General features: G+C 41.2%; 1 protein-coding gene across 1 annotated transcript; it reads right to left on the bottom strand.

Annotated features, from left to right (window-relative positions):
* Positions 1-2439: 2439 nt before the first annotated feature.
* TNFAIP8L3 (TNF alpha induced protein 8 like 3) lies at positions 2440-51868 on the bottom strand. The gene is made up of 2 exons (XM_052808821.1): positions 51617-51868; positions 2440-5528 (listed from the first exon to the last, which is right to left on the bottom strand). The coding sequence occupies exons 1-2, from the start codon at positions 51666-51668 to the stop codon at positions 4966-4968; spliced, it is 615 nt and encodes a 204-aa protein (XP_052664781.1). The 5' UTR covers positions 51669-51868; the 3' UTR covers positions 2440-4965.
* Between the last annotated feature and the right edge of the window lie 9541 nt (positions 51869-61409).

Here is a 61409-nt window from a genome sequence, read left to right as displayed (position 1 = left end):
ATTTTGGGGTTATTTGTAGTTGACAGCAATAGCATTTTTTTTTAAAGTCCAATGCTAACATAACACACAATTTGCTATAGTATTGAGAAGGAGTTGGGAGTTTGGGAAGTTTGACATAATTGCTGAATTGAAAGTGGTTGCAGCCCTGATCTATATAATGAGGCTGTTTTGTATGGCGTGGCTGTTGGTGTGTAACAAGAGGGCATGCTACACTGCTGTTCTGGCTGATGTGGGGCGCTTAGAACAGAATGGAGTATTTCAGTTGGAAGGGAGCTACAACAATCATCTCGTCCAACTGCCTGACCAGTTCAGGACTAGGCCCTTGAGAACCTCAGCTATTCAGTTCTTGGAATCCCTCTGATCTTGATCCATCATCCAGTTGTCTCTAAAATGAAATATAGCTGCCTAAATAATTATACAAAGGAATATTCTTTCATCTAGTTCTGTACTGAAAATCCTTTAGTGAGTATCTTCATCTTCTGTGGTGTTCCCATTTACTTTTACTTTTCTTTGACTTACTAGATCTTGAAGGATTAACCTGTTTCCAGGGAATGGGAAATAAGGCACGTAGAAGTAGACTAAAAGGAAGAGAGCACATAATCCAATTAACACCAAGAAGTTTACTTTCAACAGGCAACCAGAGGCCAGTCAGAGTATGTACTGACCTTTCTGAACTGGCAGGTTAACAGTGTTTTGGACGCAAACCCTAGCTACCAGGAGGTGCCACTGTTTTACTGCTCTGTGCCATGGGCAACTTGGAGTTCTGGACATTTTGGAGTCAACAGATAAGTGATTGTACAGGATCTATATTTCAAGTGTTTTGTCAGATTCTCTGCCCTTACCCCAAGTGTTTTCAGGTATTTTTAAGGAAACAAATACTTTGGTAGGAAAATTGGTGGAAGTGCAACATGGCAATATCATGCAGTATGTTTTGCTAAACATAGATGAAATCTCCTGTTGTGTTATATTACTTTCTGCTATGTATTCCCAACCCCTTCTCATCCTGTAAGGACCCCAGAGAATCAACTTGTCTAATAGATGGCACTATCTTGAGGTTTTCCTGTACTTGCAAGTAGCTCATATATGACATTGCCTGATGGTTTCTAAATATTGGAAAGGTAGTTATCTCCTATAGAGTCCCACTAGTAGTTTTTCAGCATAAAAAGCTGTATTACTTTTTCTGTGTGGATAAGACTGTGCATTGTGTTTTTCTGGCATTGAGGTATGTAAAAAATGGAAGTAAACCTGCAGGTTTGATAAGTCGTCCAGTTAAGACTTGCTTTTGCATTTTTGTTGCTCTGATAAGAGTTGATTGTGCTTTACCTCTTGGTTCTCTTCAGGGTCAGCTATTTATATGCCTTTCTGTGAGAACGTTTCTCTAACACAACTAAGATTACATGTTCAGTGCAATGTGCTGTTCTGTGGTACATGTATAATTTCATTACGATGCCCAAAGTGGTCGCTCCCTTGGGAGTTTCTTGAACATTAACATTTTTCTCTTTAACTTGATATAATAAAGTTGGCAGTGATGAAGCAAAGAATATTGTGTCCTGCCATGGTATGATTCATAAAATTAACCTGACAGCAGTGTTTTACCAGCAGTGTGGCTCGAAACATCACTTACGAAGATTGCCTTAAACTTTTATTTTAAGGTAGTTGGCAGTTTTCTCTTTGTGCCAATCTTTAATTGCTTCCAGTATAATTGCTATGTGAGTTGTCTGCAAATCCTGAGCTCTTTCAGCCAAAACTGTTTGCCTTTTCTGGGAATAAGGATAGGAGAATATATGCTTGCTGTTGCTAAAACATTCTAGCATAGGTTCTAGCATCTCCATGTTTAGGGCAGGGATTTGGAATCTGTCAGAGATGTGTCTTCTGTCTAACTTAAATCACTTTTAGCTAAACTGAGCTAAATATGTCATGGAAAACTTGCAAGAAGGTGCTTTGTAGAGAGCTAGCATGTTACATCTGCTCTGGCCCTGACTCAGGCTGCTTGTGTATGTTCTAGGCACTGCTCAGGCTGAGCCTGAGGAGAGGCTGGTACCTGAAGGTAAGAAGCCTGTGCTATTTCCTCCACATGGCTTGTGAGGGAGTTTTCTGAGCCTGGTGACTGAACTGCGCTAGTAAACACATTGAGTCCTGTCATTTGTTAGCTCAAGTGCTTGAGAACTTTGTGGAAAATCAGAAGTTTCATTTGCTGCTGACGCATGTTTGTGTTGCCTGTGTGTGATGCAACAGGAATGTGGATTTCCAGTTTTCTTTTAAACCTTTAAACTGTCTATCTACCTACCTCTTGCCTTCACAAAATCTGGTCATGAAAGAGCATTAAGGTTGCAGAAGTTGAAGGTGACAAAACTTAGGTTACATGAATTCCCTCCTCTTACTGCTTAATTTCAGTTTACATTGGATGGTAGAATAAATAAATCAAAAGGAAACAAAAAGGGCAGTAATCACACATTTTTAATCCACAAATATGATAATACATCATATAGTTAAGGTGACCTGAACATTGCCCATATTTTAGCAATGTTATTACATACCAAGCTACAAGTACAAAAGTAAACAATGAATATACAGGATATGCAAGTATGAGAAATACTTGAAAACACTCTCTTTCCTTAAGGCTACTCAGATTTATAAATAAAGCAACAGATGTTCAGCTGGTGTGTCTAAAATACCAGAATCTGAATATTGATACTTGCAACACACAAAAAGAAAGTCACAGATACAGGATATCCCTTTCCTTTGGACACCTTGAATGTTGAACAATCTCTCTTTTTCTGGCTTTAAAAAAAGAACTTAAATTTGTTTGCCACAAGTGAAACAAACACGTAAAATCTGACGTGTGCACTGGGACAGGAGTATTGGATACAATAAATACTGTTCAAAAGCATTAATTGACAAGTACGTGCTTGGAAAAAATGCAGCTAATGGTGCATGTAAATATGGCTCTGCGAATGGATGAACTTGCAACCCCAAATGTTGGCATTTATTACTGTGCGGTGTTGCAAAGGAATTGTCCACTTTCATTGCTACTAAATATACTTTTTATGGTTAAAGGAAATACCTGGGGAAAATTTACATTGTTACGAACTGCTCTGCTAAAGTCTTGTGCTGCCATTTTTACTGTGCTCCAAAATGAGTTCCCTGGGAACAGATAGAAGTCCATCTAGCACAACCCAAGTGTATACCTCATATGGGTATGTGTATTCTCAACTGTATAAAGGTGTGATAGTCAAAATTGTTGTTGCAAGAGATAAAATACAGTTATTCTGCGGTGAAGAAAGGCAGAATAATAAAATTTTGAGCAGTTTTCTCTACCCCCATTGTATTTAAGAGTTTAAATGAGAAACATAAAGTTTTCTTATCCTGAAGTAATGAGTGATCAGCACTGGACGTTTTCCTTAGAGAGGAATGGCTTTCAAATATATATTTTCTTGCTTTGTCAATTTTCAAGTACATGCATCTCTGTATTATAATATACGTGATATGGAAGGTGTTACCTCCAGATAATGGGATTGTCTGCTATCTGTGTCAACTAAAAGGAGGTGGTAGATGATACTGAAGTGTCAGTAGGTAGAGGTGAGTCTGGAGGATAAGACGTAGAGGGCAGGGAGAGGAGAGATTTCCAAACATACTTCTTTTCCTTAGGGTCAGTCAGCACCTGCCCAGCTGCAAGATTCTGCAGGTGGCACGCTGGTGTATCTGCTCTGTTCCTGTTCTCCCTTAATGCTAACAAAACTGTACAGAAACCAGTATTTCTTTGCAAAATATTTTCAGTTTGAAGACATCAGTATATTTTGTTTAAAAAAAGAAAGAAAAAAGTCACTGAAAACATTCCGAACAAAAAATCATTGATGAAGCTCACCAGAGTCATTAAGACTGTTCTTTTAAGACCACTGTGGATATACTACACTTGGATGGCACTGCAAGCATAGTGGATGGGGTAGCTTTTTTTATCACCTCTGTTTTACTGTAGGAACAAATTAACATCATGGACATGTTAAACCGAGAGTTTTATCTAGGCTGAATATTTTGAGGTTGGGGGTTGTAAGCGTCACTTTGTTGCTCCATTGGTGTCTTAGTCATGCTTCTCTTCACAACTGCAATTTCAAAATCTTCACAAAGAGTATTTTGTTCTGTCAGGCAAAACAGTAAGAGCACAAACAGCAGCACAACCTTCAGCCTAAACTTGTCTGATTTTACCGAATACACAAACCCTGAGAGTGGGGAACCTAATGTACTACTTTATCTAGTTTTCTGGCTACCTTTGAGCTCGAAGCGCTGAGCTGCTTTTCAAAATTAAAATGAAACCTTCTCTCTGTTATTAGCAGGTATAAAACTAAACTCTAATGAAAATATTGCTTCATAGAGCAGTTCTTTAAATTTTCTCCTACTTCTACTCTGTATTATTTGTTATTCCCCTATTAGACATAAATACCATGTAAAATCAGAGATGCCTTCTCATATTGATTCCTGATCCTTTTGAAAGGAGTGAGCTTAATCCATTACAGCCCTACTTTCTGTCTAAGCTTTTTCAGTTAGCGTGGAAATGATAAAAACATACGCACCAAGGGCCTGGGTGTAAATTCCATGCGTTGCTCTTTTGCCTTCACCTGTCTATTTTTACATAGCCATGCGTTTGAATTTACTTTCTTTTCACGTGTTCAGCCTTGAACACAAAGCTAGTAAGATCATGGTGTATAGCACTCTGTTCCCGAACAATATATATCAGCAGCCTTGTTCTCTCTGCTCCTTGGAGAAAACTGAATTATCTGAACAAAACATTAAAATTGATAGCTTTCTGATTTAAGTTTTCTACTTCATCATGAGCCTGGTGAGCACTTTCTGGCCCCTGTTGGAGACTGTAGTAAGAGACTGGTGGGAAGGAAGCTCGCTTGTTCACCGTGGCTCATGAAGGGTTCTAGAGAGAAGTTTTTGGTTGGCTTCTTATTTTTGAGCGTAGTTTCAAAGGACCTTCTCATCAAGAAGTTTGTTGATGCCATCGCAGATCTTTTTGAGGTATGGCCGACAATCCCCATCAAGACTGTAAAGGGCGGTTAGAAATTCCACATCTGCAAAGTGATTGAAGACATGGTTGATGCGCCCGTGGGATCTCGGTGTCAGGTGTCGATCTACTAGTTCGTGCACAAGGTCTTTACATTCATTCAGAAGTTCTGCAAGAACATTTCTGTCAAAAGTGTATTCTACCTCGTAGAAACTGACAATCGTCATGGCAGTTTGGTTCAGCTTCTTCCTGAACTTGTCTACGATTTCCAGCTCTTCTTGGTTGAACTGATTGTTTCGATAGAGGATCCCGATTTTTATTGCCACTTTAATCAGGTCTTTCATAATTTTATGGGCTTCCTTTTTGTTTCTTGTGTGTTCCTTTGTTACTTTGTACAGCTCATCGAAGATTTCACTGCTTGTGTCGTCGATTAGCATGTTAGCCATGGTTTTGGTTGCCATTTTACTCAGGATCTTTTTCTGGGCTTGCAGTGCAAGATTCTTAGAACTGAAGCAGTCGGGACCTGTTTTGGAATAGCAGAGAAGAGGGAAAATGTTAATTTTATTTGGTGAATAATTTTCACAGTCAGTTAAGAAAAGTAGTACATGTGTGCTTAACTGAGACATTACATGGATCACTGCTCATTACATATAGTCATAACTGCAGTAACAGGAACACTTCCAGCACTGTATTTCCAGGTATCCTTGGGGTCTCAGACATTCATTTTTCAGGTCTTACTGTCACTGAGGTTTTTTGCTTACAAATTAAGAACAGAATATTCTGGTAGGGGATATCTATGCTCGTTCTTTACTAGTATTTTAATTTTGAAGGTCAATATTAAAGCTTTCTTGGCAGAGAGATCCGTTGAGATACTGTAGTCGAAATAATACATAAGCTATCAGAGACAAGCAAAATGAGATACGGACAAATAAATACATGAACCTGAAAGAGTTACGCTTTTGGTCATTAGGAGGCACTGTTGTTCCACTGTTAGACGAAGCAGCATCTCAGATAAAGGCTAGTAAAGCAGATTCATAAGTGTGGATTTATTTGCTTTAATCTCTACTAATGATATCTTTCCCATTTGTTAGCAATTTGCAAAATTATAGAATGTGATTTTTGTAAAACGTTGGTGCTTCAGTGCTTGTGGTTCCTGCCAGATGAAAATACCTGAGCTATTTCTTCTACATTTATCAAGGAAATATCTCAGATTTTTTATCTTTTACCCATCTGTGCAAGTTTCACTCAGCATAACACCTGAGCATGTGGCTACTCCTGCTGGACTTTATCCAGTGAGCTTCTATAATTATTGGTAGAGATTAATTTGACCTTCTTCTGTTTTTCCCATTTATGTTGGTTTTTAACTGACCCGATATGGACAAAGTAAAGGAAACGGAAAGATTTCATATGAAGTAATCATGCAGTTTAATACTAGGGTAGTGAAGTCTCTGTTGCATCAAAGGGCATTTTATCCCTGTAGCCAAACGGTCATGAGTGTGCGTATACTCGGGCTTACAGCCAGCGAGGTGAGTGCTGAGCGCCGGCAGAGTGGCCTCTTTGGTAAGAGACACCTTCTTTGCCTTCCCTTCACAACTCCTCTTGACATTTGCTCACGCAAAGAAGATAGATGCCTGTCTTTCCCTGCCAGCTGGGGACCTCGCTCTGCTCACAGGGAGACCAGAGCCTTGGCTGGTGCAAGGGCGATCGAGGTAACCGTGTCCTTCACCAGCTGCTGGGAAATCAAACCACTAAGAGATTAAAAATAACAGTAAAAACCAAAGCTTCCACTGCCGAGTTGATTTTGAAGCCTGAGTGGGTCTTGGGCTGGTTGGGTGAGCTCCAGAGGCCCTTTCTAGCCTTCAGCACACAAACGCCGTCACCCCGCTGCGCAGCCGTCATCTGTCCGTGTCTGCGGTGCGGTCTGACCCGCGGCCTCGCTCGCGCTGCCGTGGGTTCACCGCAGCCTCTCCTTCCTCCCCATGCTCCCTACGTCCTCGTCCGAGGAAAAAGGGGTGCTGGGTGCCAGGGCTCGCTTTGAATAAGCAACACTCTGAATTTAAACAGTCTTCTGTTTAAATCCTGTTTTTCAAGTTAGCTAGAATATTAAAGTTGTCATCCTTCTTTGTGTGCTACAGCTGTACTACTGAGCAATATGAAAGAGTAACATTTAATTTCAACTGAACTACCACCTGGAAAAAATAATTCAATGTGCTTAAAAGAATTGCTTGTCATTTGGAGAGAAAACTGTGGGGCTGAGCTGCTGACTGGAGGAAATAGAAAAACTGATTTAATCTAGAAATGATAAAACCAGGATGAAAGCATTCTTTCACTTAGTAGTACATGGGTATATAAATAGTATCCATGATGAATAATTCTGTGCATTTGACACAGTAAAATGGAAGATTAATATTACTGTCTCTTTCTGTAGTAAGTGTTTGCTATTAATGAAGTGGATGTAGTTCTTCAGTATCTGTTTTGATCAAAAACTGAAAATAATTGTGGATTTCTAGAATATGAATTTTACTAATGTTCATGACACTTTAGCCTCTGCGTCATTTTCACCAGGTGAGAACCTAGCTGGCTCCCGCTGTGCTTAGCTCCACTGCAGGGAGAGCTTTGCAGAGCCGTTGCAATTCTGCAGCTCGAAGCAAAGCCGGCAGTTGTGGCGCGCAGAAAGAGGTGGCTAGCAAAGTACCGCATGCTCCAGTGCACGTCCCATGTCTTTGGTACGCCAGTGCATCTGCGGGACAGCCAGAACCAGCACAACCATCAGCACACAAGCATGCAGGTGCCCTCCCATCTATATGATTTCTGGGAGACAAAATTTGATGCTAAATTAGCACGTAAAAGCTTCCAATAAGCTTCTCAGATGTGAGGTTTGTCTGGCACAAAGAAAAAAAAAAAAAAAGTGGTTCAGGGGTATGTTCCTGTATTCAAAGTCCTGGCTCTCATCCACAAAACTGAACAGAGTTGATCTTCAAAGATGGATTTCTTCCCCTGTGACACCTCAAATGACGGTAACACAGCTCCTAGCAAAAGGTACAAGCTATGCAAAGGGCAGCGCAGCCAGAGAGCATCAGGCTGAGTTCAACTGAATGTTAAGGCTGGAGCGTTTTTCCAGGGCAAGTTCCAAGTGTGGGATCTGCTATGTAACAGCATGAGACTGAGCTCCTTCTCATCTTTCTAAGAGTAAAACAAAATAAAGAAATCTGTTATTACATGGGAGCTACTCAACTTTTCTCTAGAAGCTGTATTCCCTGTTCTTCTATCATTTCCTTTACCAGGCCTTAATGCTATATCCTCCGCTTCCTCTTGTACCTCTTGCTCTCCTCTGCTCAAACCAGGACCCCAGTTTCACACCTCCTATCCCTGCTGTGGCCCCCTTCACCACGTCGTGCTCCTGTCTCTCCAGCCTGTCTCACCATGGCATCTCTAATCTAGCACCTAAGCCATGCCAGCCATGAGTGCTCAGAGCCCTCAAAAACCAGGCACATTCAAATACTCTGTGCACACTCCTTCCATGATTCTTGCTGCTCTGTGTACTGTAAAATCTGTAATAGCTGGTAATTAGCTTCACCACCGTGACTGCCGTGCGCTCTCTCCCGGTCAACTGTACCAAGCAGACAAGGCTGCGGTGGGGAAGGGTAGTACTTGGTGGGGACACAGCACAAGCTTGTGCATACCGTGGTGCTCTATGTTAAATACAGAAGCTGCAGCCTGCTGCCGTGGTTCCTCCACCACGTTGGGAAACTGCTGAGAAGCTCAGGGAGGAGGATGCCTGGTGCACCCCAGCTGCACTAGCAAGCTGCCAACCTGGACGCCGGGATCGGCACTCTGCAGAGCCCCAGCCCGTGGTCTCCAGCTGCCCAAGCGCCCGCTGGTGGGGTCGGACGACGTGCGCGCGATGAGGAGGAGGTAGATAACAGTCATCAACCCGTTTGTGCAGCCTAGACGATGGCGTGGGGTCTGTTTGCAATGGGCTATGCTCAGCTTTGCTTAAATTCAGGGTGTGCAGTTTTACAGCGGCATATCCTGGAAGGAGTGAGAGAGACTGCTCGGATTGATTATTTGGATCCCTGGCTCCAAAATCACGTAGTGCTCAGACACCAAGGTGATGCCTTGCCTTTCAAAGATCACAAGTTGTTAGCCACATGATTAAATTCAGGCTTTCATGGGAACTGCAGGTTTACTCTGGCAGTCTTTTCTCACTGCAGCACATTGCTCGTTACACAAAATACCTCGTCGCCTCCCACATACAGCAATTCTATTTTCTGCTTTCTTTCATACAGCAAAACAAATCAGCAACAACATTATAGATGCTATTAGCTTTCAGGAACATTACACCAAAGCTAAAAATGAAAAAGCAACCTCCAAGCGTACTGCTTTGCTGGGTAATGATTAGCTTCCATTATAGAAAGTCTGACATCTTAGTTTTTACTTAAGTTAAAGACCAGTTCTGCCTTCAGATCTGCTCTCTCCCTCTCTGTCTTCTAGAGACTTGCGTATGAAAAAAGCCCCTTGTGATGGGATTGATCCCACAGCAATCTTCCATCCTTCAAAAAGTGCAACTCCTCAGCCTGTATTTCCACAGCTGTGATACCCGAGGGGGGAATGGCACACGCCCAGCTGCAGGCAGGGCGAAGGGGAGAGGCTCCCAGCACCCGGGCAGTCCTGCGGTCAGGATGCTACACCACTCCCCACCAGCGACAGCCCAGCTTCTGGCACACAGTGCTGAACATGACAAAGATGTCTCGCATCCACTAGACTTAATAACAGGATTGCTTAATAACAGAGTTGCTTAATAATAGAAGCGTGGAAAAAGTTTGGCAACTCTAGAGAGCGGATGTAAGAGTTTTAGATCTTACGAGGTTTTGAGACTAAAATGTAAGAGCATCTGTAATAGTCTCGAAATATTTTGATTCCAGATGGCTGTACGAAGTACAAAATGGTTAGAACTAAATGCTCAGCAATACTATTTTCATGTAAATATCCATTCAGCCACTCTGTACAAAACCCACGGCAGAACCAGTGAACCAGAACATGCTCCCACTATGCCCAGGAGAGAGCATGGTGGACGTTTTCTGAAAGCAATTACACAGACGTGGAAACACCCCCCCCCGAGCACGTGAATCCATTTCCCTACCAGTTAGCCACTTCTTAGTCTAAAGCCTTAACAAAGTTTTGCAGCCAAGATATCTTCTCTCCTGGCAAACAGCTGAAAGACTTGTTGAAGTGAGCTATGGAGGGAGTGCTGCTTCACAGGTAAAAATGGAGAGAGTAGGAGTTAATCTGAAGAGTTTCTGTGGAGTTCATCCAGTGGATTTTTAATTGTAGCAGGCTTCCTTGGAGAGAAGGGGTAAAAAGCAATTTCTTTGGTTTTGTCACACCTGTGGAGTTACATCTGACGCTGGGAGTTGTTACTGTAGTGTCTGCTGCAGCTTGTACTAGGAAATCTATTACCTCAACCATTGACTTCACCTGGTCTCAAGTGAGTCACGCTTGGAGCTGTGTGCCTTATCTCCCACTTACACTGTGAGTACAATCCCACCTCCCGGCATTTGGTGGTGGGCTGTGTTTTCAAGCTACTGCCAAGCAGTGTACGTGTGGAGTGGGCTCCTGCAGCCTGGCAGGAATGGGAGGTGATGGGAATCAGAAAAGGTCCCTGCATCTGTGCTCCAGCTGCACCGTAAGTAAGCAAAGGGCTGAATCTTAACTGAACAAGAGGGAAATACACAGGAAAGGAAAGATGATGAAGAAGCTGAAATATTTTTAATACTCCTGAATCCTCAATTTTCAAATGCAGTGCAGCCTCTGCAGCAAAAGACAGGCTTCGAGGAGTCAGCAATGCTGCTGGAAATGTGGGCATCCCTCCAGCTGCTAGCAGTTGCTCAGGCTTGTGGGAGATGGGCTAAGCCAAGGGACAGGCACCCTCTCAGAGTCTGCTGCAGTATGAGATAGTTGGGTTGTGAAAATTGTTGTAGGAATGTGCTGTTTTAATGATTTGTGTGACCCAGTTTGAATGCACCTGTGTATTTTAACCTGCCCCTGAGCCTGGAGAGTCTGGGAATGCCAACGAGAAGGAATGAGGCAGCTGTACCATAAAGCGCTTGCAGGGAGTTGAGCAGTGGATATATGAATGGTTAATCCAGTGTTGCTGCTGGTGTTGATAATTTACCGGGCTGGCAGCTTGTTTCATTATAGCCTGGAGTTACCTGTAATGTCTCTTTTTCTTGACATAAAGAGTTAAGAAAGCAAAAATAACTTTTGAGGAAAATAAAAGCAGGGAGTTTTATTAAGCTGTTATGTAAAGCTATAAGGACAAGAAAAAGCTAGTGCAGATTTGGAAAGGAGAATGTAGAAAAACAATAAAAGAAATCTAGTTGCTTAATTTGCAGCATTCAGGCAAAATGTTTAGAGGTAACGAGCTGCAAACTTGTGTGTTTTATTTATCCTTTAAGTATCACTTACATGCTATAAGATCGATTAGGAAAGTGAACCGCAGAACTCAGGATTTCAAAATAGCTCTAAAAGCAGACAGGAAAAAAAGTCCACTAAAAGCACTTCTCCCATAGTATTTTAGTGCTGAGCAGCCAGGGAGCTAGCTGTAAGTGCGTGTATTACTCTTGGACAGCTACAGGATCACTGCAGAAGAAACATTCAGTGTTTCCAATAACTTTAAGCCAAGAAATCCAATAGACCAGATGGAATATATCAGCTTTCAGGGAGGGCCAATTTAAACATGTGTAAGCACCAGGGGCCCAGCGCTCAAACTTTTAACGCTTCTAAATTGTTACTATGAACATAAAAGGGTTGCTCATTTCCGTAGTGGAACAGGAGATTACAGACTGATAATTATATGATCCTGGGAGAATGTACTCGTATGCAAATGTCTGGAGGCACAACTTGGACATGCTGGAAATGGTAGCAACAGCCCTTTACAGAGGGAACATGACTGAATGGGGAAAAAAAAAAAAAAAAAGACCATTTTTCCTTTTGGTGCTTTATACAAGCAGCAATCATATTGCAAAAAAGTACTGTCTGGGAATCTAGCAACTGGAGATTCCTAATGATAGTCTTATTTCAGCAGCTGGCTTGTATTTGGCATTTACTTTACTAAGAATGTATTGTGTTGCTACATACTGGAGTGTGCCTTTCAATACCTGGCAGAGGTGGTGGTAGGCTGGGGAGCCCCTTCTGTAAAGAGAAGAGGAGCAATGCAGAACGAGTAGTTAAACTGTTGTCCTTGTCTCGGTAATGCCTCCAGAGAGGATGTCCAGGGGGAGAGGAGCTCAGCTGCAGTTTCCATCAGCTCTGTTGGAGTTGCCAAGAAAGGGGCTGGCTAAGCTTTTCTCCTGCTACCTCCGGTAGCTGGCTGGGAATTGCACTACACCACTGTATTCTTCTCCCGTGTCTAAAAGCAGTAGCTGGGAAGTGGTGTCTGGATAACAGGACTGTCCTGTGGCTGAAACTGGCCCACGGTGTGGAAACCTTCACAACAGCTCCCTTGATTATACAGCACAGCTGACACGGTGCTGTGATCTTGTATGGCTGCTATTTGACATTACAAATGAGACATTACTCTCAGTCATATCCTGAAAACTTGCATCCAGCTTGTGAGAGAGGAAACCCCTCCCTGACAAAAAGGTTCAGTGAGGATCATCTCCGTGCATTGTGTCCCTGTGCCACAAACCAAACAGCGGTACCAGGCAGCAACAGCTTTGCTAACGACCCAGCCCTGGGGTCTAGCTTGCCAAGTACGAGCTTGGCACACGCAAGCAGCAAAGTCACCTCTCTGAAAGTGGCTACTAAAGCTCTTAATTTTTTTTTAATCTGGTAACACAGATCAGAACCAAAACCTAAACCAGGCTGCAGCACAGGGAAGGGTATCTTTGAAGACTGACTTTCAAGAGTTCGGTTTAAGCTTTGCACCTCCCATGTTGTAGCATGCAGGGAAGCTCTGCCAAGGCAGCAAACGCTTCTGGTTAACTTTTGGCAATTGGTGGCGAGTGTAAACAATGCCGAGCTTGCTTACACAGCACCCTGAGGTACACACACAGAGTATGAACAAGGCTTTGCTCTTATCCGAAAGTGCTCAGGTGTTACAGAAATGAGTAAGTCTGTCTGCCAGCAGTGATAGTAAACTACTATGGTGTTTGGGGTTTTTTAAACTTTACTGTACAACTAAAAGAGGTTTTGATAAACTGACCATTGTATTTTATAAACAGGTTTAAAGTCTTTCAATGTCAGCTCATTTTGTTGATAGCAAGTGCAAAATACATGGAAAGGACAACATCCCTACCCCAGAAAATGCTGTTTTAACGCCGCCTGACACCACAAGACAAAATGCTTGCACGCTGACAGCAAAGGGAGGTATTTGCAATAGATTGAGTCATAATAGACCAAGGCATTGCCTGGGCTGATCTTTAGGGAATGGCAATGCAGGAGGATTGGTTGCTATCTGTTGCAATGACCTATTGATCCTGTTCCTGTATTTTGAGACAGATATTTAGGATTTTATTAGTGGGGTTTTCTTTAACTGCTAGCTTTGGTCAAAAAAAGTCTTAGAGTGGAGAGGCATGCTGACATATCCAAAACACCACAGCAGGATCTTAGGTAAGCATGGATAGCTCACAAAACCCAGCAGGTAACACTTAGGTGGCAATAAGGGACATCTTGAATTAGTTAGGATTTTTTGGCCTTCGAACTGCTAGTGATTTTTTTAATTTTTTTTTTTTGTATGCTATATAGCAAATCCTGGACAGTAACTGTTGAACAGTTTAACTTTAGTCTCTGAAACGTTTTGTGATTAGTCTCTTTTGTCTTCTCCACAACTACCACATTTCTTACACCTTCCTTTTAAAGACACTGCATATAAAAATAAGGTATCATGGTGACTATGTAGCAAAAATATCTAATTAGACAAATAATTATTATCTCTATAGGAAAATTATGCTTCTCTTAATGTCTGGCTATGTAATTTTCACAACAGGACAGTAATGAGTTCTTTGATCTGTGCTAAGGAACTGTTTATTGCTTAGATGGGACAGAGTCTCTGGGGGAGCATCAGGCATATAATGAATGATAAACCAATTATCTTGTTAAGGAAAAAAGCCTCATAGGCTTCTTTAAAAGGATTCAACCATCACATTCTTCCACACAAAAGTAATAATTATCTAGAAAAGAAAGGATTTTCTTGCCAAAGTATTATTTGCCACTGAGACTCTTTTAAGCCATGAGAAACCTCTGAGGATCTTGCAGCTACCCTGTTTTTATCCAGATGCAATTATTGTAGCAACTTCTCTTTGTAGATGACCTGTAGAACTTGCTTGCAGTGTTACTTTATGATCGGTTTCCAAACTGGTAGATTCTGTTCTAAGCAAAAACTCAGAAGAGGAAAAAAAAATATTCCAAGCACTGAGTAATAGAAAATCCAGTCTGTGTTATCTAAGCATGGGGGATATAGCCATGCATCCTGGATGTCAGCAGCTAGAATCGCCTCACTTGAAGCTGCTGAGGCTTTCTGTTTTCAGTACACACAGTCTTTCTTGCTCCGGGAATGTAGTAACAACTCAGTCTCTTCCCTTGCCTCTTCGAAACAAATCACCCCTCCCCAGACCACACGGACAGAGAAAACAGAGCCAGGACAGCGAGTATACAACTATATGGCAGGTGCTTTCCACCTGTTGATACCTGTGCTTTAGTATTCACTCGCAGCAACCCAGAAGCAAATCTCCTGGTTCAACCTCTGCCTATGTTTTTCTGGTGTAGATGAGGGATTTGGTGCCTGGAAAAGAAAAAGCAGCTATGCCCTTTTTCTGATGTTTGAATGTTTGAACACTGTGACACTCACAACAGATCTTGGGGGATCGGAGTCCAGTTTCATGAATGACTTGGATTCTTGGCCAGGATGTATAAGCGTTTCTGTGTATTCTTTCATGCCTTCCTCTGGTAGGGTGAGGGGAGGAGGAGAACTATGGAGGCATTTGTGCTTTTGTGGGCTTGGTGCTTGGCAATTACCACAGTCATCACTCCTGGTTAACAGGAGGTGCAAATTTCCCTGTGCTTCTGTAGCTCAAATGCTTTCTGTTTCTTCCACAGAAGTCTCTTTAGCATGCAGAAGCCAGTCTTTCCCAATAGGAACATAATAATATGCTGTTAGTAAAGCAAGGCCTGGCAGTATCAGCCCTAAAACATTAAACAAGGCCTCTGTGCAATATGTGTACTTTAAACAGATAAAGTGCAGCTAAGAAACAGGCTGTTGGGGGGTACTGGTTCGCTGATTTCCCCCCCCCCCCCCATTTCTCATCTCCTCAGGAAGAAAATTCTGAGGGTTTATTTTTGTGCCTTGAAGTTGCTTGTTGTTGCAGTACACTGCCCTTTCTCCAGAGATATAATGTCCTTGCCTTTTACATAGAGTAATGCTATTTTCGACTCTAATATATTAAGAATGGCATGAAAAATAACTACGTCTGCGCTCTAGGGATGTACAAAATTCCATGAGAAAGCAAGCAATCAGGACCCCAAGGATAGCTGGTCCAAAGATGCTGTGAAACTCCAAGATGGCATTTCTCTGTAGCTTAATGTGAGGCTGAAAGCAAATGGGGGGAAAAGTATTTCTGCTAAACCAGGTCAAGGTGAAAAAACTTCCAAAACAGGCTGCAGCTGCAGAAGGCGTCAAGCTGCTGCTGACCAAGTGGGCTCCCCAGCTGCACCAGGCTGAGCTCTGCCACATCCAGAGGGAGAGGATGGGGGTCAGCAGCTCCAGCACCGCATCCCTGCAGAATTACACCAGTAACTCTGCAGAGCATACGGTTCTTTTCACCATCCTCCAGCACGCTGTTCAGGTTCACCCAAACCAGCCCACCTTGTCCCACAGAAGGGGAGTGACTGGAAGCAAAATTGCAATTCACTCTTGTTGTCTGTTTTTTGTCTTGTTTTTTAAAAACAAACCCCCCCCGCTGCCAATACTACTTAGCCTTCTTTGCTTGAAATGCTTTGAGTACCCTGACAACAGTGCAAGTGCAGGATGGGTAGGGATAACACCGAACAGCGTGTGCGTGCAAATGAGACGAGGCCAAGGGAAGTGGGGGGGTGGAGGGGAAAGGCAGGCTGTTTAAGCTCGGAATTGATTTCAGTTAATGGCACCTGTGTATCTGGTGAGGGAGATTTTTTTTATGAACACCATGTGCTATTGTTTTACTACCTTGGTATTTGGTTGTTTGACCACTAGGTTTTGAATTAAGAAGGTGATGGATAGAAGGGGAATAAAATAATGCAGAGATCAGATGCATCTGGAAAAACATACTGTGGGTCCCTAAACAGAACACCAGAGGAGCTGTTAATTTTCGCAATTAACTCCAGCCATGTTTCCAAGCTCTGTTTAAACAAGAGAAGAAAGTCAAATGAGGGGAAGATGAAGAGGACAGTAGTGGCAAGAAGTGTCTGACAGCAGGTAACTTTCGAAGTCAGGAGCAGACACTCTAGAGTGATCACAATATATTTAAAACTGTTAAGAAAAGAAAATTTAATTCACCTTATGCATAGACTATTTATTGTCTCATTTTTATTCTTTGCTTATGTGCTTTGGGGGAGTCAATTAATTAAAAGAAAGACATATTTTGAAGATGCTGGTTAGTGCTTACAAATCAGCTACTAGTCACAGGGCTGTGGAAGATGAGGGCTTACAGGTTATAACATGTTTGGACCTGCTCTTTGGGAGTCAACAAACAGGCACAGCTATGGCTATAATACAGCTGAACAGTAGGACCATGACCTGACTGTCACTAAAGAAAACAAAGGATGCCAAACCTGCTGCAACATGAGGGCTCCATAGGGGCATAAGGGAGTTTAAAGTGTGCCTTATCCTGTGACTGATTAGTGTTCTTAAACAAACAAACCAACCAACCCCCAAAACCAACAAAACACCCCCCCCCCTTAAAAAAACCAAACCAAAACTCTTGATAGAACAGACTCTGCAGGTGTCTAAGTTGATTACTAAAGAAATGTTCTTCTGAACTCTCAACCTGAGTCATGCCTAGCTATAATATTTTGTATGTCCCAGCATCATTACTTACAAGGTACGTGGGTGCTACCTATGTCTGTGTATTTGTAACGGTTTTCATTCCCTCCATGAATGCAAAGGCCTAGATTTGTAAAGGCACCTAACGGATCACTAAGTGCAGTCCAAAATTTTAATTCCTAGTCTAAGAATATTTGGGAGGGAAAAAAGGACTACAAAAAATCTGGAAGAGTTACTGTAACTTGTGAAGTCTTGGGGTAAAGAAGATGCTCCCGATTAATTCACCACTTGCCATCCTAGTGACCTTCCTTCTGCCTACTGGCTGCAGAGCATCCCTTGCTCTCTTCGCCCCATGTCCTTCTGCCCCCGCGCGCAGTGCCTCCACACGTAGCCACGCGCTGCGTTCTGCTCTGTGCCCTGCTGCAGGGTGGGGAGACTATCAGCTTTTCTGACCCAGCTTTTAAACTATTACATTTCAGTTACCATAATAGGTCACAGGATACAGGTCCGTGCTCTGCCCGCACAAACGTGGCAGTGAGAATTTCATTGCCATTTGAAGCAGACAGTTTTGTTTCGCCCAGCTCCAATTAGCTGATGCTTTGTGCTGCAGCTTTATAACACCGCAGCAGTACCAGATGGAAATGTTGCTTGTGCAAGTCCATAAAAGACCTGAGGGCATCCTCCCTTTCTGAGTAAGAGCTGCTGATAATATCAGTGTCTGAATGGTGCCTGCTCTGGTTTCTTTTAACTCATTTGAAGTAATTTTTTTTTCCCCACTAAAAGTTTAAAGATTTCTTTAGAGACTTCTAATAGACAATCCCACTATGGCCTTGCTGAAAAAAACCTGTTTGCTGTTTGATTATACCCATCAGAATTTCCATTGTAGAATCCATCTTCAATGAGTTCAATGGTATACTTATAAATGAACCAATGGTGTTACAAGTTTAAAATAATAATAATTTTTTTCTATTTTAAATGTCACCTGCTTATCCTGGCTGACAATCGAATGAGTAAATTCCTTTTCCTTGTAGTTTAGGGTTTTCTTCCCTTCTTCAACAAAGAACAGATTAAGCACGTGCTATACTGAAATAGCTGCCCATGCACAAACACTGGTGCTCTGCATACCTTTACAAGAAAAATCTAAACTGAACACGTCAATACTGTTGATCCAGGGTGAAATCAATGTCTTGTTTTCAGTCTGAAAGTGCTAGAAAACTATTTCTTAACAACAGCAAAGCTGAAACTGAAAAGGCAAAAAAGATGAATACTTAGAGTATGCTTATGCCTGTTTACTGTTGTTCCCAAAAGAGGACAACAAAACTAGACGAGTCTCCATTTACTTCTTGTTTTAAACAATGCTTTACTGTTTGCCTGGTTATTTAAAAAAAAAAAAAAAAAAAAGACAACTTTTGATTTTTACACTTGCAGAATATTAGGCTGTGTGGAATCCTTGACTTTTTTTTTTTTTTTCTCCCTGCTTCTCCCCCCTGCCTCTAGAGAAGGATTAGCTGCCGGGGAGATGGCCAACCCAGATTCTAAATGGAAAACTCTTGACCAAAGGAAAAATTAATGCTGGTCAGTGCAGCTGGGATTCATCATGCTCTCCATCTCTTAGAAGTTTTTGTGCATCTGATTGGGGATTTATTGGTAGGAAGAAAGCAGATGTTGCCTCATGCCTCAGATGTGATCTATAACCCTGTTTTCCTTTAAGATGAAGCCTGATTTGGACTTTAATATATCCTTTGGGTGATCTGCTCTGCAATGCTCATCTGCAGTGTCAGGTCAAGCATCCAATCAAGACAGTCAAGCATCTGATCAAGATGCACAGAATACTAAGAAAGGAATATGTGATGGCTTCCACCCCTGTGAAAAAAATCCTGAGGTTATACTGGAAAAAAGGGAGGAGAAACTAGACTACAAATGATGGTTTCCTTGTTATGGGTTTAAACTAAAGTGCTAAGCATGGTGTCAATACTTTCACAGCGATGTAACTGACCCAAGTAGCATAAATAATATCTTACAGTCAAAGCTCCTGTAGAGGATAAATGCTAATGAAGATAATCTGGTTTTGTACTTTTATGTTGTTCATTGTGACTATACATATTGCAAAACATATCATGGCAGGAGGAATATCCTGATAACAGGGATGCTTTCTCTGTCATCAGGGAGTCTCTAATAACAGTTTAACAGCAGTAGCTGTAACCACCCATGGTGTAGAAGTTCACTCTAAGTGCAACTCTTTGTTTCAGGAAAGCAGAAATGGAAAAGATGTTGGAAAAGTACTGAAATGGCCAAGATAGTTCTTAGGAGGTCTGTTTCATTATTCTGAGGCATGTGAGTAACAGCAGTGTGTTGTGGTTTTTCTTTTTTTTTTAATATATATATATATGTATGTATCCTCATTATATGATACTGTAGCTATATGGAGTCAGGATTGAATTTGCAGAGGAAAAATCAAAAAACCACTGCCTTTATGTTACCTAAAGAAAACCCTGAAAGGATAAGCCTCAACGATAAACACAGATAAGCACAATGTGCCATCCCCCATGAGGTTTCAATTCTGTGAAATCTCTGAGTACATATGTACTGAGTTTATCTGTGCTGATACCTACACATGTACTGAAAGCATCTGTCTGAATATCCAGGATAATGCAGAAATGCTATCTCTGAATACAGCAGTAACAACAGTCTGTAGAGAGAGACTCCACATGAACTGAATCAGGCCCACCCTGATATTAAGAGAAAGAAATGTAGCACAGCCCACATGCTGTTATCATCTCGCTGTTTCAGATGCCAGCAAAACCGCTGCCTTTATATCTGGTTAATGGTAATAGAGTAATAGACAGTTCCACAGTTCTGCTAAAAAACTGTGCTTCGGAACAAAAATTCATTCCACCAAAACAACTGCTGCTTCTGAAGGTAATTTGGTAAATTTTGCAGTTTCTTAATCTTAAGCATGAATTTTTAGAGTGTCTATGGTACGTGCAGAAGAAACAGAACCACCAGCATGCTACTTTTCCTTCCAGAGCCATTCTAAGCATAGGCAGCTTCTCAAGGCTGATCAAGAAAGTTTCCGAAGGTGAGTTTAGACCCATCTTATCTCTCCTGGATTGGACGTGGTATTCAAAGAGTGAATACCCCTTCCTCAGATAGTCTAGCAGTTGCCTGAAGGGAAACACTGCTTAGTTTCCTCCTACTGCTTTTTACGACTCAGTAAATCTTTCTTTCCTACAGAGCTAATCTTGCATTTCTTAGCCCTGCTCTAAGGGTCTCCTGGGTTCGGTGCTCTTTCTGCCTGAAGAAGCATGGCAAAACCTACTTCTTGCTCAGCTCTCACCAGTCCTGTAGGAACAAACTGGATTCTGCCCAATCTCGTGTTTCCCATTCAACTTTTTCTACAACGAAGAAAAACGTTAATTCCTTTCTTGAAAAGGGACTTGAACAGTTCTGGTCTGTACTGCTGCTGTGTATGCGCAATCCACCCAAGGGGACTTTGTCAGGTAGGGATGGACCAGACCACCTGGACCCCAATTCTGATGACTGGTCCAATTCCCTTTAGCAGGAGGGTCTAACAATCCCTATCATATGCTTGTCTAGAGAAATAAGACTACTATGCTCATGCATTTTTTTTAGGGTTCAACTTTTCCTGAAACAACATCTATCTGTAGTTCCTGCTCCGTGCTCCTGCAGCTGTCATAGCACAACCCAGGGACATTCACATCTAATTACATAAACGACGAGCAGAAAGCAAGCACTGCTGCAGAGCGCCTTCAATCAAATGATCAAACCTTTGTATGCTTTTAAATGGAGACTGGAGCCTTAAAAAGGAATGACTGTATACTTGTTGTTCATTACTATTATTTCATATACCAAAATAATTTCAAGAGTTTCCTATGGGTTTGCACCACAAAGCCTAGAGAAGGATAATCCAGTGTTTGTGTTCGGAACATAGGTATTGCTATATTGCTCATAGGGAATAAACTGTTTGCAGGAACATTTAAATAAATTCTATCATCAGGTTGAATGATACTCTAAAATAAATTATTTAACTTTTACTAACAGTCATTATTAATTTAAGGAAACTTCCCAGGATGATTTAAGTCAAAAGAGAGAAAGTTTGCAGTCCTCCCTGTAGAGACATAGCACATTACATACTCGACATGAAAGGTCTGGAAGAGGAGCCCTTTTGTTTATTCTTATTTTACTTTAATTAATGCTAATTTGAGCTGCTAGTGTTATGTTATTAAGCCCTATGCTACAATATATTTGAAGCTTCCCTTGGCAAATAACTGAGCAGAAATGTAACTCAGCTGACCTCACCTTAGTGGAGTTGTTTTTGCTGCCAAACTCAAGAGCTGGCATGCTTTTTTTTTTTTTTCTTTTTTCCTTTTCCCCACCCAAGTCTATTTGAATGGTTTCTTTTGCAGCAATCTGTTCTCTTCCTCTGGGCCTGACGGTGTTGCTGAGGACCCCTTGGCACAGTGCTAACTCCTCAGGCCTCCCTTTGCCTTTGGGGTGAACTTCCTCACCTGCGTTTCCGCAGCTTCTGGCAGCATTGGGCCCTCCCTAGCTCCAGGTCTCAAGATGGGTTGTAGGAGCGATGCTACCGGCATCTCCCCATCAGTCAGCTGTCTGTCTGTCCTTTCTCTAAGCCTAAAGCCTGAAGAGGATTTACCACTCGCTGCTTTTCAATACTCTCTCCCCAAATATTATATACTCTCACGCTTACAGAGAGAACACATGCAGAAGCTTTACCCTTCCAGCATGCTTAGCAACCATTCCCCCAATGCAAAATACGCTTATGATAAAATCGCATTTTCTTCCAGCAAATGGGCACCCCAGTGAGCCTCTCAGACTATCTTCCCACTACATGAACTCTCATTAAGTGCAGCCCAGTGGTGCTAGTGTAATGTTGCATCAGTGGACACTTATTTGACTTTAATATACGCAGAAATCTATTGTGGAAAGCTTTTACCAAAGAAATAAAACTCTAAAGGCCAGAACTCTGTCTCTTACATAGTGATTTAGTGCCTAGAAATCCAAGCAGTGCGTTAGAACTTGCAAGATTTCTGACAAATGGGAACAGTGGGTTAAAAAAACCAAGTCAGCTGTCATTGCCAACATTGTGGTCCCATGTTCATGCTCGTGGTTGGCTGATGTATTTTCTTCCTGCAATTCACACAAAGGATACATCCTAAGACAGTAACTGAAGAGAGATTTGTATCCAGTGACTTTTGGTTGAGTGAGAATATTAGTGCTATAAACCCAAGCCTATAAATGTGATGACACGCCACAAGAATTATTCAGGACAGCACTGATTTTCTTAAACTAGGTAGTTGTAATAATTATACTGCTTTGTAAAGTGGTCAAATGGAAGCTGGTAAATTTCATTAACATTGTGATGGGTATGGTCTGTAAAATTCTAGAGGTGCTTGACAATTCTACAGCTGTCTGCTTTATTCTAGAATAAAAACCAGATGAACACCATAAAAGCAATGTAGCATATTTCAATATTTTAAAAGTGTACACTTGAATGTCTTCATTTGGATATGCCTGTAATGGCTTCTTTTAGTGTCATTTAACTACTTTATTTTACACATAAAAGTTCTTTATTTTAAAAAGTAAACATTATCTAATACCTATGTATTGATAGAAGAATCAATGAAACTATAGGCATTTGGAGGCAGCTCTCTCCTTTGTTTTCTTTCAAAAGAGAAATTTACAAAAATTGAAATAAGTGGCCAAGATGTTGTGGTAAGAAAAAGTTATCTAGACATATGCTCAGATAAACTGCAGAAAACAAATTATTTAAAGAAAATACTTGCCCTTTTTTTCTTTATAAAGGTAAAGAAAATGCTACCTTGTGGAGGAGCATTTGCTGTATGAGGATCTGCCTCTGAAATACCTGTAGATCCTAAGGTTGCATATGAACAAGGAGATTTAGGACATGATTCTACCTCCTTTTGCATAGATCAGAAGTCTTTTGCTATATTCAGTGTTTCATGAAAGAAAGTCTTTACTGATATCAGTGATAATGGCCTAAACTGGTAAAATCATGATGTCATGTATGAAGACAGGGAGATTATTTTTTCAAAGACACTTCCCTACTTTCCATGATGTAGTTAGCTTTGACTCCAACCATTTCCATCCAAGAGTGACTTAATACCCAGCAGGTGCGCTTTACCTAATTCTTTTAAAGGGACCTCACTATTTAAAGGGGACATATTCCAATCAACTGTATTTTTTTGAGATTCCCTGCATCATGTTTCTCAGACTGTATCGTCTCTGTACAGGTTATCTGGTGTTATTGTTCTAATTTCCCACAGCTACCAGCGGATAACCATGCATTGCATGGTGGCTACTGCCTGAATTAATGTCCTGAATTCAAAAGGTATTCATTCTTTCTCATCTCCAGACTGGGGACTGGATCAGTAAATGCAGAGAAGGACTATTTTCTGATTTCTTTTAGTTATGTTTATTTTTCACTATGACAACTTCTCAAACAGAAAACAAGCTGAAATCTTAGAGTGTCTGTTCTTGCCTCATTCCTCTTTTTTTTTTTCCATAAAATAATTATGCAATTCATCCGGAATATGGGAATATAAATTACTTGTGTCGATGGCTAGATTTAGGAGTGACTTTTAATGGCATTATCTTTGCTTTAGCTTCAGAAACAAAGAGGCAAAGGTCACCAAAGCAGTAAATGAAACAACAGCTTCAGAGATAGGAATGGAGAAATGTGTGCAGTGAATAACTAAAAAACCCCAAAGTTTTGAAATATTATAGGCTACTTCTACCAAGCTCTCATGGTTTATAAGATCTCTGGAACTCTTAGTTCTATGTTATTTCTTGGCTGTCATTCTCATCACATATGCTAGTTAATGTGTTTTGGTTAAATGTGGGCAACTATAGTCACACTCTGTTCTTCAAGTCCTGCTTGTGTAATCTTTTCCCCTTTCTTTGCTATACAAGAAAAAAGGACTTTCGTCTTCAAATAAAAACCCGTGCCAAAACCAGTTTAGACCTCTGACAATGTCTAGTATGGTCTAAGTGATAAGGGTATATTTCTATAAAACGTTGATTTTATTTATTTTCCCAGTTGTTTGTAGGTATTCATTTGACCTGGAAAATCTACCACACATCTCTACTTGGGTGAGGAAAGATTAGATGGAGAGTGCTGAAAAACACATAGCGCATTAACTTGCTCTTTGCTGTTTAATAGACATTTTGCATTGCATTAATAGCAGCATCTCCTCTTCTGTTCATCCCCTTTGCAAAACATACCTGGTTTATTTCCTTCAGCGTCAAAGGTGCAAGCTAAATGGACTCTTCCTTCCTCCCTCACTTCTACAAGGTAATGTTCTTTCAGATATCTTGGTTTATAGTAATCATTCAGGAGACACACAAACACTCCCTTGCTCTCCTTCCTGCTTCAGGACAGGTTTCTCTGTGTGCTGCTCAGTATGCTAGCAGCAGTGGTGCAGAGGTGGAAACTGTTCATCAAACACGGGACTACAATTATGACACTGCAGCTTCAGCTCCTCTTGCTGTAGGAATGAGTTGTGCTATCGCTCTAGGGGCCAAGGAAAGTTAGTGTGGCCAAGGACTGCTTTGGGTAATACTTGTTAAGCAGGTAAGTACAGGGCAGTATGAGGTTTCTCAATGAGGTATCTTTCGTAAAAGAAGGTACCTTTCATAAGGACCTCCTTATGTCCTTTAAGCACTGCTTTCTTGGCTTCCTCAGGTAAGATACAATGGCTGCACGAACTCTAACAAATGGGGCATTCTCTGCACTTTTGTACCTTCGGAGCACTGACACAGCAAAGGAGCCATTTCCTTTACTGGGAAGTAATCCGTACAGGAATGTCAGCATGGGAAACAGACTCATAGATGCAACCCTTGGGATAACATGGAAGTAAAGCACCAAATTCAGAAGGGTCGTCGCTTCCCTTTCACAACTACGTTTTTCTTTCTCACGCGGTATAGAGTGTGGTATTTTCCAGCAAAAGTGTTTTGTAATCATAGCAATTCCCAAAGCGTCAGTTAGTTTTAATTGCTGCCTTTTCCTGTGTTGTTGGACTTGCAGCTTCAGATGGCCACTGTTGGCTCAATGTTTCAGACTTAATGTTTACTTGGGGAAGGGAAAATGCTTAGCTAAATTTTATGGTAACAGACGTGTTTATGTGGAGCCTTTAAATGATTCAGTGGAAAACGTTTCCTCTGATTCCTTGCAGAATTTGCAACATTACATTGCAGCACAGCTCATGAATGAGTTCCAGAGAGTAAAGCTGTTTGGTCTGCTTTCCCTAATTGAGATGTACAGAAATGACCTGAATGATCTAAGTGGTAAGTGGAGCAAAGTAACGCTTTTGAAGTCCTAACTAACTGCGAGAGGTTAGCAAGACCAGCAAAGCCACCTCCATGTAAAAATATAAAATCCTTATCCTTTGAACAGTTACAATAATGAGCCTATTCTACTCGGTTAGTCCTGACTAACCCACTGAAGTGGGAAGAAAATGAATGAAAAACCGTTTCTTTCTCCATTGCCAGAGAACAGCTCTCAAAACGGCGCTTTTCAGCGGTACCCTGATTAGAATGGCTGGCGGCTCGGGGGACTCCCAGTTGCCAGCCTTGGCACCTTGCTGATTTTCAGCACTATTTGTTACTTTTTTTAAACCCAAAGCAAGTTGAAACTAATCAAAACACGCTTCTTTAACAGCCAGGGATTTCACAGCCAAGCCCTGCTGAAACTTACTCATGTAAATAGCTTTGTCATTTTATATGGTATGTTGTGAGTAAAATGAACAGACCTTAGTGTGAAATTAAATTTAAAAAATCTTGACACCCCCCCCCCATCTTTCCAAATACATCCTAAATTTTTGCCCATGCTAAGGTAATCCTGTTCATGCAATCTAATGTTTAATAGCCATACTGAATAATATTCCAAAGATGAGTCAGAGTGTTGCTGAAATTTGCACTGAAGTCATAGAAAAACATAACCCCTGAATCAAAAAGAATTTGTGGTCTTTCTTGTATCTCCTGTCCCAAGGTACACATCCAGCCTCTGAAACTCTTTGCTCTTCTTTAAAATAAGAAGCTAAATCCTCTGGTGTACACTGATAAACCGGTACAGTTCTATACTAAGCGAGGGAGCACTCCCCTCATCAGATTTATTTTTAATAGGTTGACTGAGGAACAATAATCATTCTGGACCTAAAGAGACTTTAAGACTCAACAAATATTATGGCTGTATCTACTTATGCAATTGAGAACAGGGAAATTCATAAATTATGGGCTATCCCTAGCATTAATATAAGCTAGAAATGTCATTATTTAGCTATTTTGATGGAAAATGTTGACTGGTTGAAATATTGTTGGAAATACATGTATTTTTTATAAAATTCCGTATGATTTCCTGTCAATCTCCCAGGTTGTCAGACAGCCCTTTCTTCCTGTGTCTGCCATTTGCATTAGCTTTGCTGCATAGATTTTGGCTGAAAAAGTGAGTTGTTCCTGTTGTGCAATAGGGAATCCAGCGCTCTGCTCCTCTTCAAACTAACAGAGCTGATATTGACCTTGCTCTTGTAGACTCAGTGTCCTTTTGGAAAAAAAAACCAAAAAACCCCAAACCAAAACAAAAAAACCTCACAGCAAAAACCTGTGTGTGTGTGTATATATATATATATATATATGCATAAATATGTATATACACACACATATATTTAAATTTTCTCAGGAAATTTTTCATTCTTAATGAGAACACAGCACCACTAGATTTTGCTAGTCTTTCAGCAGTGTAAAGACTGCCTGTTAATCAGGTCTAATCTTGCATACACTTATGTAGATTTCCCTAATGATATTGTAATTTCATCTCTGTGACACCATAGGACTGACAGTAATAATTGCTTCAGCATTTGTTATTACCTGCTGTCCAAAGTCTTTGTCATTTTGTAGGATACCAAATGCATTCACTGGGATACGCTACTTCTAAAATATACAACGGAAAAATTATTGTTGTCATAAAATGTTCTAAATGTATGAAGCACAAAGGGAACAGTCCTATTTCTCATAAACTCTGCAGGATTAAATCACATACTTTGGGAGCACTGTTGCTTATTAAGAAATTATTTATGAGTTGAATTATATCACTTCTAAATATATAAAGAGTTGGGATGGCTTCCAACAATTACTAAAGAAGCCAGCCGAGTGATGCTTTCCAATTAAATCAGGCTGACCTTTTTTTTTTTTTTTTTTTTAAACTTCCCAGCGTCCTGTGTTTGTTCATCTGTTTTTTCGTGATTCAAGTAGATAATGTATTAACCTCACACAACTGAAAGTCTCGCACGTTTCCTCTTTGGTATCCTTTCATGTGGTGGCGATCAGTAGGAGTCTCTCTGTAGGTACTCACTACATGAAAGGTTTCTTTCTTGTCCATATAACTGCTGCTGGTGGTGCTTAAGTTCTTGCTTTTATTAAGGACCAGTTGTTATACAGAACTTCAAAGCTTATAACTTCTGATGGCTCATTTATATTTGTATTCTTCATTCTTTGATAATGACTGTGTTAAAAAACCTGCAGAAAACAGTGCAGCACAGAAAACATTGACTTCCATGGTAGCGCCTATGGTGTTCAGGTTATGTGAGGAGACAGATGTAACTCCGTCACCTAACTTATTAGCAGGGGAATAAAGACAGATTAATTAAAAACAAAAATGCTGAACAAAAAAAATCCACTAAACCATAAAGCGTTCCCTTTCCTACTTGTATTGGATGAAACTCAGATGTTTACAGAGAGGTTATGTGCTCATGTCCTATGTAGCACTTGTACCAGCTCTCTATAGAGAAAAAAATTTCACAACTCTCCACAGAGGTTTGAGTTTATTTCCTAGGTAAAGCATATTATAGAAAGTTACTTATCTAGGCTGAGTCCTAGACTGTAGACCTGGGTGGACATACCCAGACCAGAGCAGCCCATGAACTTTTTGCAAGATGTCAGTGAAAAAGGTAACTAAGAAAACCTGGTCAATTATCTATAAGCTTGTATTTACTATATAAACACTCTGAGCTGAAGAAAAGTTAAGTAATCTGCAAAGTGAAACAAAACATTGCAAATCACTGCAGTAGACTATGGAGTGCTTATTGCTTGGCAGATCAGCCTTCCCATAGCTGGCTATAGTCATCGTTGCTGCCGAGTTCGCTTTGTTCTAGACTAAAGAAGTATGTCTGCTCCAGAGTACATAGGGCTTGCCTTGCTTTTATTGCTGGGGTTGGAAGTTTGCCACTCAAAGAACTAATCAGAATTATTTATTTTTTCTAGCACTTTGGAGTAGATAGCAAGCTCATTTGGGTATATGGCATATTTTTTTAGCTCTGGTACCGGTTCATCTATTTACCAATGATCGTTTACAAGATTTAAATGAAGGTTTCTCCTCCATTAGTGCTGGAAAATGAAACCAGATTGTGTTACTTGGAAAAATGATTTAAAATTATGGAAATTATTCTTGTACAAGGCAGACAGAAATAGCCCAACACAAGTGTATTCCGCAGTTGCCAGTTGAAACAGCAGCCTGTTTTGTGCTATGCCTTTCAGTGATTCATTTCTAGGGCTGTTCTCTAAAAAGAATCTACAGTTAGTGGGTCTGAACTGCTGCTTTCTGTCAAGTGGAAACCGAGTGGCTATTCCAGAGCCTTTTTCCAAAAGCTCCTTTTGAAAGCTGAAACACTGGAGCACAGAGATCTGCCAGAGCGTGCTGCTGGGAATGCAGGAATGCAGTCCTTGCCTAGTGTCTGTACGTCCTGCCAGCTCCTCCCTTTCTGCTACGACAATTCACATGCTGTAATAGTGGCTATCGCTGCTCATGCCATACAAGGAGTTTTAGGCAGAGGATGCATGAAGCCAAATGCATTTGTCACATGTCTGCATCTCCACCAGCCTTTACGAGAACTTCCCTGAAACAACGTTCAACAGTACTTGGACTTGCAGAGCGCAGCTTGACACAAACTGCTTCCCTTCCTGCAGAGTGGAATTAACCTGCCACGCTGCTCTGTATGACCATATATTAAGGGATTGGCACTTACAGAACTACCTGCTGTTTTCATTAAAGGCTTCTTTAGGTTGGTTTCAGGACCTCAAGTTTTCTGGGCACAGAACTACCATCTAAATTGATGCTTTTAGGACATTGCAACCATCTCTGCGTGGGAGACAATACATTGGTAGTTCTTGCTAAGATTGATAGAATTAAGGTAGTGAATGACGTGCCTTGGGTAGGGGGAGGACAGTTTCTGACCACGTGAGAATACCTCTGCTTTTCCTTTACATTGTATATGGGCAGCCAGAACCCTGGCTACTCCCAGTGAATGCAGTTCTTAGTCTGAAAGTCCTTAGGAGCAAGCCAGAAGAGAGGTAATCTGTGAGGCATTAGCCAAAGAGCACTCACAAGAGAGTGGATGAGTCTGTGATTATTATAGTCGAGCTAATCTAAGTCATGGTTAGTTTTATTCACAGATTAATCTCATAAAAGATAATTTAAAGCCACTGTGCTAGGCTCAGGTCCTTGAGTAACATTCCTTACAATCAAACGATGCATTAGATTTGGGAATCAGCAACAAAACTTGTCATCTTATTGAATTATACCACACCTCACTACATTTTTCACAATGATATTCAAAGGGCAATGGCACACTAAAATACAAATTTATGTACTTCAAACACATGCCCTTAAACAGATTTTTGTGGAAAGTCCACCGTGCTTTTTAAAACTGCATTCTCACAAGCCAGCAAGCTTCTGTAAAACTCCTACCAATCGCGATAAACCATAGATAATCTTTTATAGCTAGAGTTGAACATTTTTCTTAATATTATGTTATCTAGGGGTAATGGAACATGCAAAGAATCCCTGCAAAACTTCAAACTGCTTGAGGCCAACATAAGCCCTTAGCAGTATATGGTCCTTAGGTCCTTATTGAATTTTATCTTATGGAGATCATTTTTACCTGTAGGAATTTCACAGTCAGAGCTGGGACAGATAGAGGAAGGAGTGGGAGAAGGGAAAGCCTTATCACCCTTTCATCCCCTGTTCTGCTCAATTCATTCATTTCGTTATGGGCATGTGGCTGTACGATGTATCTTTGTCTCCTAGGTCAGGGCTACATCCATCGCTGCTGATCCTACGCTTTAACCTTCTTCTGTCCCTTTGACAACAGCTAGTTGTTCAGCTCACTTCCAAAATAGCTCTTAGCTGCTCCAAAAATTATCATAGCTTCTCTTTTGGGTCACAGCCAATGTGGCCTCTCTCAAGCTGTTTATTTACAATACATCTTAAAAGCCCTCTGACATCCCAATCAATAGTAAAATGAAATAATCATTGATTTCTTACAAGATGTATCAATCTTTATACCATTTTGGAGAGGAAGGAAAATAGAGGCTTGAGAGATAATCAGAGTAACAACTTTTGAATCCCAGTCTGGAAATAGCACCCCCCCACCCCACCCACCCCCAATATACACATATATTTAACAAATAAGGATTTTAAACATATTCTCTAAATTTTTATGATTTGGAAGATCTCAAAGCATACTGAACAGGAGTATCTTTCAGTTTTTGGTTGCAGAGTATATCCTGCTTAATAAACCATCACCACATAGCATGTTGGCTCTTATAAATAACCGCTAAAATGAAGATTGTCTAACAGAGTGTAGATCTACCTTGTTATTAATGTTAACACTCAGCACCTAGATAGTCTATGAGAGTCTCTGCTCAGTGAGAACTAAGTCCATTGCATTTGTGTTAGAAAGGTCTTTCTTTAACATCCCTATTTGGAAAAGAAAAAGGAAAAGATAGTGAAGCAACTTTTTATTTTTCTTTCCAAGCAGAAGTTATGAAAATCCTCTCCATAGAAAACTGTACAGATTAAAAAAAAAAAAAGGTTTTCACAGCAATCAGTTTCAGGTATTTAAAATTCCCTTACTTGACTTAGTTAAAAAGTAATATTACTGCTACCACAAATTTGCTAGAAAGATAATGACAGATATGTCCTGAGCTTCAAATAGCAGGCACTTGTTCATTGTTCTTTCGTAATGAAATACCAAATTTTCACTCATGTTTGGAAATCAAATGACAAAATCCTTTGACTACAGCTACATACAACAAAGGCACTAGTTAGAAAATTTCCTGGCAAATGACAAAACTAAGCCTTACTTCTGTTCAAGACCATGATGTTTAAACTTATTCAGGTAAATAAGAAATGCAGAAGACAAGGATAATCAGATATATTTGTGTCGTGGTTTAACCCCAGCCAGCAACTAAACACCACGCAGCCGCTCACTCACTCCCCCCCCACCCAGTGGGATGGGGGAGAAAATTGGGAAAAGAAGCAAAACCCGTGGGTTGAGATAAGAACGGTTTAATAGAACAGAAAAGAAGAAACTAATAATGATAATGATAACACTAATAAAATGACAACAGCAATAATGAAAGGATTGGAATGTACAAATGATACGCAGTGCAATTGCTCACCACCCGCCGACCGACACCCAGCCAGTCCCCCGAGCGGCGAATCCCTGCCCCCCACTTCCCCGTTTCTGTACTGGATGGGACGTCACATGGTATGGAATACCCCGTTGGCCAGTTTGGGTCAGGTGCCCTGGCTGTGTCCTGTGCCAACTCCTTGTGCCCCTCCAGCTTTCTCACTGGCTGGGCATGAGAAGCTGAAAAATCCTTGACATTAGTCTAAACACTACTGAGCAACAACTGAAAACATCAGTGTTATCAACATTCTTCGCTCTGAACTCAAAACATAGCACCGTACCAGCTACTAGGAAGACAGTTAACTCTATCCCAGCTGAAACCAGGACAATTTGTGTAACCTAAACATTTTTATTCCCAAATAATTTGTACCAGATTCTTCTTTTTTATTTCCATATAAAAAGTATACCTTCAAATTTTCTAAAAAAAACCCAGTAGCATCTTTTACTTCCCACCTTCTCCTAAGCTGTAAAGCTCTTCCTGCTGTATATGCTATCCATGTCAGAGAACAAATCCCTTTTTTTTAATTTACCCAATCACATCATCTTTGTCTTTGTACCCATCAGATTTCACACTCAAGCTGAGAATTTTCATTAAGGTCTGCAAAAGGACAGATTTTGGGACACAGCTAATCACGATTTCTTTATTCTACCCAAGTATTATAAAACATTCTGGGAAATGTAAACTTTCCAAAGCTTCTTGCCATTTGAACATTTTGATTTAGAATGAATCTTCAGTTCTTCAGTTGTATTCATTTGCGCATTTAAACATAAACTTTATCTCTTTCTTCTCATGCTAGGAATCCCACTTCACACATGGGCTAATTAACTACAATTTAGAATGGAGTAGGAATGATTGCTCTACTGTAATGCTGCTGTTTCTTAGCAACCGTGAAAGATATGGTGAAGGATGTGAAAGAGAGACCCAAATAACATCACTTCCAGATTGAGAACTTCCACCTAGACTAACCTGCTAGTGGGATAGCAAATTACTTTTAAATTTCCATTTGCCTACTTCAGCGCTATGTCCCTTGCAGGCTCTAACAGTGGGATTTTCACAGTCCAAGATGGCACTTACAGCTGAAAGTCCAATTAAAAATCAAATGCCTTTAATACTTGCAGAACCTTCTTACGCCTTGCTACGTAGGCCTACTCTGCAATTGCTACTTGCACATGACATTCTCAATACCACAGATTTAATTTTTACTCTGGAAGGGATGGATGATTGGTCTCTGCAATCCTATTTATATTTTGCTTTTTGAGCATGGAAATGTCTGAAACGGAAAACCACAGAGCAGACTTCAAAGTACCAAAGCGAGGATGAAAATTAATTAATGGCTCAAAATAACATAAACCACGTAGTCAGATTTTGGTCTGCGCATCTGAGACACAGAATGTGCAGTCATGGGACATATATGTGGTAACGCTGCTTCTTCTCGCAGCCTCTGGGAGCTGGGAAAGCCCCAGCTGGAAGGGATGGAGGTCTGTCTAAGTATTGATAGTCTCATCGCTAACCTGAGGGTCACAACCCCTACCAGGATGCAAAACTCCCATGTCTTCACCTCCAGCGTGTAAAAGAGTGCTGTAGTTTGTCATGGGAAATGCATCTGGCACAGAACGAGGGAAGAACGGGGGTGCCAGGACACAACGTGGTAATCTGCCAGTCTTTCTGCAGCGGGACCTTCCCGGGGGAGAGTCCAGGCCAAAGTACATTGCTGCTGTCTCCCCCGAAGCACGAGGTGCTCCTCATCAGCAAATCAAGGGCTTCACTGACCAGCTGCACGTGGTGCTTGAAATGGAGGAGAGGCAGGGGAGGGTGTGCTGCCCAGGGCGGGGGAGGATGGAGGAGAAGGCTGAAATGCTGGAGGCACAACTTGCAAGGTGGGTGTGTGGTTCCCTGGTACTGCTGGCCGCTCTTCGAACTTGGGAGATCTCAGGGCCGTTAGTTAGTTGTTGGAGGCTGTGAGAAATATTTTTGTTGGCAACACAAGGTCCTCTGTTCTTGTCTGGGCATTTGCTGCTGTGAGAAGTTGTGTACTGGGCTGACGGGAGCCTTTGTCTGACTCGGTGACCGTTGTGTGCAGCCTGCGATAGTATACTGGGGCCTGCGTGGAAAATGTCTGCAAGAGACAGTAGTTTTTTTATGGTGCTACAGGGCAGGGTTTTGGTGGTCCTTCTGTGCTGCTCTGGCAGCAGGCACAGGTGAAACCAGGGTTTGTCTGGGTGGTCACTGCAGTTTTGTTTCATTACCTCATGGAACTGAGAATGGATCCAACTGCTTGTGTAAGTTGTTGACTTTTTGCTGAAAGAAGTCACTCTAAACATACAAAAATCTGAAGCTGTAATTCTTTAGTCCTAAACTTATAGTGGTGTCTGGCAGGGCGTTTTGCAATGTCCAGTGTGAGCTAAGGAGTCAACTCTGCTGGCGCTATGTGCGGTAACACATCCACCAGTCTGAATATGTATTTAAAGGACTCCTGTTTACTCTGTGACTTTAATATTAAGGTTAGTTTGGCAGCATTTGAATTTTGCTTGTTTAGGTTGTGTGGCTTTCTGGGATTTTTTTTTTGTTGTTTCTTTGGGTTTTTTTAAAGCAGAGATATTCTTTAGTAGCCTGAAAGACAGAGAGGAAATTGTTGGGTTAACCAGTATAAACGAGTATATGCTCCATGCTTGAGTGGCGTTCACAGAAATGGTGTTTTCTTGCAATGTAAGTTCACATGGTCCCTGGGAATACTGTTCTATTATATATTTTAACTTGCTGTTGAGGTCTTTCATTTTCATCTAATGGGTAGATGAATGTGTAACTCCTCCTTTAATATTCAAATGAATATCATCAAGGCTTGATTAGTTTATTTCTGGCAGCAGAATAGCTGAACATTATGCCAGTCGCTTTCTGCAGTAGTCTTGTTCATGCACTGTACTTCAGTAATTTTGCTCTGATGTCCTTTCCTTGCACAGCCCAGAGTGACTTTGTAGCACGCTCTTTGAGAGGAAAAATGACTTTTTCCTTGTCTCCCCCATATGATAAAACTTAAGAAAACCTTTCCAACCTTGTTGTTCCTAAAGGCTGGCTTGCAGGTAAATGGAAGCCAAGACCATACTTGGTTTGGAGTCCTATCTCCATAAGCCAGCCTGCATCTCTTTCTTCTTCTGTAGTCTAGAGCTGAAGAGAGCCTGTTTTCTTAGCCCTGCCATATTTTGAATTCATAAAAACTGAATGAAAGTCTGGTGTTCCTGGCTATAGACTCAGCAGGGCAACTCAAGACCTGGCCCTCATAGTGTTCAGTTGAGTGACCACCTGGAAGGCACCTTGCCTCCTTTACTTTGCATGGAAACCAAAGTCTGTGGGAGGAAGGCTGAAGTGTCTTGAGTCTCTCCCTTAAGGGTCAGGATGAGGCTGGAATTCACAACAGGACTCTGGAATACTCCATCTGTTAAGATGCAAGCTAAAGCCTACCAAACTTTATTTTTTTTCACCCATTCTTGTAAGTGAAAAGTCTTTCTTTTTTGAATTTTTTTTTACCTCCTTCAGTCCGCTTAGATTTTTGCAGGGGCAAGTTATAGTACTATGAAGAAAGCCGTAAGGCTAACTGTAGTTCTAACATTCTTTTTTTTTTTTTTTCTGGTTAAACATCAGATTCCTAAGATAGATGGTCTGTTTAGTCTATCTTAGGTCACTTCAGGAACAGTTCTACTTTTGTAAGGCTTTTTTTTCCTGCTATATATGGCTTTGTTATAACAAGATTAAAATAAAAACCCCAGACGTTTAATGTATAAAATAACATTGTCAGGTTTGCCAGAAAGTGTATCTGCTCCTCAGCAACTGCACTTGGTATTAATTTGCCTCCTGGCCTCACTGCACTCTTAAGCTGTAAACCAACATGTAATCAGCCCATAGGCTGGGAGTAGATGGTGTATTTTTAATTGACAAGAAGTGCACCTTCCTTTTTTCCAGGTGTAATTTACACCCACAAAGTGCTTCTAGTGGGCATTAGGCAAGTTGTATCTACAACTGTCCACAGGAGATTGTTATACTTTAGTATTGTTTGGGGGGGGGAGGGAGTTTGCCATTAGGTGTCAATAATGGCTAGTGGCTATACGATATGTAAATACAAGCTATTATTGACAGACCTTCAGGTATAGTTTGCTGATGACTTAGACTGGCTCTTTTTCTGCTTTCAAAGCCAGCTGGCACAGAAGGTGGCTGCACCTGGCTTCTGGAGGAACATTGGCTTCCAGAGAGGTGAGGGCAGTCCGCAGCCTATAGGGCAGTGCCTGCTGTAGCAATTAAGGATCAGTAATACCCGAGGTGATGCTGCGAGGGATTAATCTGAATTGAATCTGGAGAGCTGAGAATGGATTGTGAATGTGATCTGATAGCGCAAGATACACACAAGCAGTGCATCCTGATCTCGTGGTTTACCACAATCTATGTTTTTTCAGCTTGCTGCAGAGAAGGAGGAATAAGAATAATCAAGTGGTTTTCTTTAATTTTTTCAGCTGTGTCTTTATGAGCCTCTGCAACTGGGCTGTCTGCATTTACGCTTTGGAAATCAATGTTTGTGTTAAAAATCACCTGCAACTTGGTGATTAGGTAACTGAACAATGAACAAGGCTCAGAAGCTCTAAAGTTGCAGCCAGCAAGGGTTGTTTGGCTAGTGTTAGGATCAGTGGGCTATCTACACAGATATTAACTAAAGTAATGACACTCTCCAGGAAGATTGGAGGTTGTATCTAAAAGACTATCAGTGCTGAAAATGAGATGCAGTTACGGACAGATTTTTGGCAAAGGTTATTCTGTCTCCTCACATGGAAAGCACAGTCAGGATAACAATTTGGTTTGGCGTAGAAAATGGTTCTTTATATCGCCAAACTAAGCTTCGAATTGCTGTGTATTGTTTCAGTATCATAGAAACACGAGGTTGAAGGAACAAACTTTTTATCAGTCATCTAATCCATTCCTTCCTCTGAGATAAAACTAACTGGCTAGAAGAGATACTTGCCTAATCTGTTCCTAAAGACCGCCATCCCTTCGTAGCTTAATGCAGTGCTTGCAACTCTTAAATTAGAAAGATTTTCCTAATGTCAGACTAAATCTGGCTGCAAATAAGCTGAGTGCTTCTTGTTCTGTCTCCAGCAGACATTGATCCCTGTGTGCATTAACTAACTTTAGCAATCTTCCAGTATATGTGTGTGGTGAAAACATCCTGTACTGATCTCATTTCTAGATTAAATAAACTGATCTTGAGAAGTGAGAGAAGGAAAATAACATTATCCACTACAGTTGTTTACTAGTAACTCTTCAAACTGTGTTTCTGTAGGCAAGATTACTGCCAGAGCTCTATTAATGAAAGGCTATACCTCGGACCGACCTGATTTTGGAGTTTGTTATATTTCAGGCCAGGTTTCATCTGGCTTTCCAGAATTTGAAGTTTAGTGCCAGGTTACCAGATCTTGTCACCTTAGAACAGGATTTATTCTTCCTTCCGCTAAGGCATTGCCTGAGATGAGGCAACAAGGGGCAGATGGTTTTAAAGCACACATTCACACCCTAGAAAGCCAGCTTCCTGCAGAAAAGTCTTAACAGACAGGATCGGAAAATGTCCGTATTCCTTGGCCTGCACACAAGTGAGCTTGGCAGCAATCAACCTCTTGAGAAGATTATGGTGTAGGTGGGTTATACATGTAAAGTCCACACAAACTGTTTTATGTGGAAGAACTGAAACTCAGGTTATGAAGAAAATAGAGTGACTCTATGTGCTGTGGGGAATACTTTTCAGTCTGTGACTTACAGTGGGTTTCCTAGGAAGACTGTGGTGTTAGACCGTGGTGTGTGTATCACAGTCATGGAAGAAAGCCTGTATCTTATCACTTGATCAGGATCTCTTTTTGTGCTTGATCCCACCCTGTACTTTGAAAGACTTGTATCGGAAAATATGCCAGCAGTCATGAGCATGTTAATTCTGCCAAACTTACTTTGTTCTGGTAAATTCTCTTTGGGTGAAAGGCTTTCCTCATTTCAGCAAGAGGCTCATGTATTAAAGGGAAAAGCAAAACAAAGCAACGCACGATAGTTTCAAATTGTGGGTTCTAGTTTTAATCCAAACGTGCTTTCACTGCCAGAGCGCTAGACAGTCAGAATCAGAAGCAAATACGAAAATGGGGGGACACACACACATAAACGTGTTCTCTTCAGTTGAATTGCTAAAAAATATGAATTTTCTACTTCTGTTTGTAACATTCCTTTATTGTCTTATGATATGCAGTAGCACTGCTTACTGAGGGGAAAAAAAAATAATTGCAGTCATCTGTTTAGTATGACAAAAAGTCAAGTGTGGTTAAGATAAATTAGTGCTCAAACTGCAGCCTTTTATGAAAGGCTTCTGAAAGACCATATTGAACGCGTATGCATCTTTCATACTGAAGATGATGTGTTAACTGCAGAGGTGCAGCTTCTTTCTCGGTGATGGAAGTTCTTTCATAATATACCTATAAAAGTACCTGCAGTGACCATGCACTGCATTGATATTAGTATTTACTAGCTTTTAATAAAGCATCTTGGGGTTCTTACTGCACAAAATCATAATGAAAGACACTCCTGACCTAGAAATAATAAAGGTAAAGGGACAAAGCAGACCAGGAATGGGAGGAGAAATAGATACAACTGAAATACTTGCTTAAGGCTGTGATTAAGACCCTGCTGTCAGTCCAGTACTTCATCCATCAGATTTTGAAAGGATATTGTACGGGAGGTTGCACAAAGAAATTGGACTGGCATCTTTACAACGTCCTTAAATTTCAAATCCTATTTGCTTTGAAATTCAAGAAGGTGTTACTTAACAGAAATCTGAAGTGGCAAAGTTTGTTTTAAAAGATATACAAATGACACATACCTTTAACAATGTATTAAACTGGTGGACAAACCATTAATATGGAAGTCCAGGCTTAAAATAAATACAGTATTATTAGTACAGACACCTACTGGGTTGTTACATGAAGAAAGGAATCCTGCCACTGTTTGGTTGAAAAACTGAAAAGAGAAGAAAAAAAAACCCTGGAAAACCTTGCTTAGATTCCCCCCCCCCCCCATCTTATTCCAAATGAGCATGTGGAAACATGGTGAAGTTTCTTCAATACTGCCATTTTCTGTTACTCCACAAGTGTCTATCCCTGTGTACTCTGTTAGAACAGCTCTGAATTACATAAACCCCAAATCAGCATTCCATCTGTTGAAATCTGACATACCTGGGCATATCCTAGGAGTATCCTCCCTAGACCCTTCAACTGTAGCCATCTAACATTTCCCCTGTGATGCCTGCTCTACCTGAGTAACTGTGCTATTGCAGAATCAGTCACCCTGCTTCCACTGGCTTAGGTAGTACTGTCCTGAGATTTTTATTTGCTATTTCACTGTAAATTGTTTGTTTTAGGCAAGCCACCCTCTGTTTCCCCCTTGCCATCATGAAAGGTATGTGTATATGGGAACCCAAGTGAAAGTAAATTTAAATAGCAATTTTATGTGTGTCTGCATATATGCGTTGGGTTTGTGGGGGTTTTTTTGGTGGATCTGCTAAAAACAAAACATAAAAACCCCAACAAGAGAACCTACTCCAACTCCTGGCACGATCCGGGTGTGTTACCCTCAAGGCCTGAGAAGAGCTGCAAAAGGTCAAGATGCAGATTTTTTTTTTTCCAGCATAGCAGCAGCATTGTGTGCAGTTCTCCCTAGGGAGGCAGCTTCCTAGCCATGGTGCTCCCTAGGGGCAACTATGGGGAGGCAGAGATTGATTTATCCCCAATAACAGTCTGCAATTTTGATGGCACTGTAGCATTCTTTTCTTCCCAGAGCTGTTATTCCACACTGGACCTCTCAAGAGTTGTAGAGCCTACACCTTCTATGACTTATTCAGGTCTTGACATTTGTTAAAAACATTTAAAACATAGCTTAACATCAGTCTTGCCTACTGATGTGTGTGCACCTCCCATACATGGTAGCAGGGCATGATCATTAGTACAGTGAAAAATGTGAACCAACAGGATAATGAATTCCATTCTGCAGAACACTGTTCTCTTTACTTACTAAGCTGTTTCTGATGTTCTGTGTATTTTTATGGAGAAAACTGCTTTTATATTGTTTGTTTTATTTCTGCCTCTCTAGGGATGATGTCAAAAACCCTACTGAAGTCTATGAATTGAAAGTATTTAGGTTTTCTTCTATATATAGCATTTCCTTACTTAAGGAAAATTACTTTCATCCACTTCACATGTATAAAAAAAAAATCTTAGTTATATTCAATCACATGCTGTTTGTATAAAAAAATGTTCTCAGCTCAAAAAAAGGTTAGGCCAAGGCAAGTTTCAAACCAAATGAATTCAAGTAGATAGCTGTAAAACTTTCAGCAACAAAATTGCTGTGAGTTTTATAAGCTTTATGATTTCATGTGTATTTTTATTACTTTATCATGGTAAAGAAGCTATATTGCTTTAGAAGCAAGCTAAGTACTTATTTAAGGATTTGTTTTCATTCTCTTTAATAACATCTGATCTGTAGAGCAGAAAGAATTTGTATTTTAGTCATTGGTGAAGTGACTAAGCATAGGCATCAACTGTCCCTAAATTATAATACCTCTTAGGAAGCGTAACTACTGCTTTAATGTCAGTAAAAGTGAGGAAAGAAACAAAGTATTCCAGAATTAGTTGTTTAACATAATGGCACACATGCTACCTGAATTTCCATCAAACACGGCTATGCAGAAAAAGGAACTCTACAAACAAAGAAAAGCTGTTTCAGTAACAAGTATATAGTAAAAAAAACTCTCACAGTCTGTGGCTGCCTGCATTGGTTATTTGGTATGTCTAGTCATACTTTATTTCAGTGCACAGCCGGAGGTATTTCACATGAACCTTTCTAGCTGCTTGTCATTGACTGCAATAACTTCAAGGAAATTAAATTCTGTTCTATGAAAATATGGAAAACACTGAATAATGGTCCCCCCCACCCTAAATTCTCTTCCTACACATCACTTGTCTCTGTCTTAATACTGCTCAGCTGTTGCTAAGGCAATATTTTCCTAGAGAAGTTCTAAAAGGTAAATACACAGAGCTCTAAGCAGTGCAAGAGCAACTGTTACTCATCTTCTGTACATGGATGGGCAAGCATAGACATAGCTCTTGGGAATTTGAAAGATGCACAGACATCTTGGCTGCAAAATCATGTAATGTGAGCATGTGTCTCCTGCTGTGCTGCACCATGCAAACGGGGCAGGGCTGCACCAGGCCAGAGCTATGTTCTGCCTGCCTGTCTCCCGATCTGCTGCGCAGGACTGCGTGTGGTCTTGTCTTCTGGCACGTCATGCACAAGATGTTGCTGACTCAGGACAAACGAGGTGGGTCTGGCACTTAGGGTTAGTGATCCAGAGAGATGATGTGGTGGAAAATAGGGACCCTGTTTCTAGCCACCCTGGTGATGGAAGATGAAACCTAGGTATCGGGGCGGCTGCTGGCCCTGCAAAGGGCAGACTCAGCCCTGATTTGAGTTTGATTCAGCTCAGCCAGGTCAGTGGTGGAGTGGGAAGGTGGATGCAGGTGCTGTGTTGGTGTTCTGGTGAACCTGCACCTTCTTGGCAATTCCTCTGCTTCAAGTCCTTTCCCTAAAGCCTCCCTTGGTGTATTTCTGTGCTCTCATCCTTGTCTCATTGGCAGAAGAACATTGAAAGAGGCATTCTTGTCCTAAGTAAGGAAAAGTTTAGTTTCTAGAAGCATCTCTCACCTTTGCTGCCTCTTCACAGCTGTTTAAAGCTTCTGCTTGCTTTCTAGAGGCAATCTCTGTGAATCCTCTTACAATATCTTTTCATTAAAATTTTTTAAAACTTTTAAGAAAATATATTGGTAAACTTGGGTGGGGGAGATCTGCATGCCATGGTTCATCACAATACTGTGCAAAAGGGCTAAGCTCTGTTTTCCTTTATTCCTTGTAATTAAGTTTTGTCACTAGAAAGCAGTGTCCTCCTCTGACCTCATTTGATCAGTGACACTCACAGGCTGCTGTGTCTGGAGATGAATGCAATTCTCCCCCAGACCTGCTATTCAAGCCCAATGATTTGATCTTATGGGGGTGAGGATATGCTGTTTCTCCCAGTAGTTGTTTGTTCAGGAATGCACCCTGGAAATAACAGGGAAGCTCTTGTTATCTGTGGAGACACTATTGTGTTCTCACTTTCTGGCAAATATTGCATCTACCTGTTTCGGTATTTCAAAATCAAATTAACTTTCCCGTTCTCAGCATGCTTTACTAATCAAGATGACACCGATCTCACTTGCAAGCCCACTGTCTGTGGTGTTTGTTTGCCAGAGAAAGCAGGCTAGTTCCTCTGGCAAGGCAAATCTGTTTCTAATACTTCAAATTACAAAGACAGGACAATATCTTACTCCCATCAGTCTTCCCTTTCATGAAATATAATCTGACAGCATTTACTCCCTTTCATAGTGGCAGAAATCATAAACCCAAGAATATTTGAGAAGAAATGACTTAAGGAAGAAGAATCGGATCAATACTGGAAGAATTGAGACTTGCAGAAAGAAGAGTAGTATATTGGCCAAGGCACAGAGGAAGTGAGAGATCAGTTATATGCTAGAAAGATGTGGGTATCTGGAGAAGAAACTCACATTGTTAGTATAAAAGGTGAGGATGGGTGGAAAGGGAAAGAATTGGAAAAGATTCTAGAGGTTAGAAGATGGAGAATATAGCTAAAATCTGGGTACCTGCATTCCTGCAAGGGACTTGGCCCCTTTGGTAGCATGTGGCAATCAAAGGGAGGGTGCAAGAAGGCTTTTGACCTTCCTTGCCTTCTGCGTGCCACAGTATACTGCATGTGCCAGACCTTTTTTTTCAAAGCATGAGGCATTTCTGCATGTCCTCCAAGGGTGCATTTCCACTCGCTGTTCTTGATGTAGTCAAAACAGCCATTTTTACCAGCACAAGCTGTTGCATGTAGCAACATAACATTGGAAGTGGCTGTTTTCTGGCTCTTCATAACTATGCTTTTAAACACCTAGCCCTGAGCAAAATCAGCACAACTTTCTCTTGAACTTGTTGAAGTGAATGATACCAACTAGTTCAAAAGAAGCCTAGTTCACACTTTGGAAATCAGCCTCGAAACTACAGGAGATATCCTGGTCTGGAGGATAAAAAGATACCAGCTGATTAACAACTAAGTATTGAGACTGCCCTAAAAGCTCTGATTTAGTCCAAATTTTAAAGTTAAATCATGGAATTATGAAAAACATTGGTATTCATCTGTCCTTAAGATGATTTGTTCTTGGCTTTCCATCAATTCTGTATGATTTCTGTAAGGGGTACTGGTCTGCGTTGGTGGCTTTGTGTGGTTTTTTTTTTTTTTTTAGTTCTATGGGTTGGGTTGTTTTTTTGTGATGGTGGGTTGTTTTTTTTGGGGGGGGGGGGAAGGGGAGGGTGTGCAGGGGTGCAGGCAAGAGTAAAATCTCAGCTGTATCTGCCTGAAGGATACAAAGTGTTATGTCATTCCTTCTTATGCAGGATGATATCTGATACCAACCTTTAAGAACTGACATGGAAATAGACTCTTAAAAACAAATACAGGTCAGAGAGACCTCATAGCTGAGGTCAGGCTAGACTTATACAATAGAAGCTGGTTTCTAATAGAGGTGAGGTTTAATCACTGAGCAAAACCTTCCTCTTTTAGTTATATAGAACATGGCATACTTAAAGGGCACCAGTCAGTCCAAGTTAGTAAGAATGAGGCATACTGACACTCTACAAAGTTTGTGGAAGTGGTCTTTACATATACTTAGGCTTGAACTTTTAATCCCATTCCTAAACCTGTATTCCAAGTCAACGTTTTTCGTCACTGATTCTTTATAATTTTCTAAGAAATCCAGTAGCTCTGCATCATAATGACTGTACTGATTATTTTTGCATCTACTACTAAACAGTTCCCCTAGCAGTGGAGATCATTAACGAAATAATGTATCAAAATGGTTTAGTGGGCATGGATGATGGTTGGACTCAATGATCTTGAAGGTCTTTTCCAATCTAAATGATTCTGTGAAAATGCTGACAAGTATCAAAATAGTGAGGCACCAACTGGAACTTGCTTTGAAGTGAACATGAAGGCCGCTCTTGATACCTTTAACCTACTTCCCTCTGACTTCTGGGAGTGAAGTGGAAACAATGCACAAATACACAAAGCTAAAATTAAATGCAATTAAACAAAACCACAGACATTCATCTGGCAGAACACTATATGGTATGGAGGTTTTGTTGGAGAAATAATCTGAAAGATGGTTATCTCAAAAAAAAAAAAAAAAAAAAAAATCACCCCCCCCCTCACTTCGAAAAGTCCAAGAAACTTGCATTTGTTTGGTCTATATCTGTCAGTGATTTGACCATGTAAACTATGTGATCTAAAAGTAAATGGAAAACTATTTGGAAATGAAACAGTAACGCAATAATAGTGTTAATACATGTCTTCAAAGAGAAAGAGAGAAAATTTAGTTCTTCCTGTAACACAAGCTGCTTGGATAAACAAAGTTAATGTCAGAAATGAGACGCTCGGTGGTGGTAGTGAGATATTCTGCTCATTTTTACTATTTGTGTTTCAGATTACCTTTCATATTAAACCAGCACCAGTATGAAGACCAAAGGGAATGTCTTCATGGTGAAGTGTTTGTTTCATATCATAGATGAAAATAATCTTCCTGCTCTATTTTCTGTTGTTACATCAACAGATGTTGACTAAAATCTACATCTGTACAGAGAGACTGCTCACTCCATTCTTCTGTAGGAAGGCGAGACAGAACCAACTGATAAAACGTAAAACAGAATCTCTACCAAGGAGGCATTAGTGACCACTGGAAAGGACAGCAAAGTGACTTTTGCTCTTTCTTAGCCTTTTTCATTAAAGATGGCTGCCTTAAAAAGCAGAAAAATCACTGGCTACCAGCTGGTGACTGAGCTCAGCTTGGCTTCTCAAGAAGATGTTTGAGTTTTGGGTATAAAGTCATAATTATTGCAACAAATTGGTCTTGGCTTCCCATGAGTCTCCTTCAGCTAGACTTGTCAGTCTGTAAGATGCCTTCCCATAATCTAACTGGCAGAGAGATTTCTGCAGAAAATAACACATTTTTAATTGGGCAAGGCTCCAAACCCAGGTCTCGGCCCAAGGCAGCTGCCCTGAGAGAGGTCCACGAGCAGTCCAACAGCCTGGACAGCCTTGAGCGGTGCACCAGAAGTCATGGTGATAGCGAAGAATGTCTGCGCCCTGCTCTGACCACAGGGTCTCTGTCTGTAAATAAACTGGGACAGAACCTGTTGTACAGGCATCGTACTGCTATCTGGATGCAAGCTAAATTCTTTCCCACACTCCAAATGTTGTTTAATTCATACTGGCCACTGTTATGCTCTGTCTCATGCCAGGACATTTTGTGGGAGGCTATCTGGCATGGGCTGAAACAGTGCCAGGAAGTATATTAATAGATAAACAGTTTAGAGGATTGTGTACCACCGCTTGGGCCCACAGCCAGCTCCTGTTTAGTTTATTAGAAAAGATAGTGAGCACTCTTAGAAAGTTACAGGGTTCTGCTACTTTCCGGGGACCTGGGAGAGCCTGTCACCTCAAAGCTGATGCTATGGGTAAAATGGCTTCTCAGGCAGGCCAAGTCATCAGGAACTCTCATCTGTCTGGCCTACTGCTTTTCTTTTTAGGTGGGGTTTATAGCTTTGTTCTTCCATTATGAACAAAATCAGGTGACTTACTCTTCCTTCCGTGACTTCTTAATCTTTGGTGTAGATGAGAAGAAAGGATAAAAGATTTATTTCTTCAAATGGGAATTGTGAGGTTTTTGAGGAGATGCACTCATTGCCTTGCACAGGTCATCCACTATTGCCAAAATATCTCATCAAATGGAACCCACTGTCATCCCAGGCCTTTGGCAAGGCAGACAGGAATGGTCGATGATTGCTGTGTGGCAGGATATTGCTTCATATTCCTGTCTATGAACTTCATTTGGCATCATAAATTCCTGCACCGAGGCTTGTCCATATCCACATATTAGAAAAAGTAGAAGCTTTCTGTTCACTGACTGCTAGCAGCATTATAATTTTGGGTGGGAATAGCTTAGTTTGCGGCTATGGAGAGCCCCTTACAACCATCATTCACGTAAGTGTAGAATTGACCTTGCTGCCTGAGAAACAGGTTGTCTCTGACCTGGTGAAGTTGTGGCTGGCTTCTGCATGCTATTGGTGTGTCTGGATGGCACTAGCATACACTGTCCTGAAAGTGAGTAGTTCTGATCAAGAATATCAAATATTTATGCACTAAAATAACTTAACACAGCATTCTTCATGTGCCTGCTATCCCCACCTGGGAGTCAGATTTTGCTTCACCCATGATGACAAATCCTTCTGAGGTCACATGTTTTCATATGCCATCCTCTCAAAAGTCGGAAGAAACTATCAAAGCTACTGAAAAGAGTGTTACCTCATACAGTATTGGCTACTGCTGCTTAGCAGTCTCATCCACAGATGTTGCTCTTGCACAAGCAGGTGAGCTTGGGCTTCAATCCAGGGCTTCATGAAGTTCATATTTCCACTTGATTTTAAAAAAACAGAAGCCTGAACAAGTTGACCTGTTCAATTAAACTGTCTATTCTGCTTGTCCAAGTTGTCTACTCAACTTGACAAAAATGGGATTATTTACAGTCTTTACTATCATCACAGCATGATTAGATTTTTTTGCCTTCCAAAGTTTTTACTTTTTTTTTTTTTTTTTTTCAGTTGGACAAGGCTCTCAATCTGACAGTTGCTGTGCTAAAGAGGGGTCTGTATGTGAATCAGCAGCCCAGGTGTTTCCTGGAGGGAACAGTACAGAGATCCAAAAAAAATTCACCCAGCTAGGCTCTTGGCTTGTGTGCCTGCCCTAGCTGCTGCTCTTACAGGCAGCTGCTGCCTGCTCATCCTGAAGTGTCTCTTGCCCACTCTGTCTTGGCAGAGAAACTTGGACACATGCTCGCCTCAGTTTGCAGTGTGATCCAAAATGCCCTGTAAGAGAGTTTGGAGCATGGGTTCCCGCAACATACTAGTTCGTGTCTGTTGTCTGTCCATCTTTTTTTCAACTAGCTTTGTTTTTCCTTTGTTTTCCAGCAGAAGGGAAGGGAGAGCCCTTTATTAGACAGGTACCAGAAAGCACTTCATAACAGAAGCATCCAGTAGAGTCTGCACCTTCCACTCAAAATAGTGTTGCGGGGTTTTTGGTTGTTTTTTTTTTTTTCTAGCTTCCATACTTACAGTATGCTGTTATCTACCACTTCTGCTGGCTTGTCTAAAGTCCAATAAATACTAGTGCATATTTGACTTAGAACTTTCTATGTCAAATCAAAACAAGGCTTTGTTAAATCAAAACCCTCCTCATTCAAACACACAAGTATTCCCTGGGGCAAAGTATACCTTTTGTCATGATAAACGTTGTTCAAATGACCGGTGTGATACTGCAAAAAGAGTTATAAAATGCTTACTTGCACTTTATATCACATAAGCATGTTACTGGTGCCTCAAATAATTAAGTGCTAAATATCTTACAGTACACTTTCTAATTCATTTTATATTTACAAGAATATATTAGCTCTTGAATGGCATTTAACTCTGTAAAAGTGATTACAATATGTAACAGACTTAAAAGATTAGTACCACAAAAGTACAGGCAATTCATGTAGCATGATAAATAATCTGCAGAAAAAAAAATTTGCTAAGCATTGCAAATCAAATAATTTTACAGCTCCAGAAAAGTTATTCATGTCTGTTGGGGCTGTTTTACAACAGTAAATAATGTTTAAACATGTTGTTGTGTTTACTAAGTATATATTTATTGGCCAGGGTAGAGTTCAGATAATTTATCAAATAATTTAAAAATACATTAATATTTTTGTGCTGGGAGTTGTACGGTAAGATCTTGGCCCTACTGAATGCAATAAGACTCCCACTGCCTTTATGGATGCAAGCCTAGTGATAAGGTTGTCTTCATTTTGTTATCAGTGGCATCATATGAAGTTGTAGGCTCCACAGTGTTAATGTTTAAAAGAAAAAAAAAAAAAAAATCCTGTCACCAGTTTAGAGCTCTACTTGAAGTGCAAGCTGGTCTCTTTCCTAGGCCAAATGTCTTTGGACTTCAGTGGGAAGAAAACCGGAGAAGGGACTAGCAACAGTTTACTCTCCAGGATATGTTAAACTTCATTAAATTAATCTGTATTGTTTCAAAGACCATACAGGCAATTTAGCCTCTAGTTATCATCTTAATAGTGCAACATAATAGCTCCATTAAAATAAACATGGAAATCTACATTCTGACTTAGTAGCTTGTAGAAAGGCTTATATCAATATTGCACAAAAGCTATATGGCCAAATTCCTCCCTGTTTCAACCAGGGAACCTAGCACAAGGCATGCCAAATGAAGGTCTGCTGCCTTCTTTCTCTTACGTGCAGAACCTCCAAATCCACTGCAAAATCATTGCTGTTGGTGATGACCTGGATTTTTGTGAAATGTTACTCTGAAAGATGGCACGGAGGATCATACTTTCATGTGGTAGGCTGCCTATGAAAGAGCTGGGAAAAGGTAGTCCATTGCTCTATGGAAGAGTTTTTTTAAAGAAACCAGTCTCTCAATAGGTGGACACTATAAAATGAGAACAATGTTCTATTTTAAGATTACCTGTTCAGTTCTCAAAAGCTTATCTATAGGATAAGAAAAGAAATGTGACTAGTTGCATGTACAGTAAAACTCAAGAAGTTTCACTGAGGGTAGTGCTAGTAAGCACACAACTTTTTTTCTTTTGCATTATAATACATAATTTTTTTCAGAATTGTGCAAGACCTGTTTAATGCTCTTAATAGGAGTCTGTCTCATGAGTAACTTTTTTGAAAAAAAAACCAAACAAAACAACCCCCGCCCCCACCAAACCAAACCCAAACTTTTTGACTATATAGACAACTCAAATGTGAAGCAGTAACAGATGGGTGTGAGAAGACTTGTGGAGGGCAAGGCCGTGGAGCTGGATGTTCTCGTGTGGTGCTTTTTGTTGTTTGTTTGTTTGTTTTAAAGCACAGCTAACATCTTGCACTACTCGCATATAAGGAGCTTTTTGTTTGCACCAAAGAACTATGAAGGTGCTATCGTGACAACATGTTCAGAATAAATACAGAAAAAATAGTTCTGCCTCCTTGGAGACTCAGCTTTAAGTGGGCTATTAAAGGAAATGAGGCTGCTGGGATCTGGGAGTAAGACTCCAGCTGTCTCTTGGAAGCCAAGCGTGTGTGGCAGATGGTGGGAGCGTACAAGGTAGCCTCCTGTCCTGTGCACACCCGTCCGAGTCCCAGGAATGGTAGGGGTGCTGTTCCACCAGGACAGAGCAAAAGGTTAAGTATTGCACAAGTAGTACAAACCCTTAAATGGGATATGTTTTTAAACATCTGTATTGCATTAGCATCATGGAGCCCTAGCGATAAAGTAAACTGTATCATGCTGGGCTTGAACAATCAGACAGCCTAAGAAGTGGGCAGTGGCTACAGGGAGTTTTAACTGCGTAAACTGAAGTCACCGCTTTACAAACTTAGAAGTGCGGAGACTGGTAATGAAGAGAGTAAGCTAAACGTTCAAGTTGGTGTCGCTTTCGGTACAAAATCCTAGCTGTTCTGAAATCAGTGGCCAAAATCGAACCATTACCAGGACTTCATCCCAAATACTTCTCTGAGGCACTCCACTTGCCCTGTAAACTGCAGGCAGAATGCCCCTGGGTCCTGCGGGGTGTGACTGAATCCCACACTATAACCCTCAGCTTCTGTGCCTGCAACAATGACTGACAGCATGACTGCTGAACACCCACGTACAGAGCGATACTGCGCTGTACATATGGCAGAGCACAGAAAAAAGACCAAACGAAATCTAGCAAAAATGTATTTTTCCGAAGAGGATGGGGGATACAAACAGTAAGTAATTCTTTAGTGCAGAAAAAACGATTGCAACTGGTTAAGACAAAACCACCGAGTTTTCACTGTATTCCAGTTTTCTTCCACTGCATAGGCATCTGCCATGTATGGTCAAAATACCAGGTTTTTCTTCTCTTAGACAGTACAAAGAAGGGAATAGAAAAGAGGAGAGGAGACTGATGAACATCAACTCTTGGCAGCTAGCAAGTGATGACATAAAAAGCACTTATGGCAATCTCTAAGCATAGTTATTTTTAATTTATTTAAAAGAAAATCCTATTCAGAACAGGAGTAAGTTGTTGGCAGGAGCTATATTACATCAATTTGTCTATAAGTGTAATGTTGGTAACTTGCGCTTCATGCACTGCTTTGAATATTTGGATGAAAAACTATAGCTGTCGGTGGTCTTTGTTAGTAAGTTCAGCCTAATGGAATCTTACGAATATAAGGAGCTCTATGACCTGTTGCTAGTCTTAGTTCATTGTCTAGATCTCAAGTAAGAAAATACAAAGCAAGATATCAAGAGTAAATACCCCTAATATTTAAATCTGAATGGGATTTAAGACTATGCTATAACATCCCATTCTGTTGGGAGACCAGACAAGACGACACCTATTTATCTTATGACTTCCTACCGTTGTCCATCACTGCTATATTAATGGGACAGTTAAAATATTTTGCAAAATCTCTGGTGTTTTTTTCCTGTTGTAGTTAAAATATTGTTTGGTGTTGAAACCTTTCTTTTTGGGGGTGGGGGAGGTGCCAGCTGGGATAAAGGACATGTCTGGACTGGACAGATTGTGGTTAAAAGTTTTTTTTGGGTTTTTTTTTTGTTGTTGTTTTCTCGAAGAAGATCTCATAACATGATGTGGTAACTTTTTACTTGGATTTATTATGATCACTAGGACAATTTCAGCCATCACTCGAATTGTGCTTACTTGTGTCTCATGCCAGTGAAACGGCTTCAGGGAAGGTGCCTGCGACTTCCACCGTGGGAAGCTGGAGGTCAAACAGGTCCCTTCGGCACCTAGTGTCAGTCAGATGCCGGCCGTGTGTGTCATACCACTGCAGCCTGCTCTGCTGCTGGCAGGGCAACGCCACCGCTGTCGGAAGAAGAGTTAGAGACCTCGAGGTGTGCGTGGGGAGAAGGGGGTGGCGGACCGGCACTGGGACGCATGCTGTGCTGGTAGAGCAAACGTGCCTCTGCGTGTGCTGGATTTCATACAAGTTCATCGTCCCCATTTACTGTTTGTGCAGGGTGGCGTTTGATTACACGGCACATCGGCAACGGTTTGTTTCGCGTAGGACACAGGAATGTGGAGACTTGGAAGTGGCAGGAGAGATTTTTTTTTTTTTTTTTTCTTCTGTCTCATCTAAGAACTATGCGGGCTGCCGCGGCTAGACAGCAGCATTTTTAGGTTTTTTTGGTGGCAAGTGAGGACTTGAAACCCAAAGCCTAGCGGCCCGATAGCCCTGCATGCCGGCCTCCGAGGGAAGGGGGAGCCTCCCCTTCTGCACATGGGCTAACCGCTGCGGTCCCGGAGCCATAGCAGCAAAATAACCCTAACCAAACCCCCCAAAACTTCGCAGCCTCTGGATATAAAGCACAATGCGTCGGCTTCACGCCAGCACTGCCGATTTAGCCGGCTGTCACGTCGCGGCTGAACGCAACTGGCCGGGGCTGCGCGGAGCCCGGGGCCGGGCCGCGCCCCTCCCGCTCCCCCTCCCGCGGGGCGCCTCGGCCCGAGCGGCCGCCGGAGGAGCCGGTTCCCGCTCGCACCGCCCGAGGGGCGGCTGGGCGAGGAGAGGCTTCTCGCCTCCGCCGGTGCCCGCCCTCCTGCGAGGCCGCGTTACGGCGGGGCGGCAGGGACCCGCTCGCCAGCCGCGGGACGGCGGCGATCTCCCCTCGGCGCCGAGCCTGGCAGCCCTGCCCCGCAGCCGCCTCGGAGGCGGCGGGCGGGAGACCCCTTCCTTCTCCCGTCCCTCGCGGGGCTAGGCGGCACCGGTCCGTCAGGCGGCGGCACCCCCCCCGCCCCCCCCCCGCCCCCGCTTACCTGCGGGTGAGACCAGCTCGCCCTCGCTGAGCTCCCCGGAGTCCGAGTCCATGCTGCAGGTAGCGGCGGGCGAGAGGGAGCGACGAGGGGCAGCTCGGGGCGGGCGGCGCAGCGGCCGGCCGCCGCTGGCGGGAGGAGTGCCCGGAGCAGGGGAGCGGGAGCCGGGAGCGAGCGGAGCCTGCTGCCTCCTCCTCTCCTCCCAGCCCGGGCGCTGGGTCCGCGCCACCACATGCAGCCACCTCGCTTAGTGCCATTGGCTGCAAAGGAGGAGCGGAGACGGGCGGGCTCCGGCGAGGGGAGGAGGGAGCGGGGGCGCGGCGGGGGAACGGTTTCTTCCCCGAGCTCGTTACACAAGTTCGTCTGGCGGCCGGCTGCGTCCCCCCCACCCCCCCACCCCCCCGGTTTGGCCGCGGCCTCCGGCTGGATGCCGCTGCCGGGTGGCGGCCGGGACCCGCGGCCGGGAGCTGAGGGCTCGAGGCCGCTCCTCCGGCAGAACCCGGGAGCGCGGGGGGGACCGGGGTGACGGTCCCTTAGGCCGGCTGCCATTGCGTCTCCCCTTTCCTCGGTCTTTCCCCTCTTCTCTCGCGGGCATCTCCCCCGACCTTCGGTCGCCGCTTCGCCTCTTTGCGCCGGCTCCCTCTCCTCAGCGGTCCCTTTCCTCAAAAATGAGCCGTTAGAACGGTGGCGGCCGGCAGGGAAGCGTCAGTTCTGCTTGGGTATCGCTGCTGCCTGTTCGCACGTTATTCGCAGGCTCAGGGAGACAATGCGATATTTGGTAAACGAAGACTATGTTAGAAGGCTGTTTGGGACTCTTGAGTCTGAGGACTTCATAGCTTGAACTCTGCAGGCTTTGCTTGTGTCCTACAGGCTACTACCGTCCTGAGCCGTCCCTTAGCTCAGATGGTTGAGGCCGCTTGTTCAGCTCTGAGGTTAGGTAGGTCTTTCTTTCCCTTTGCTTTTACTCCTTTCTACTTTCTCTTGCTCTCGTAGGCCAAAGATCACTTGAATTCTAGCACAAAAACCCCAGGAAAGGAGTAGTAAGAATACTTTTCGAACTGGGAACCAAATGTCATCCTAAAACAGACCTCATCCATCTAACTGATCCATAGGTACGTCACATCCTAAAAACCAGCCCGTGCCTTGAACGCTTATCTGTAGATTACTGCAGTCTCAGGCCAGAGGTTTATGCCTGTAAGTGGGAGACCACAGATACCTCTTTACTCTGTAACTCCCCCCCCCCCCCAATCACGCAGATCTTCGTTGCTGGAGAAAGCAATGCCTGAGCACTGCTTTGAAGCTACATATATGAAGTTACCGATTGTCATCAGACTGCCCAATGCTCCTGACAAATGTGAAGGCTTTCTCTGCTAGTGTATAGTGTGACATTAAAAAAAAAAAAAAAAGGGTTCTTTTTAAACTCAAAGGGCCCTGTCAAATTCTTTTCAGTGACAGCTTATCCTGTGCAATGCTGAGTGTAAGACTAGAACTACAATAGTAGAAATGAAGCTAGAGTTTGCCTTACATTCTAGGGTGAATCCTAGCATGCTCCCCTGCCTTCAAATCAGGTTGAGCCTGAAGAGATAGAAGACCTCAAGCTTTCTGGCCCTGGAATGCACACATTGATATGTTGAATTTAGACACAGAAATCTTCAACAGCTGGTGTGAAAAGTTGGTTGTTGAGTAATTTGTAACATTGCTGTCATACCCTGGGCCTGTAGTGTTAAGACGCTTTTGATTTTTATTCCATGAAAACAAGTTCTGACTTCTGTTTGTAATTGCTTTCATTAAATTTAAAATGACATTCCAAATAGTGCTGATTATAACCTGCTGATTAGACACGCTGATTATAAATTAGTATCATATAAGGAAAAACATCACAAATTTAAGTGATTCTAGGATTCTATTGTGAGGAGCCAGAGCAAAATCTGAAGGCAGAAGATGTGGGGAATCTACAAGCATGATATAAACAATGTAGCAACAGAAGAATGCCAACATTAAGTCATGAAAAATAATCCCAGACACCATACCAAGAACAGAATCTGAGAGCTGGAAAGAGTTTAATCTCTCTGTCTCTTTTTTTGTTGTTGGTGTTGTTTGTGTTTTACCAGCATAAATGCAACCTAAAAAACCCACCCCGATAAGAATATAACAGTTTAAGTCTAAAAGGAAGAGTAAGTTTGTATTTGAGTGCAATTAATTCAATTTCTGGACTGTCTAATTGCTTGAAACTCTAATGGTAACTTCTAACCTGGACAAATTCTGACTTTCTAATGACAATGACTGTAATCGGGTAAGCAAAACCCAAAATGTTTTTTGCAGGGATGTGTGTTCAGTGGAACCCTTCCTGCTTCCCCAGTGGCAAAGGGTGCTGCCTGGTAGAGTGTGTTCTGGGTCATGTAATGAGCTCATACAATGCAGCTGTGTATGTGCTTCCAAGGTATTTTAGGCACTGGCCTTACCCTATTTTCTGTGGGGGCTTTTTTTTTCCTGAGTGCATAACCTATGCTATAATTGCAATTAAATGTTAAACGCTGAATAGTCACACTACTACTGATCATAGTTCAGTTGGTGAAAGGACAGATTATTTTTCATGATCCTCTGAAAGACAGAAGTCTTGGCATGGAATAGTTAAAATGAAAATGAAATCCCCCTTCTTTTAATTCTTGTCAATTTTTTTTTTTATCCTTGTATAACCACACTAATAAATATTATGATGGAAATGGTATAACTTAATATTGTATTGCGTCAGACTTGCGATATATACATTGGGCATTCTCGTTACTATGCTGTAATTACTTTCTATTCCACAGTAAATGCTGTGATTTCAAGATTACTTTCCCTTTTTATTTCTGCTAACTGTAAAGCAGTTATTAAAGTTTTCAGCTGTAACAGAATGAGCATATTGTTTCATTTCAAAACATATGGTTAGAATTCAGCTTTTTTCCTTTTTAATGTTCTCTGCCCAGCAGAGTCCAGCACTTGGTTTAACATGTGACCTGGAAAATTCCATATGCTTAGAGTTCTGAACTTCATAGTTTCCACTCGTTACAATACTGGTGCAGAGAAAAGCACAAAGGGTTTATTAACAGCAATATATGTACTAGCTAGATGCATGTTAAATGAAGCTCCACATGGAGAAAGTTGATATTTCATGGCTTATTTATTTTTTGCATTTGGTACAAATAGTGCAATTACATATTCATTGTTATAAGCTAAAGCTCTGCGACTGTTTCCTTTATTACTAGGGTAGACCTAAAGATTGTTGGGATATTTAGAAACTGGAACGTTTTTTCTCAAGGCTCAGTTAATACATTTGCCTGCAAATCTCTACAAATATGACTTACCAGGGGAGCTGGTAACACAGCCAATTGGAACTGCCCCATGTGTTGCGTTTATTCCCAGTTATATGATGCTGTCTGTAGCGGCTACATCGCTCTATGGCTCCTCCATTCACATTTCAGCTGCATCTGGTCTTGATCTTCATTCCATATGGAACTTATCTGAAATCCTCCTCTGCCTACTCGTTGTATCTGAGTGCTGGAGATCTGCCTGGGAGAGCTTTTAGGATTCATGCTTTTTCACTGTTCTATCTCCAGATCATGCTGGCATGTTCACACAAATACAGTTTCTTCATATTCTAAATACCTAAGTAGCCCGGCTACCGTAGCATCTACGTCTAGTATATTTATCCTTACAGGACTATTGTGAAATAAGGGTAATAGTATTTCTCTCATTCAGAGAGAAGGAAATGAGGTGCTGAGAAGCTGTGATTTAAAGTCAAATGTGGAGCACAGTCTTTCACCTATATCTCTTGAGCCGTACCTGAACTGTTAGGTTATCCATTTCTGCTAAATAAAAGATTGGCAAGCTGCCTCTTGGCTTTGCTACTCAAGCTTTCTTCCTTCAGATTGAGCCTTAAAACCTATTCCAGGAAGCAGTGTCTCTTTTCTTTCCAATATTAAATCTAACAGAACCCCCTCTGCACTACCATCTTTGTGTTTCACTTGTCTGTTTTAGACTGTAAAAACAGGTGGGTAGGTTTACATCATCTTTTTGGTTCTAAATATAAAAATGTAAGATTATATTTTCTTCTCACAAATAATTTCTTGACATTATTTAAAGAAGGTCTACCCTAGGATGTCCTGTTTCTAATGCTGTTGCCTAATATTTTGCTTCACAGTGTATGATATTATGTCTTTCATATCCAAGTGCCATTGCTACTGAATGTATTAAACAGAGAAGCATCTCCCACAGGCTGATATATTCATGAAATGTACTGTAGCAGGTTTCAGAATTTTTTTTTTCCCAATTTCTTTGTGACATCAGCGTATGTGTATATATTTCATGGAGAAACCTATCTGCACCATTATTGGCAAAGGCTGAATAACCAGTGTCAAGGATCAGTTGATTCTCTGTCAACAACTTTGTTGTGCCAGGAACTTAGATTCGTACTGATGTCTGGAAGCTAGTCAGTGTGCATGTTCATATATATGTTTTGCATGCATTTGTATAATTGTTGTATAATGCATCTATTGGTGGTCTGCAAACGCTCTTCATATTTGATTTAGAATTCAAATAATGAACAAGATGTCTGCATTACTTCAGTTCTTACTCATGTTCCAGTAGATATTCAAACACCTAGATTTTTGTAATGTCTGATTTAGGCAGTGCATGTAGATCCTATGTTGGAGGGATAAATAAGGAAGAGTGCAGTATTTTCTGCCCCCCCCCCCCCCCCCCCCCCCCCGTTTTTTTAAGTTGCCATAAGAGATGTAGGGCATCAGTTCTGAATACCTACCATAGTATGGACTTATTTTTAGCCATTGAACTTGCTGAATTATGTTCTGCCTTTGTCTGGTGTTGACTTTTCTTAAAGAAGAGCTGAGGAAGCAGTCACAGACTGAGACTGCAGCCTGGTACTAGTACTAACCTATGCTGTGATGTTTTTGGAATATCACATTTAAAGCTAGGACTGAAATTTAGCTTCAGTCGTCTCAATGCCTTGTAAGGGGCTTTTATGATATTTTAATCCCAAAAGAAATAAAGTAGAATAGGAAAATATTGCACTCCTGTGCAACTTACGTTGCGTGGAACTGCATTACTCTTGGTACGTTATCAGAAGGATAATTTTGTCAGAAATTTATATTTTCACCTGCTTAAGTAGGCTGGGACTGTGGGTTGACTAGCACAGGAAGAGTTTAATAACAGTAAGTAAATAGTCTGATCCAAATTCTGACTGCTCACACTAAGAAAGGAAGAAGGAACAATAAATATCTTTTCCCTTGATCTGATGCAACACTGAACAAAGGCAACAACTTCTAAAGAAGGAGCAGTTAAATTGGGAGGCAAGCTTGCTAACATCTATGCTTACAGACACAGGAAAACAGCACAGCCAGAGTAGTGCCCCCTTTTTGTGTGTGTGGTGGGGTTTGGGTTTTTTTGTGTGTCCCAAAAGCAGTAACTTGTCCTGTTTCCTCTTACCTTATAGAAAGAAGACTCCTATAAGAACTGAATGGCATAAACATTCACGTCCATTTTTTGGCCGTGAGGATGTTACTACTTTTCTGTTCACTTAGAGTAGGATTTTGCTTGTAGAATAAGGTTTTCTATATTAAACTGTAATTTAAATTGCCTGGGCATTTCATAGTTTTGTACTACTATAGTGATATTTGCTTTTATTTTTTTAAAGATACTTTACCATTCTTTTGTGGGATGATGGTTTGTCCTGTGCTTAGAAGGATGCCTATGTTGCAACTTCTGTATGCAATTTGCTGTAGACTGGCAAACTCTTGCACTCACAACCTTGCATTCTAAGCAATTAAAGAAATGAAAGCTACCTTCCCAAATTGAAAATGCACCTGTTAATTCTGTTGGTGGAAAATGTCTTCTGAGGAAATCTGATGTGGAAATTTTATCAGTTAGGCCATGACCCTCACTTGTTTTTATGAGCAGGCAATTAGGCATTATTATTTTAAAGCCCTGATAAACTAGATACTTAATGGTAATTTTAAATTTCATTACAGGTGGGATACTAATAATATTAAAGGATAAGACTGATTAGCCACAACATGAATTTTGTTTCTGCTTTCTCCTCAGGTTGGAAAAATAAACTTTAAAGAATTTTTCTCAAGGGAATCACTGTAAAATACAGGATAAAGCAGGGGATTGTTTCTGTTTTGTCCCCATTCTGATGGCGTCTAGAGAAAGCTAGGGGACAGTTGCTAGTCACAACCATTTACCTGTCTTCCACTCTCTTTGGGAATCAGTTTTAGTTCTTGTGGTTGTCGCTGAAGTTATTTTAAAATATGTCACATTCCTTACTTTCCATGTGTTATGTTCTTCGTTATGAGGGTTGATTATCTGATGGCTACACTTAAGCCTTTGATCACGTCTAAGATGCAAGTAAAATGCAGTTAAACCAACAACAGATGCTGGTTGTTACTGAGCTGTGTTTCAGCAAGCTTTGAAACAGTTTTCTGCTTCTAGTCTGGAAGATGGGTCATCCTTGTTTTCATCCCTGATTTCAAATTATGTGTAGGAGGATTCCACAACTTCATGATACTCTGAGAGAGCAGAGAAAATTTTGTTGCTAGGAAACTATGAAGGACCTATACTGTACTGTCTTTCCAGAATGTTTTATAGTTAACATCAATTATTTCATTAACTTTTCTAATCCTCTTCTTTATGCAAACATCCACTTTTTTTTTCCTGTAGTCATGATATTTGTTACACACTGATAGAAGTGTACTAGAAAATACATTCTTTCTGCGGTTATTTCTGTATTGCTTTCTTCTATTCTTCAACACACAAAAAAACCAACGCACCAAAATTTCGGATTATGTTGTGTTTAGAAGGCTAATATTTATTCACGTGATAACGTTGCCTAGACATCCTGAATTATTAGGATATGGTAGATCATGCTTTTCCACAAAAGATAAATGCTGAGATCCATAGCTGCACATCTTACATAGAAACTTAACAAGACTTTTCAAATTGGGTATTATCAGGAAAAGTCTTAAAGCATATGGTATTTTGCAGCTGACTAGGTCTGGTTGGTCCTTTACGCTGGATGCTGTGACTCCCATTTTACAGCCATAAGATGTATCTGCACATTGGAGCGGTGACTGAATCAATGCTGTGGATTTCACTCCAGGAGTGATGCACCTGTAACTGAAATAGCGATGCAACAGCTGAGATCAGTCTTAGTATAGAGCTTCTGCTAAAAAGTGTAGCACCCTTTCGACTAAAGGGAGTCGTAATCTCTGAGAGGTGGCATAGAGACAGAAAACAATTTTTTGTGGAGCAATTCACTGACATTCACAGACTTCGCTCAAATGGCAGAATGTTAATATACTCATTTGTGGTTTCTGTAGAGCTTGATGTGACTTTTAGAACAGTATGGAAACATCATCTTCATCTGACAGTGCGTGGGCATTACTTCATGACCATTTCTGAGAGCATGGCAAAAGGCACTCTGCTACCCACCTATCTATAAAAAACTAAATATCATCAACCCAGACATAAAATTGCATTTTATGGGTAGTCTTAGGAACATGAAACGTAGGTAATTAGATTACATGTAGTCCTACAACAGTCCCAGTAAAGAGAATGAAATTACTTAGAAACTTGCTGTCCAGACCATTTTCAGGTGAATTATTTCTCTTGCACTCACTGAGAGACTCGGAGTACCTGTAAATACAATATGTGAATGACTTGAGTTCAACTTGGACAATACGAATTTGTCTGTAGATAGGCAGATCTAGAGCCTTTACTTTTGTATGACTGAATTTTTGGATTATAGATCTTGGATCGTCTTTGCAGCTAAGGTAGCTGGAAGGGCTAGAGAATATATACATAAAGGCCTGATTTAATACTGGTGGAGTTTTGAAGGAAACAGAAATGTAAAGGATGCTGATAACTTTCCGTAGTCCTTCAGTGAGCTCTACAGACTACTTATCCTTGGCAATCATTGAGAGACCTATCGCACTACAAGATGTGCCCTTCAAGCCAGGATTTTTTGAAATAAAGCCCTCCTGCAATCTTGATGGCTGTGTGTTTTTAGGCAGAATCCTTTGTTCAGCTGGCAACTCCTATTTTTTCATGAAAAGAAGAATTTATGGAAAAATTTGGATAAGAATCTTAGTTGTTCCATCTTCCCTCCAGCCCTTGCGCCCTCCTGCAGAGGATGTGTGTCTCTGTCTTTGCCTGAATAACTTCTAATACAACTAGCCAGTTTCAAAAAGTCAGAAGAGGAAAGCGTGCCTCAGAAATGAATCAGTTTCTACAAACTGTGAAAATTGGGTCTCCCTCCTTCACTCAGCAACCAAACTGGTGTCCCTGCTAAAGGAAAAGCAGGCAAAACTCATCTGTTGTTTGTTTGGCAGCAACTCACTGGACAGTTGTCATGCATTAACTCAGATTTAGTTAGTGTATCACATGCTGTCTCTTTGTTGGTAGAGCTTTTGGAAGGTAAATTGTAAATTACTGTGGTGTGGGGAAGAAAATAGGAGTGACTTAAGCACTGAAGGATCTGCATCTACAGGAAAGAAGGTATGTTAATTTCTGCACATGTGGAACAGCATATTTGAAAGTGGAATTACAGTTGTATTAGTGCCGAAAATCACTGTTGTGACTCACCATGAACCATCCTGTTTTTATTCTGATCAGGAGGCAGTTGGTTGAAAAAAAAATATACCAGAAGAAATCTATAATGATGAAAATTGTAATGAGATAAAATAGTAATATTCTTCAATCATTAAACTGGAGCATCAGTCAGATCAAAAGAGTACAAAATGCAGACAATCTAAAAATGGTGGTGAGTGTGACTAAGTAAAATGTCTGATCTTTGAGGTTATTGATTTTTGTTGGTTTTGGTTTATGTTAGAACATCAAGTTATAAAGTGGTACAAGACATCTGGGGCTCCTCAATTCTGTAGAAGGGCCTGGTGTCAGCTGGAGTATGAAATTAATGATGTGAAGATCAGAAGAAAGGAGGATGGTCAGATTTTTCAAGGCAACATAGCATTAATTTAGCTGAAGCTTGAACTAGTGCAGGTATCACAGAGGATGAAAATATTACATTAATAGGCATATTCTGTGGCATATTTACCTAATGGCAATTTATGGTATACTTTCAAGCCTTGCTGTGTAAGATTTAAAAAGCCAAGCAGAAACTACTTAGGTTTTTTTTGAGGATTGTTTTTTTGTATATCTTGTAAAAAATGGTAGTGTTCATGAACTGTAGTGATAAATGATGGTAAGGTTACTTCTTAAAGACAAATGAATTCTGAAAGTGTAGAAGACTTTGAAAGGCAAATGTAAAGTCTGTGCTTTAATGTGGATTGAATATGAAAAAATATACATTTTTATCAAACTGTAAAGCAAACCTTTAGAGCCTTTCAGCATACAGTGAATCATTTTGTGGGTGAAATTCTGGTATCTAAAGTCAATGGACATTTTGAGAGTTCAGTAAGGCCTCCATTTCATTTCAGAGGTATGGAAGTGACATAAAGATGACTTCATGTTATCTAAGCAAGACAACTGAAGTCCTTTTCCTCACACTTCATGTGTTATTCTGTTGGAGGACTGGGAGAGATGGTCTTGTAGTTTTCATGGATCTGATCAGCTGAGATAAGAAGAAATGGTCTGCTGGGTCACATAATCACATCGTCATCAAGGTCAGTGGTGGTAAAGCAATTGGGAAGATCTTAAAACAAGACTTGCAGGGAATTTGCTTGATATCAAGGCTCCTTTGAGTATAGAACTTTTATTGCAAAGCCCTCAGTCTGGGAGA

This window comes from Harpia harpyja, chromosome 14 (assembly GCF_026419915.1).
Source record: "Harpia harpyja isolate bHarHar1 chromosome 14, bHarHar1 primary haplotype, whole genome shotgun sequence".
NCBI lineage: Eukaryota > Metazoa > Chordata > Aves > Accipitriformes > Accipitridae > Harpia > Harpia harpyja.
Note: the sequence above shows the minus strand (reverse complement) of the source record. Positions and strands in the feature narration are given on the sequence as shown.

Excerpts from the sequence above, each read along its gene's own strand:
- TNFAIP8L3 (XM_052808821.1), bottom strand. The coding sequence starts at position 51,668 with ATGGACTCGGACTCCGGGGAGCTCAGCGAGGGCGAGCTGGTCTCACCC. Across the intron at positions 5,529-51,616 it reads CGAGCTGGTCTCACCCGCAG|GTCCCGACTGCTTCAGTTCT; the intron begins GTAAGCGGGGGC and ends ATTCCAAAACAG.